This window comes from Perca fluviatilis, chromosome 14, assembly GCF_010015445.1.
Source record: "Perca fluviatilis chromosome 14, GENO_Pfluv_1.0, whole genome shotgun sequence".
Taxonomy (NCBI): Eukaryota; Metazoa; Chordata; class Actinopteri; order Perciformes; family Percidae; genus Perca; species Perca fluviatilis.
In genome coordinates this window covers 32,980,728-33,042,173 of record NC_053125.1, presented here as the reverse complement: position 1 = coordinate 33,042,173, position 61,446 = coordinate 32,980,728, and the positions used below count along the sequence as shown (strand labels likewise).

The 61,446-nt window shown below is 39.1% G+C and overlaps 2 protein-coding genes and 1 long non-coding RNA gene across 5 annotated transcripts; 2 read left to right on the top strand and 1 right to left on the bottom strand.

The window, feature by feature from the left end:
• The first annotated feature begins 7,873 nt into the window (after window positions 1-7,873).
• LOC120572766 (polymeric immunoglobulin receptor-like) lies at window positions 7,874-35,594 on the top strand. Its single transcript, XM_039822193.1, has 7 exons — window positions 7,874-8,011; window positions 17,418-17,774; window positions 22,776-23,105; window positions 26,530-26,886; window positions 33,019-33,366; window positions 34,218-34,559; window positions 34,687-35,594. The coding sequence occupies exons 1-7, from the start codon at window positions 7,963-7,965 to the stop codon at window positions 34,848-34,850; spliced, it is 1,947 nt and encodes a 648-aa protein (XP_039678127.1). The 5' UTR covers window positions 7,874-7,962; the 3' UTR covers window positions 34,851-35,594.
• On the bottom strand, window positions 19,948-31,055 carry LOC120572993. Of its 3 annotated transcripts, XR_005641567.1 has the most exons (6): window positions 30,880-31,055; window positions 26,532-26,627; window positions 23,066-23,168; window positions 22,782-22,873; window positions 20,525-20,814; window positions 19,948-20,250 (listed from the first exon to the last, which is right to left on the bottom strand). It is a non-coding gene; the product is annotated as an uncharacterized LOC120572993 (long non-coding RNA). The 3 variants fall into 3 exon arrangements; XR_005641565.1 differs by lacking the exon at window positions 19,948-20,250 and having other exon boundaries at window positions 20,289-20,814; XR_005641566.1 differs by lacking the exon at window positions 19,948-20,250 and having other exon boundaries at window positions 20,289-20,814; window positions 23,066-23,162.
• A 10,816-nt stretch (window positions 35,595-46,410) lies between the features above and the next one.
• LOC120572789 (V-set and immunoglobulin domain-containing protein 8-like) lies at window positions 46,411-56,652 on the top strand. The gene is made up of 5 exons (XM_039822227.1): window positions 46,411-46,620; window positions 49,055-49,384; window positions 52,607-52,954; window positions 55,908-56,255; window positions 56,381-56,652. The coding sequence occupies exons 1-5, from the start codon at window positions 46,572-46,574 to the stop codon at window positions 56,563-56,565; spliced, it is 1,260 nt and encodes a 419-aa protein (XP_039678161.1). The 5' UTR covers window positions 46,411-46,571; the 3' UTR covers window positions 56,566-56,652.
• Window positions 56,653-61,446: the final 4,794 nt, after the last annotated feature.

Below are 61,446 nucleotides of genomic sequence, written 5' to 3'. Positions count from 1 at the left end.
TTTCTTCTCAAAGCCTCAGCACGATCAACATCTTTCTTTATTAACACTGGACACTTTTATATTAGCCACAAGTGATGCAAATCAAACACCATTCAGAAATATGAGAAAGAAAAAATGCAGTTGATTCAAAACTTAAGATAAATACAGTGTGATTTAATAAATATTCTACAAAAGAACAAAAAAAGTCGGTGTAATCAAATATTATTTTATTTTAGTTTTTGACGATTGTCCACAGCCTAATATTAGCTATCCTAACCCACCTTCCACACCAGATGGTGGCGGTAATTCGCCAAGAAGAAGAAGACATCTGCTGCCATGTTACTTCTCCAACAGGTGCATGCTGGTTGTGGCTAACATGATCCTCCACTTCAGGTTCAGACAGGTGAGTTCAACAACACACTCTCAGTGATGGATGGTACTGTTCAGAGGAAGGTTGCTAGGAAACGTGTGTGTGCCCATGTGCACTAAGAACAAAAGCTGAACTGTCTCTTTCTGCTATGTGTGTGTGTGACACGTTTTAGGCACTTTTTTTCAACGTTTTTGGCGCTTTTTTCCCAAACATTTTGCGCTTTTTTGTTGCTTTATCGAGGGGGTTAGTTTTAAAGAGTAAGATCCTTTATGTTTAACATTAAACAACTCAGAAATCACCATCACCAAACCCACCAGACTCAATCTAATCAGGACTTTTAGCGTGTATAGAGCCAGCATATCTCCACCAGACTCCATGTAAATAATCAGGACTTTTAGCGTGTATAGAGCCAGCATATTGAATTAAGGCAGTGGTTCAAGAGTGGTCTAAGAAAACCTGAGCCCCCCCGCCCCCCTGAAACTGAAGTTGAGGAAACTCTCGAGATAGAGCCTTACTTTCTTTTTTGATACAGAGGAGTTATCAGCACTTTTACGTTTCTCCGCCATGTTTCATTCATAAAATAGTGATGCTGTGGCAGCAGGAAAGACGAGGATGAAAGCAGCTAGCAGCTAACAGCTAGCAGCTGACCTGATGAAAGCAAGGGTCCCAGGTTAAGAGGTCCCGGAGATTTGGCCTACTAAGTAGCCAGCCAACAATTTTAAGCGAGAATAAAAATATATAGTTTTTATACAGACTTTTGTATACATTATATATTCTAGTGTATTATCATAATTTGTTTAACATGAGCAAATTTTTTTTTTACCTCAACCTCAAACCAGATAAAGACTTGCGCCCCCCCTGTGATCTTTGCCGCCCCCCCTGAGGGGTGCCCGGACCCCAGGTTGGGAACCACTGAATTAAGGGTTTATTTCTACCAAACCAGAGTGGTGATTGTTGGAACAGTGGAAAGATGAACCAAGACAGCTTTTGGTAGTTTTATTTTGTTTCTGTTCACTTTGAATGAAGTGTGTTTTACGATGATAAAAGTCCTGATTATTTACATGGAGTCTGGTCCCCTTTAATAACCCAACTCAGTGACTGTGGCTGACCATCAGCGTGTTCAAGGTCAAGGTAAACTTTATTATCCCACAAGGGGAAATTCATGTGGTCATTCATTACACGCCTTTGTCACAACATATTCTCTAAACACACAGACAAACCAATAAAACATAAATAAAGAAGAAAAAAGAAAATGACAACAACAGTAACAATTCTGTAGAATGACAATAACAGAAATTGACAATACTGCAGAAATGACAATGAGTGTAGGAGCCAAATATGTTGTTTCAAGTGTTTGGATTTTGGGTGTTGTTTTTTGTATGTACATTGGGTGGCGCTGTGGTATTACTTGGGGCAAGGTTATAAAGGTGAGCTCCAAATTGTTGCTGGCAGGTGTTTGGCCCGGAAAGGGCAAATGGTTTTTGACCGCTAATGCTGTGACACCGAATGCTGTGATGCTGGAGTGCATTGGCGCCAAAGCCTTTGTTCTAAGGTTGTCTAATTGTTTATGGATTTATCGCTGAAAACATGACATTTCATGCTGCACGATTTACCAAATAAACATATTGTTAATCTGCAATACAACATCGTAAGACGATTCTTGAACGCTACACAGCATGTTAACATCAGCGCGTCAGCCAGGTCACTCCGGGTTAAAACCACCTCAGTAGTTACGGTATCAGACCGAACAACTTTTCAATGACAATCCAACATCTGTCGTTGACAAAACATAAAAATGACTAACATTATCAGTTAGCTAAAAATGTACTAGGAAAGGTTGTCAAGAAATTGAGATCTACCACCCAGTTAAAGTGCTAGTGTGAAATTAAAGTGCTTGCGATGTGCTTTGTCATTATACAATCTAATCGCTGTAGGCAAAAATGATTTATTGTACCTTTCTGCTCTAATTCTCTGTTGTAAAATTCTACCAGATGACCTATTATTTCTCATGAATTTATGATGGAAAGGTCATGGTCTTTTTTAAAATAAGCCCAGCTGAGTTGCCGACACCTGGTCAAGTTCGATGATCTCACTGGCCATCTTAATCATGTGCTGCAGTACCTTTTGGTCCTTAACATCAGTGTTGCTAAACACGCAGATGAGGCCAAAGGACAGAATACTCTCAAGGAGACTTTTATAAAACAACAAGAATCTGTCTGTCTAATCTGAAATTATTTAGTTTTCTAAGAAAAAACATCCGCTGCTGCATTTTCTTAGTTTTGTTCAGTACCTATTCATTAAAAGTTAATTTAGAGTAAATTTCAACTCCTAAGTATTTGTAGGTTGAAACCCTCTCTATTAATTCACCATTGATCTTAGAAGGGAGAACTATTATTCTATTTTTGCTAAAATCTATGACCATCTCTTTTGTTTTGTTCACATTGATTGCAAGAAAATGATCAGACCACTACTGAGTGAAACCCTGTAATTCCCTCTGAAATCCGTTTACAGAGGAAATGTCAGACTTTAAAAAGCCAACCAGTGCTGTATCGTCAACATATTTAATATTAAGTGTGGGCTGAATAGGAAGCTTGACAGTTCTTTGTATATAATGTGTATAGGATAGGCGACAGAACGCATTCTTGTGTTGCCCCTATGTTTATAGTTTTTAAGGATGATATACATGAGTTAAATCTGACTTGCTGCAAGAAGTCATAGATCCATAAAATCAGTTGGGGATTTACTCCCAAATGCACCAACTTTCTCACCAGCAGGTGGGGTTGGATTGTATTAAAAGCGCTGCAGAAGTCAATGAACAAAATCGTGACCAGGCTAATAGCCTAATTGAGTGGAGAGAAACCTATGCCATAATCAGAAATATTATCTATAGGCCGGCTATATTTAGGCCAAAGTAACAAATGTGTCCAAAACGTTACACAAGTTGGACTACAGTTACAAAATGCAACATGTGTCATGCGCGGAGTCTCCTCCTCTCACACGCATCACACCGGGGCTGTGGGCTGTATTGTGGAGCTTAAGTGCAACATGGAGCTTGAGGATGTAAAGAAAAAAAAGAAAAACAGGAGAATTACATTTGAGCAAGTTTGGAGGAAAGTCGGCGGTCTGGAACCATTTTAAACAAGTTGTGGGCAGTGACAACATGTGTCGGCTTTGTCGAGTGCATTAGGCTCAGTGCGGCACGCTGTTCGCCTATGACAGCAAATAAATAAAACGGGGACTTGGATGATGAAAAGACACATGAAGCAGGCTCGCCGTGGCAGAAAAGATGATAGTCAGCCTTCAGTGTCCTCTTTTGTTACGTCTCCAAGCATAGGCTACCCCTGAGGGCGATGCAAGCGGGCAAGCCCTCACAGAGAAATACGCTTTTTTTGTTGTTTTTACGTTTCTTCATTCGGATCCATTTGCGATCCATTCCATTCTGAATAAAAAAATATCGCGGTTTACATGCATTATTCATTATTCATGAAGTGTTGGGTTGAAATCGGGCTCGGGCTCATAATTACAGTTGATGTGTCGGGCCGGACCGGTCTCGGACACAACGTACACGGGCTCCGGTAGGGTCTGGATTGTTTTCTTTGGGCCCGATCTAACAGTACCGCGCTGTTGAAGTGTCTCCCCTCCCTCTGTCTATTCAAGGTGAAAATTCACCTCAAAGCGCATCGAGAATGCAAACACAAGCTTTTTGTGGAACTTCAATGGGGGGATGAAGCCTAACAGGACAGATAACAACATTGAACACTACACAAACAGTAGTTTATATTTTTAATTTATTATTTTTTCCTGGTGACACAGGAGGTTCCGGATCCAACGTCGGAGGACCCAGAACATGTTCCGGCTCAAATTATCCTTGCGTTCATGCCACCTCGGAATAACAGGCACCGCCCCCCTGGTTACGTTGTTTTTCCGACTGGCAGCGTTCACATGGTCGGGATGCGTGTTCTTCTTCTTCTGTTATATTGGTGTTTGGCATAACAACTTGTTGCATGACTGCCACCAACGGTTGGCCGTAGCCGAGAGCATCAGGTGTGTGAAAACATGGAGGCCACAATAACAAAAAGATGTTCTGCTGTTTTCTTATGCAAGCATCCAAACAGCACATGGCCAGGTGTTTTTTTGTGTTTATCTGCAAGGTCAACGGACGGGAAAAGACACGGATAATGTGTTGTTTTTAGGTCTATTTATGAATAATTTGAAACATATTATGTCTGTGTATGTTTCTTGGCAGAGGCGTTTGTCCACAATAAACAGTTTATTGTCATTGAAATATGTTCAGTGAACCAAAGTCGCCTCCATCAAACGTCAAACACGTCACCAACTGGGAAACCCGGTTATCAAAATCCAGCCCGAGTTTCCCACCTCTAATTCCCACAGGACATTACGTGAATGGTGACGTTTTCACTCGGAAAAACGTTTTTTCGATGTCCATGAACGCACGGTAAGCCCTGTGCTCATGAGTGCTGTTAATCAAAGATAGCAGCGCATCCTCAACACCTCTCTCTGCACGATAGGCAAATTGATTCGGGTCTAAAAGAGGTGAAACCACATTGAGGATTTGTTTGAAAATATTTTTTTCAAAACATTTCATGACTGTAGAGGCAAGGGCAACAGGGTGCAGATCACTGGGTTCCTTAGGTCTATTGTTTTTAGGGCACAGGCACTATTAGGGATTGTTTCCATAAACTATAAACTGGGAACAACCCCAGTATCTAGTGACAGCTGTTGTGGTTGATGTTCCAGGTCCGGGTGGTGAGCGTCTGTGTGTGTGTGTGTGTGTGTGTGTGTGTGTGTGTTGTTTCTGTCCACTTTAAATTAAGAGTGTTTTATGAGTCTGGTGGGCAGCTTTTAGGCATTTTTTTTTCTCTGTCTGCACTATTTTTTTGCCCAAAAAGGACTCAGTGAATGCATTGGTCAACAGAACTTCAAACCATACTGGACATTTAGTTTTGTGTGGTCTAACTAATAAAAATCCTACCTGATGTCATCACTGGTTTCTCACAAAACTGGAGGAAAAAAAAAAAAAGAGCTTATATGTGTTTTTTTTTCTCCTTGCCTGTGTTCTTCTCCACTAAGACATATTGTCAAACAAGCATTATGTAATTGATTTTCCATATTAGTTGTTCCATATTAGTAATATTAAGAAATTGATCAGTTGGTATCAAGTGGCTCACCCTACGCTTCCACCTAATGTTAGACCTACCTGTTGCCTTCCCCTGTCTTTCCTGGTCCACCATCCTCACACCTGAATGAAATGAACTCACTGTTAAATATAGCAGCCTCAATTAAATTCTTAAATCAGCCTAGTGATGGTATCAGATAACACAACTTTTATGCAGTAAGGTTGTGCTCCTGTTGAAATTTCATTTCAGTCACATTTTGGATTTTGAAAAGTACAAACATGAAGAGCCACTTAGCACAGACCTTTTTAGAGAGAGAGAGAGAGAGAGAGATGTGTCCCATAAGCGCCACTGTCTCCACCCACAGCAGCAGTCAACGGGTTTGGCCATCGCAGACCTGCTCACTCCCTACCCCCGGGCTTCTGGCTGGACCATGCCGTACCTTCTGGAGAAGGCAGCACCACCAACAACCTTCGTCATACTTCCCCAGCCCTTGTGTTCTCGCTCCTGTTTTTGGCGTCCTCCTCCCCACACCTCCTTCCTTTTCTTTGTTTAAATGATCTGATTGACCTGATTTTGTTGAACATTGCATTTGGGTCTGTTCTGTATCCCAGCGTAACGACCTCCTTCCTCGTCACGTGTCACTGTTCGAATTATCAGTAAATGTTTGTTTTTTTATTGTGTATTCGAACAGAAAATATTAGGTAAAAACAAACTTATGGAACAGCATACCTCAAAATGAACAAAATAACAGGTTGTGAACAGCTGTTAATAGAATCTCAGTATCATCTAGCTCAGGGGGGGTCCTCAGTGTGTTTTAGGCCAAGGACCCCTAACCTGAAAGAGACACGAGCAGGGACCCCCGACTACATATATTGTATGTTGCATGATAAACTAGGCCTACCATAATGTTTGGTATGGTGCCCTGCAATACTAAGCTACTATTTATGTATTCATATATCATCTTGTTTTAATGTCAAACATACATGTGGAAGGCACAGTGAGTCATTTAGCTGAACTGTATCTGTGGATGGCTACCATAGTGGCTAATAGTTATCGGCTGTTTTTCTTTTTATGAATAGGCCGATTTATCTATTCCAATAAAATGTTGCATTCATGTTAGTGTATTTTTCGGGTCTATTTCAATTTTGATGGAAGAAACTTTCCAAAAGGTATTAAACAATAATTTGGTGCCCCCCCTCTGCAATGACTCTGAGGACCCTCTAGGGGTCACTGACCCCCTGTTGAAGATCACTTATCTAGCTTATTGCGTGAGTATTGGGGCCCAGCTGGACAGCCACAAGGTATATGCAGATAAATACATCCACACCTTTGAGAATCTACTGAATCTGCAGGTCTTTGGACTTGAGTGTCATTTACTAAATTATGAAACTCGTAATGCAACATTAGCATTATGGAGATGTTACTGTAAATGGACTGCAGTTCTATAGTGCTTTATTTAATCTTATTGACTACTCAAAGAGCTTAACACACTATTCACACACTGATGTCTTGCCCAAGGACACTTGGACATGTAGACTGCAGGGACCTCTGACCTTCAAGTTGGTAGATGACCACTCTACCGCCTGAGCTGCCCCCGATGTCTTTGCTATGACAACTTGACATTAACCAAGACAACATAAAAAACGAAATGTCATAGCGGTAGAGTTTAGATTCTCTGCCCGAGCCCGATCCCGAACTTGTCAGCTGCTTCGTTAGCTGTACAGCTGACTCAGCCCCGGGGTGCAAGGAGCCAAACCCAGAAAGGGCAGAGGGCCACGTGGACCGGGGAGAGCTTCAGATCTGTTCATAGGATGGAGATGGAGCCAACATTAGTATTTCTTATCAGCAGTGTACACTGCAGCACTCAGTCTCCAGTTTATTAGGTACAGCTAGAATGAAGTCTAATACAACAGTAATGCAATGCATCCTCGAAAATTATAACTTTCATGAATAATGTTCAGTTTGTGTTAATTTGACTGTGTAATATTTGTTGAGGATGTAGTATGTGTGCCTGTTTAACTGTAGTGTGTTACAGTGACAGGTCTTTGTATTTATCAACCTTGTTTATACCAATTAGATAAATAACAAGTAGTAATGTGTATATTTTCTTAAGAGGCCGAATTTCATATCATGTGTATTACAGAAGTTATTTCTAATAACCATCTTATGTTAATAAGTTAACCTACAGTTTCTGCTCTTGCAAAATATATTCAAGTATTCAGAGTGCCAAGTCAGTCTTAAAGTACTTTAGCTTTCAATTCTCCTTCCGTTTCAGCTGTTCTCCTGTAACCTGCGCTGTTAGTCACACCCTTTGCAAATGCAAACCAGACCGCCTACCACCCCCTCCCTATTGCAGCGTCAAAATCTTGAGGCATCAAGACTTGACGGAGAAAAACACATATAACACATTATACTGCCAAAGAGAACAGTCTCGGGATACAGAGACGACTGCAGGTCACCTCTCTGTCAGATCTCATGGCTGCTTTAATTCTCCTGTTGTTCCTTTTGTCTGAAGCTTCTTCGGGTAAATATCAGCTTTTATTGTGAAAAGATTCATGCAGACTTTAAAGATTTTTGAATATATAATAATGTCATCTTTTTGAAAGGAATGTGAATGTGTTTAAAAGGATATCAAGTATTATCTTTATGATCATCTGTTGAATTTACAGTCAAGTTCAGTTTTTTGTAAGTAAATGTCTGACTTAAAATAATTCTCAAATTTAGGCTTGTATGTATTTGTATTTAAGTATGAATAGTGCACATTTAATGGTATTTCCTTACACAGTAATGGGTTAGTGTTGTGTTCAACTTTGTCAGTAACTTGAAATATAATAGAGTGATCGGGCTGTTTCAGACTGTTTGACCAACTGCGCAGTTTTTTACAAAGGCTTGTTGCCTAAATAGAGAAGAAAGAGAGAAAAATGAGGAAAAAAAAAAAAAAAAAAAAAAAAAAAAAAAAAAAAAAAAAAAATAAGGTACTATTGCTATTGCCACTTGGGAAGAACAAAGACCGCTCCCGTTATTATGTAGTTTTTACAACTGCCAGTGTTGGTCGGGATTAGATGCGTGTTCTTCTTCTGTTATATTGGTGTTTGGCCTAAACGGTAGGTTTCCACACAGCGAAATTTCGCTTCGCTCTCATTGAGGTTGAATGGAAACAATAGTTGCCCTGATTGGGCAAAAAGAGAGTGAATCGTCGAGGCAAGCAAAACAAAGTTGACGGAAGTTTAAATATATTCAAATGAGGACCACTCGAGAACCAAAAAGTCTGATGAAGACGTTATCATGAGGCTGTATCATGAAAATTTGTATGTGATTAAAATGTTTCTACATGAACATTGGTACTTATATCAACACAAATTGTTATTTGTATGACACACAAACTTAGTCAGGGCACATACACCACTAAATAGACCACTATATGTGTTAGTTTAAACACTCAAACATTTCAGCTATCTGACAGGCCAATCACTAGCATGTTCGGACATTGGATTTCAATGTAAAGCCTAGCCAGGCAGCTAGGCTACTTGTGCATTTGTTTGATTACATGTTTTGTTGGCGAACATTGACGCTTGTATCAACACGGATTGTTGTTTATAAGTGGTTAATTTCACAAGCTACAAAACACGATAGCTTGCTACCAAACTAACTGCTAGCTACCTATGCTACCTAGCTTCAACCATCTCTGCTTGCTGACTAGCAGCTGGTGTTCTGTTGTGGTCTTGCGTGTGGTTTTCGCGACCACGCCCCCGAGGTAAAAGTTTGCTGGCCGAAACGTATTTTGCTGTGTGGAAACCTACCGTTAGAGATTCTAGAGTGCTGTAGTAGTATAGTAGTAATAGTCTGTACGTATAGTAGCATTTCATTTATTAAAATTTTAAATAGAGGTTTTCAGTTACAGAATTTAACGTTGTGAATGTGAACTTTTGCCAAGATAACAAAAAGATTGATTATGTAATACTGTTTTTGTTCTAGAATGAAACCAAACAGCACATCTTTGTACAGCAGAGAAAAGTTGACAGGAAGGTTAGAGCAGATATAGTCTCCCTAAGCATAATTCCTTTATAGCCCCCTTTTTGCCAGTTTACATTTTTATTACCAAACATATGACTCAATACCAATAACACAACAGCATCATCACAATGTAACACCTAAGAAAAATAAAAACAAAAAAGGAAAATCAACTTTGTAAACACAGTAGCCTACACAGAACGGGCAAAACATGCATACACAAAAGTATTGGGATGTGCAAAATCTTCTTAGAAATTAAATAATCATCCATAAATACAAACTTAAAAGGAGAAGTATACAAATAAGCAATCTTCTTCAATAAAGCAAAGATTTAGAAGCCGAAAGTCACACAATTTACTTTACTTTGTAAACACACTATGTAGAACAGCTAAAACACACAAGTTCAAGTATTGAGAAGTGCATAATATTATCAAAATAAACCAAAGATTTTCCGAAATCAATCAAATCAAATGAAATTGGTACTGTTGTGGAGTCTACAGACCTGCTGGGGTTGATGTGTGCCTGAACTGCTTGTAGATGATTGCTCGTCGTCTGTATCTTCCTCTTCTCCACGTGCTCCTCCTTGTACATATCTCAGCATTGACCCTGCATTAATTTAGAAATATGAAGAAAAAGGATCAGTATAGAAAAAGAAAAAATATTCAAACAAAGAATGTTATGCCAAAAAAAATTATAAACATTTAAAACTGAAAGCATGCAGCCAAAGAGCTCTCCCCCTTTATTACTTACTATTTGATAAATCTAATCTAATATAAAAGAATAGAATGAGTTGCAATAATTCACACAATTCAACAATAATGTCATTCATAATGACATTTTATGTTTATATTTTACCTACAGGACTAAAAGCAAATTGGTACACCATACACAAGAGTACATGTCCATTAATACTATGGTTACAACAACATTTCGTCTACTACAAAACAGTTTTCTATTTAATCGGCAGATGTCCATGCCTTTGCATCCTGACATGAATGCAATCAAAACGCCAGTTCATTTTGTCATGTAGTTTCTGTCACATTCAGCTAAGCTGGCTGTAGCAGTAACACTTTACAGTAACAGTTTACATTATCAAGAGCCATTTTCTGTCCCACTGCACATCCGACACCTCACCTAATTTGTGTGAGAGACTGTAGCCTACATTCTGCTGAATTCTTATCTGAATGACAATCCTAAAGATGGTTGTGGCTTTATTATGCATTGCAAATGCCAAAATATGCCTATCAACAGCAACTGGCAACAACATTTTACTGGCCTTTGCATGTCACACCTCAATATACTGTACATAACTGAACTGAATATCTACATATCTACACTACATTACTACAACATTCTACAGAGGGGAAAATGTGTTTTAAAAGTAATTAGGATGATCCGTGTCACGCTGTATTCGAACTAGTGTTAATTTTGTCACCTATTTTTAATTTAGTCTTAGTCTTAGTCTTGTGCCAAAAGTTTTTGTTAGTCAAGTTTTAGTCGACTAAAAGTCTCGCCGTTTTAGTAAGGTTTTAGTCAAAACATTTTAGTCTTTTTTAAAATAAATTATTTCTGATAACCATTTCAGTCAAATAGTTATAAAAATAAATAAATTATATAAAGTTATATAAATATTGAGTCTCTTCCTTTTTTCGTCAACAATAATGCACGTTAATTTAGTCTTAGTCTGCGTTTTTGGACATTGGCGCAGTCTCGTCATCGTCTCGTTTTAGTCATGAAAAAAAAGGTCGTTGACAAACATATTTAGTCTTGTCTCGTCTGACGAAATTAACACTAATTCGAACCTTCCTCTGCAAAAATAACAACATACAAGTCTGCTTCGCTCTCCACTACACTATCAATGATCGCGTTTCAGGACATGACTTTGTTTTCTCTCAGTAGGCCATGAATCACTGTTTATCTGAATACTCTGAAACAACTTCTTAGTTTGGCCTCAAATACAGACATGATCCCTTAATAAAAACAGCTGCTTGTGCATAGATGCCAACAACATTTACAGGTTATAGCCTAGTTAATTCTTACACCCACGTTTCCAAAGTTCTGTTTAAGAAAATTGAATAATCGTTTGCACCCAACCTTTTGAAATGTTTTCGTTGTAGCCTAGGCTATATTATGTAACCTATGCATGCTGATGTCATAAAATCTGTTTTGAAATTGGTGTAAGATGTAAGGGGACCATTGTTTTCAACACATTCTCTTATGGGTCAGTTATTCTTCCCCATCCTGTTTGTGTGCTTCCAGTTCACACCATCCAGTCTCGTCATCCATGCCGGGATTCCTCTTTGTACTACAGTGTACTCACCTCTGCCTGCTCGCCTCGAGTCCTGGTCCTGCCTGGATTCTCCACTGCCGGCCTGCCTCGACCCACGGACCAGCCCTGGAGCTTCACAGCCCTGACTCCACGTCATTGTTTCTTAGTACAATCTGTTCATTAAAGACTCCTTTAAAACAGAATTACTAATCCTGTGTGTTTATCTCTGCGTTCTGGGTCAGAACTTAACCTTAAAAGAACGAACTGGCCACGGACCCTGCAGAGATATCACATGTGGCAAAGGATGATGGCATCCAACGTGCCATACAGACACAAGGAGCTTTTTTAGGGCAACAACATGACCAGTTTATTCACACATTGCTGAAGAACAATCTGCAATTAATTAATCGGGTCACCCAGCTGACTTCTCAAGTCGATAATTTGTCTACTCCCAGTTCACCACCTCTTTCTACTCCTCCGCGTCCCCTCTTCTCAACATGTTTTCCGTCCCCATAGAATACCTGTGGACATCGTTTCAGATAGAGAAGGTTCACTCAGAGTTAAGCACGTGCACCACCACAATAAAAAGGCAGCATGATAGGAGAATGGAGCCATGATATTATGATTCACCATGGTAACAACCACAAACAAATTGGTCGGCGGAAATACTCATGCGCACATACAGCGAGTTTGAACATGTTTAAAAAACCAACACAGCGGCTGCTGCAAAAGAGAGAATTTGCGTGGGAGAAAATTGCTGCTCGAGTCAATGCGTAAGCTCTAATATATTAATATTTTAATCACAGGTAACATATAATATTAATGGTAAAAACTGAATGGTAGTAGGCTACACCTATCATATCATTTCATTTAATTTCATTTAAGTGTAAATGTGATGGTTGGGGTCGGCTGGCTGTGAGTTTTGTCTCAGCTACACTGTTGACTCTCGATCTAAGCTCCCAGAGAAAAATCCAATACTTACCTGTCTCAACTTGTTGCTGTACCTTACCCTCTCTTGTGCTTGTGTTCTACGCAGTCATCTTCCATCTTCCCACTGTCTCTAGTCAACCATCCAGCCCCCTCACGGCTCCCTGCTCCATTTCACCTCCAACTTCGCTTCCAGCCTCTCCCCACTCCAGCTCCTCGGCTCCCTGGTTTCCAGTGTCTCTCCCTCGGCTCCCTCGGCCCGGTTTCCCCACGCTCCCTTGTGTTCCCTCGCCATCCTACCTTTGCCCTTCTGCCCTTGCTCCTGTCCCTGGCGTCCACTTCCCCTCTTTCTCCCTGTTGACCATTGTTTAAATAAAACTTTGTTTTTTGAGCCTTGCATTTGGGTCTGGTCCATCTTAGTTATAACAGTAATCATGTGGGTGAAAAAGTAAACTCCTACTAATCCCATTCAGGCTGCAGCACCATCATTTGTCAGAATTGATTTACAATAATTTCTTTTTTTTTTTTTTTTAATGGTTTGTGTCCTGGGAACTCTACAAAAATGTTAAAAAAAAAAAGTTTCCGAGCAAGTCACACTTCTCTGACGGCGCTTTGCTATACAGTGGTTTTACTAATATGCTCCGCATCACCAGTTGTTGTAAAAAAAAAAAAAAAACTGCTGTTTGCAAACAAAACATAATGTGACACAAAGAATGTGCTGGGATGTAGAGCATGTCCACGATGGGTGACGTTAGTGATATGAGGTTGGATAAGGTTATGTAGGCTACATAAATAATACTGGGAAGAAAAGCGATACGGCTCACATAGGTAGTTATCTGGAAATGTAAATGCATATATAGTCAGGGCCTCAACATCATCTCCAGAAGTATGTTTAACTCCCTATGAAGTAATACAGCTTCTTCATCAACGGGTTCGTCAACATTTGGAGACCATCGAGGCTCCGACTATAGATGCATTTTCATTTCCAGATACTAGCCTAGCTGTGTGAGCGGTATCGTTTTTCTTCCCAGTCTATCAGTTATGTAGCCTACATAACCTTATCCGTACTCATATCACTAACGTCACCCATTGTGGACATGCTCTACTTACCAGCATATCTTTTTGTCACATTCGTATTTCTTTTTTTGCAAACAGCAATTTTCTTTACAACATTGGTGCAGAGCATTTTAGTAAAGCCACTGTAAGAAGAATGTGATTCGCTCTGAAATGTTTTTTAAAATGTTTTTGTAGTGTTCCCTGTACACAAACCAATAACAGCCATTAAAAAGGAGTTCCACAATATTGCAGGTGAATGATGTAAACCCTTTGAAATAAAAGATTATGAATTATATCTATTAATGATGGTGCTGCAGCCTCATAATGGGATAAGTAGGCCTAGGACTTTTATAGATTATAGGTTCAATACCATATGATTAAATCTAATATTAATACACTATATTAGAGCGTACGCATTGACTTGAGCAGCAATTTTCTCCCATGCAAATTCTCTCTTTTCCAGCAGCCGCTGTGTTGCTTTTTTAATGAAACATATGTTCAAACTCGCTGTTTGTGCACATGAGTATTTCCACCGACCCGTTTGTTTGTGGTTGTTACCATGGTGAATCGTAGTATCATGGCTCCATTCATGCTGCCTCTTTATTGTGGTGGTGCACGTGCTTAACTCTGAGTGAACCTACTCTGAGTTGATTGAACCAACTCAAATCAGCTGTTCTGGAACCGAAAACTCTGAGGGCTAGATTTATCAAGCAATTTGCGCCTGTTTCCAGGCGCTAATTGGTCGCAAAGACGGACGTAACAGATGCGGGCTATTTACAAACAGGGCGCACTTGGGTAAAATCGCAGATTGCCTGCCACATGAGCGAAAACAGACAAGTTGCGCTTTCAATATGCGTTCGTGGGAGGGTCGTGGGGAAAGTGGGAGTTCCACCCAAAAAGGTGGGAGGATAAGCGCAAAGTGCGCCTAATTATATATTCCATGGTATTTACAAAGACTGTCAGTAAGAGCGCGCCTCTATTCTGCGGGGGAAATTCTCCGCCTCTTTAAAGCAGGTCTAAACCAGCCGCAATCGAGTTTCCTCGTAGACCTTTATGCCGCTGTTGAAATGGCAACAGTAATCTAAGCAAGACGAAGACATAGGCGAGGCTGAAATTATCGTTAACACAAGAATCACACTTTGTCAGTGAACACAACATCATTTAGCGTTACAGATCAAGCAGCCATGCAATATTAGAGTTACTGGAAGAAATCAAAGATTAAATTGAATCTCCCACTCAGCGTTCACATCCCATTCCAGCAGTTGTTAAACACCTCGCTACATTACAAATATTGGCATCAGGATCATTTAAACAGTCATAGCATCAGCTGTGGGAATATCGCAGTCTGCACTCAGCCGTATCATAGCACAAGTACCGCTTTGTTACAGCGCAATTTACGGTATAGTGGGCGGAGAAAGACGCTGATTGCCTGATGGGTGTCAGGGTTGATAAATACTATGCAAAATGTGGAAGCATAGCGTGCGCTATTACCGAACTCGCATAAACAGACGCAGCGCAAACTGCGCCAGTGTTAGTAAATTAGGCCCTGAGTTTCCATCTCAGGGTAAATCAACTCAGAGATCAGGGTTAGCCTCAGAGTTTGGTAAACCTCCTTCCTGAAATGGACCCCAGGTGCACTCTTAAGATGAATGTGTTAAGGTTCATTTCTGACCCAGAACGCAGAGATAAACACACTTGACTAGTAATTTAGTTTTAAAGGAGTCTTTAATGAACAGATTTTACGTATAAGAAACAATGACGGTAGAGTCAGGGCTGGGAAGCTCCAGGGCTAGTCTGAGGGTCGAGGCGAGCAGGCAGTGGAGAATCCAGGCAGGACAGGGACTCGAGGTGAGCAGGCAGAGGTGAGTACACCCTAGTACAAAGAGGAATACCAGCATGGATGACGAGACTGGATGGTGTACATGGATAGTTGTAACGAACTGGCGCCAATGAGGTGATCAGCCCGGTTATATGTACTGCTGGGTTGAATCATGTAAAAACTCAGTGTTTCCCATCTCAGGGTAAATCAACTCAGAGATCAGGGTTAGACTCAGAGTTTGTTAAACCTCCTTCCTGAAACGGACCCCAGTGATTTGAATAGTTCAGTTCAGTTCAGTTTATTCTTTGTCCCAGAAGGGCAATTTGTGTGCAGCAGGAAGACATCACATGGAAATATACACCACAACCACACAACAATTAACTTACTAAAAACAGCAATACATACAGCAATAAAACAGCAATAGCAGAAATTATGTTGGGGACATAATGAAAGTAATAATCAATAATAATAATAATAAATTATAAAAAAGAAATACAGGGGTAATTAAGATAAACAAAGCTATCACCTCCTCTTAGCTAAATTGAGTGCCTGAATGGAACGAGGAATAAAAGAGTTTTTGTATCTCTGTTTAAGAGCTAAGGGAGTGCTAAAACCTAAGCCAGAAGGTAATAGCAAGTATTCTCTATACAGAGGGTGAGTGGAGTCCTTGCAAATAGACATTGCTTTTTTCTTTAAATCTGTTTGTTAAAAATGTCTGTAAGGCTACTAAACTTCACACACACACACTATCTTGCTAGCCACATTCACAATTTTTAAAAGCACATTTTTATACCTATAATGTTCTGTTCTTTGTTTCACACCAACTCAATACAAAATGTTATCAAGGCAGTGCAGAAAGTAAATCACAATAACACGTTTGGAGCAGTGTTTAATAAGTGTTTTCTTTTACACATTTGTCTTAAGTGTAAAGGTAACTGGGTCTGACATCTGAACCATTTAACAATGTTCAGGTAATTTCATAAGATTTGATCATGCTTAGGCTATTGAGGCAAAGGTAACCAGTTGTTCCAGCCCAATTTAGAACAAGGTTTGTGTGCTTAAGCTAGGCTTACGTGATGAGAGAAATGAGGTTGGCCTAAGTCTTAAAATGAAAAGTATTGTAGGGGTTTCAAAATACTTTTATTATAGAAGTTATCACACATTAACGTTGTCTTCTTCATCGGTGCTTATGGCGAGATAAAAGCTTAACGTGGTTTAATGTACCTAAACAATGATCAATGATTACCAAATTGGTCTCTCATATTGCTCCTCATAACCACTGAAAACTGTCAAAAAATCGACGCCATTATGACTTCCATAATAATAAGACTTTGGGTTAGATTTTTTGACAGTTTTCAGTCGTTATGAGGAGCAATATGAAATTTGGTGATGATTGATCATTGTTTAGTTAATAAAACCATGTTAAGCTTTTTCGTTACAATATGCCTTAATGAAGCAGAGCATGCTTAATGTCAGATAACGAGCAACATAACGTGTAGTTAAATTATTTGAGAGGTGACTTCAGGCTCGGAATCTCGTACCTACGTACATAGCCATGGCATAGATTTAACTCAGGAACATAAAATGACCTTTAGGGGTGAGAGACACTGACTATGAAAGAGATCAGATCTAATATTAAACAACATTTCCTGAAGGATTAGAGCTGAACTATTGATGAGTCATGTCAACACCTATCTCAGTGAGGAGCTTCTTCATGTGTTGACCTCGTGGTAATAAAGTCCTCCGATATCTCTGATAATTAGCACCTTCTGCAGTGTTACACCTGATGGAGGTCTTTAGAAATATCATGACTTTTATTGATTACTTTTGTTTATTATTGTTTTTCAGACCTGATTGAGGTAACAGTGCATCCTGGAGATGATGTTATTCTGTCATGTCAGGCTGCTGATCCCACCATCAGAGCTGTAAAGTGGACCAGACCTGACCTGGAGCCAGATATCGTCCTCTATTACAGCGATGGACACTTGGATCCAACCCACCAGCATCCATCCTTTAAGGACAGGGTGGAGCTGGTGGACAGAGATCTGAAGGACAGAGACGCGTCTTTAATTCTGAAGAATGTGAGCAGCATCGACAACGGGACATACGAGTGTGGACTTAAAACCAATGATTCAGGACGCACAAAGAGAGGGAACGACTCTGACCCAATCACAATCATCAGAGCCATCCGTCTGCAGGTTCAAGGTAAGTGAGACTCTCAGTGTGTTTTTCTGAGTATCAGGTTGTAGCTGCAGCCACCCCCCATCCAATCTTTAAAAGAGAACGAAAATAAAATGTACCGACTGAATAGTGGCAGGTAAACCTAATCTATGGGCAAGTAAAGGTTGGAGAGGAGAAAAAAAAACCTTCCCCTTTTAACCCTGCATACACTTCTTTACTCCAAAATGAAGATGGAAAGCAGAAAACACAAAATGTAGCACTACACAAACTAATAGTCACGATGGAACCCAACAGAGAATAAGGTTTCAGATATCACCTGTCATTGCCAAAATTGCAGGAAAACCAGCACTGTTTATTCTTTTCTTAAGATCAAATCAATATCAATATAACCAGAAAGACAAGTAATCAGGGTAAACTCATATAGTTAGCGTATATTGCCAAGATGAATAATTCACTTTGTATGTGTGTGTGTGTGAGTGAGTGACTGACAATTGGCATTGCGCTTGAGATTGAACATTTCAAATATTCTACAAACAAATCTATGTACATGATAGTGTATGTGTGTGTGTGTGTGTGTCTGTGTGTGTGTGTGTTTTCAGCATTGCCATGAAGTGAGAGGATATCAAAAACCCACAACAGTCAATAATTGGGATTAAGAAATAATATGAAACGTATTATTAAATGATTACCTTCTCTCTTTTGTGTCTCTGTCCCTTCCTTTCTCTCTTTCTCATCCCTCTGTTCCTTTTCCACGTCATGCCTGTTTTTACTCTCTCCCTTGTCTTTCTTTCTCTTCCTCTCCTCCTTTTTCTCTTCTTCTCCTGCTCTTCTTTATAAAACAGCGTGATGTCCTCTTCATTTAATTTGTCTTGGTTAACATAATCCTCACCTAGCGCCACTTCACATGTTGTTCCTTTCTGTATCCCCAGCAGTAAAAAAGTTTGTCATCTTTGGCAGCGTTGCCAAATTATTATTGCCGACTTTTCATTTTTTTATTTGAGCCGCTTGGGTAACTTTGTTTCATTTTCGCGTTTAGACTCGTTTGTGTACTTCTCAGTTCTCCTAGTCCTAGACTAGTCCATTTCATTGTGAAAGTAGGGGGTGTATGTGTAAGTACAGATAACCATAAACTGGATATTTTAACTACTATTTCAACGTTTCAACGTAGTTAACCATGCTTTTTGAAGCGTTCATGATGTTAAGGGGCTTTTTATTTTTTATTTATTTTTTTTAGGTTGGTTGGGGGCCCCCTACTACGACCGCTGGTAGGGGTCCCAAGCAGCCGCTTACCTTTGCCTCTATGTTAAGACCGCCACTGGCTGCAGCTCCTCTAGTCTCCCATGATGAGTTGGTCCCAGAGAGTCAGACAGATAGAGAATCAGTTCAAATCATCTCAACATTTAGAGAATATTTTACTACTGTAAAAGAACTGTAAGCAAAGTTACCTTAAACTTAAAGTACTTCTTACTTTCAATAAACTTTCCTCAAGTAACAACAAAATGACTCGATAATTGACACTTGAAAAATGTGCTTAGATAAAAGTAAAAAAATAAGTCATTACAATGTTTTGATTAATGATCATTTCAGATATCCAAAACGTCATTCTTCCTTTCCAGAAACAACATTTTAGATATCTGACAATAGAATTCTTACGACAAACTATTATTTTAAATATACATTTTGACTAGTAAAAAGGGACCGATCCTCACTAAAGACTAAGGCTAGGTCATGGTACTCTGAGGGGACGAAAGTAAAATCAGGGGGAGCAGTAGGAGAGATGGGATGGGTGGATTTACCGGGGGCTCGAGCGGACAACAGACAGGATGCATGACAGTCAGTGCTCCAATTCCTGATCTTCCCCCGCGCCCAGTCCACGTTGGGGTTGGGTTACGAACCAGGGTAGACCAAGGACAAAGGAGTGGCAGGAGAGGAGACAAGGTGGAATGAAAGTGAATTGTGATGGTTGCCGAAGGTGAGGAGGTGGAGCAGGGGGATGCAGTGGGTGACAGTGGTCAGGGGCTCTCGTTGAGGCCGGTGGCATGAAGCGTGTGTCGAGGGGATTTTGGCGAATGGAGAGCTGCTGGGCAAGTCCGCCCCGCAGTCGACTAGCGCCCCAGAGGGGTGAGCCTGCTGGGTCAAGGGTGGCTTGATCGATTGATTGGTTGTGAGTGTGACAGTACAGACCCAAATGCAAGACTCAAAGACAACAGAGGGTTTATTTGGATTAAAGGGATAGGTAAGGGAGAGGGGATGGGAGGAGGCGGAAACCAAGGAACCGAGCGAAGGCACGATGACTGTGGCTGGGGAAGGTGAGGAAGCTCAGGGAGAACAGGGAGACTGAGGAAGAGACACTGGAAACCAGGGAGCCGAGGAGCAGAAGAGGGGAAGACTGGAAGCGGAAGCAGAGGCGCAATGGAGCGGGGAGCCGCGAGGAAGGGACCGGGTGGTGAGGCCAGCTGACTGGAGCGTGGTGAAGGTGATGACTTGTTACGCCCCGGGTCTAGGGGTAGTTGGAACATAACATAAAACCAGATGGAATTGGTATTAAAAAGAACATTTATTCTGCAGTCAGGCAGGCAACGACAAAGGATACGTGGGCCGATGGGTGCTGTGGTAACAAAATACACAACAGAAAAAACAAACAAAAGGAAACTAATCCTAAATCCAAATGAAAACACAAGTAAACCAAAACACCTCTCTAACATAAATACTTAATTAACGCAAAATACAATACCCACAGCACCCCTGAACCTAGTGTGACTAATACAACATACTTTACTACGTGCAGGGAGGAATATCAGTTGTTTAAATCTTACTCCTGGGCCCACGTCCTCATGCTCTCCAGCAAAGTCTCAACAAGGTGTGATCTGGCAGCTGCCCCCAGCTGCAGGCAATCCGTCTCTTTAAGCGGGTGGCAGACTTGATGTACTCCTCTTGATTGGCCAGCGCCTCCAGGAACTGGGCGGGACTTTCCAGGTCCATCCACTCAGCAGCTCGGGATGGCACAGCCTACTTTGCATCTCAAATCACCCATATGATGACGTTGACAGCAGCCGTAACATGACTGCAGGAAACAAACAGAGAAAGGGATTTATGCAAAAGAACAGACAAAGGCAAATACCCAAGATTTCTGGAGGAGCTTGTAACATGTGTCACCAGGGGCCTCATGTGTAAACGTTGCGTACGCTGGTTTTCACGGACACTTTGTGATGTATAAAAAATGAACTTGACGTGAGAATGTGCGGCGTGTCACGCAAAGTCTTTTCTGGCTCTGTAACGTGGCAAATTCTAACTGAAAAGTGCAGAAAATCAACAAACATTACAAAATAAAGTTTCCACTACAGTTACTGGCATATGTCTGTGACATTGTCTATGAAAAATCATAATTATATCCGCTGATACACCATAAAATTTGGATCATATTATGTGGAAAATGTTTCACATCTTTCACAATACCAACTGTTTAATTTGCAGGCTACTTAATCTGTTAAACATGAGGACGGGAAATGAATGAACTATCCACTTAGAAAATACTTTCAGTCATCCTCTGTATTTCCCATAGATGAAATATCTTACTGGCAACAAAAAGATCGGCACGGAAAATGTGTCAATAGTGTCTGTGATTCTGTAGTTGCTGAGGCTCGGACATCCATGGTGCACAGGAGGTGGGACGCACGGATCCATCTCCCCAGGAACAAACGCTGTGTCGGGTGGGCAAACTCATGTGATGCGTAATTGATCCCGTGGATGATTTGTAGGCTATTAACTGAACAAGGTGTACCGGTCCACCAACCACTGGGCTGTCTTGACTGTCTTGATTTTGCACATATTTGTGTTACTGTAGTCTTATTTACTATTTCATTATTTCATCCATGCGTGGCACAGCGGATCTGTGCGCACTGTCAGCTGCCGTGGAGACGCCGGCCTCACTAACCTCTCCTCCTCTGAGTCAGGTCTCCCTCGCACTGGACTCAGTTTCACTGAGCGTACTAACACATAGAAAATAAATGGCATTACATCAGTGAGTTCAATCTGCTTGTGTGTAATTTGGACTGACACTGAGATGCATGTTGTTCTGTAACTGTTGTGGCGCTGCAACTATTCTCTTGATTTCCAGTTTGAATTCTTTTTTAATTTCTGCCATGGTTCTGAGTCATTTGCCATTCTTGGCATTTTCTTGTATTGCTTATCCAAGATGACAAAACTACAATAGAAAAAAAAAATCTCGCCTCCACCTCCTCAATCAGCACCTCAACCTCACAGTTGGTGAAGTTTTTTCCCGTCTGCTGAGGTATTACCCATTGGGATTGGATGAAGAATAACGTCGGGGGCGTCATGTAAATTATAAAGAAAAGGTGCGCAGGACCTGGTGTATGCCCGGTTTTATACATGTGAATATTTCTGTGCGTAAGTACTTATCAAGTGTTGGCCGTACACTATGTTCTGGTATGAAAGCTGCGCAGTCTTTTATAAATGTAAATGTTTTAGGCAGTACTGGTATCCATATCGGAAAATCTCTAGTTTAAATACTGGTCTTGATTGGAGCTGATGACTGGCAGGTGAGTACGCCAGGAGAGGCGATGACCAGATGAAGAACAGGTGTGGGAAGTCAACTGGCCGGTGCAATTACAGGGGAAGGGAAAACAAGGGAGAAACAGAGAGAGGCAGAGAAAACGGCAGGAGACACAGTGGAAAAAAAAACAGAAAAGTCACAGCCAGCTGATCCCAACCATCACATCCCTGGTGTCTGTTGTTCTGTGGTGTTTTAGAGATGCTGACTGAGGATGAGATCAGATCAGCTGTTCTAATCTAAGGAGATGCTAAGACCTGAAATATTGATTAGAAATTGATCAGCTTCATGTGTCTCAAAACCAACTGTTGACCTTGTGGTAATAAAGTCCTGTGATATCTCTGCAGTTTATATTATTGATGAATTAACATCCCTTTTGCAGTGTTACACCTGATGGAGGTCTTTTGAAATACCAGGACTTTTATTGATTACCATTGTTTATTATTGTTTTTCAGACCTACCTGTGGTACCAGTGCGCCCTGAAGGTGATGTCATTCTGCCATGTCAGGCTGCTGATCCCTTCATCAGAGCTGTAGAGTGGACCAGAGCTGACCTAAAGACAGATAACGTCCTCTTATACATAGATGGACACTTGAATACAACCCACCAGCATCCATCCTATAAGGGCAGGGTGGAGCTGGTGGACAGAAAGCTGAAGGACGGAAACATGTCTTTAATTCTGAAGAATGTGAACATTAACGACACTGGAACATACAAGTGTCTAGTTAAAACCAATGATACTGACCGAATCAAAACCATCAGCACCATCCGTCTGCAGGTTAAAGGTGAGTGAGTCTCTCTCAGTGAGTGTTTCTGAGTATCAGGTTGTAGCTGCAACTCCTCTAAGTCTCCCATGATGAGTTGGTCCCAGAGAGTCAGACAAAGAGAGAATTACTTCAAATCATCTTAACATTTAGAGAATATTTTAATTTAGTACAGTAAGAAAAGTAACAATTCTTATGAAGAAGAACTTCAATTTGAGATACAATTTAGTTGATGCTGGTCATAATTTTAATTTCAGATTTCCAGAATGTTATTTTAAATATCTGATATACATTTTGACTAGTACAAATGTAAAATTAACTTAAATTAGAATTATGACTAGAAGATAAGATAAGATAGACTTTACAAATCCCACACTGGGGAAATTTCTACAGCAGCTCAAAAGAAATGTAAATGTAAACACATCAGAATAACACAAATACACATTAAATAGACATGAGAGAAACATATACAGAAAGTATTATAAGAAATAGAAAAAATTTAAATAAGTTATAATAATAAAAAAAATGTAAACACCCTTATATAAACCTACAGTATACTGTATATATACAGATATACAGATGAGTAAGGTTGTTGTTGTTGATGTTTTTTTATTGAAAGCCTTAATGACAAAAAGTGACGTCATTTGTCTGAGGAAGAATGACAATATGTTCTTTTTGAATAAGAAGAATTGAAATACGAATATCTGAAATATATATCCAGTATAGGCATTAAATGTTAAAACAGCTTGTCTGTGATGTGCTGTGTTGTGATTGGTGGATATAATATAGGAAACAGATGTTTTAAACCACCATGGTGCTGCAGTCACACACACACATATATAACAGTTTTATATCTATGAGAGCAGTGACCGTTAAAACAAAAGCAGCAACATATTTCCTACAGCAGTACACCTGGGGCCTGTTGCACAAAAGTAGAATGAAGAAATCCAGGATAACTGAAAAGGCGCAGCTTCACTTAGTGTGATCCACTCATCGCGGCTTAATCGTTTGCACGTTTGCCGAGTCAGGATGAGAAGATTAAGCTATGTCAAGCCAGGTGTATATAGCTGGGATAAGTGCACATTCACGGCTATCTTAAATAGACCACGGTATCGATCACAGCTTCACTGATGCAGAAATGGAGAAGACGTGTGCGGCATATGTTTCATCCGCTGAGCAGCAGCGTCTAATGGTAACTTACGAGGAGGTGAAACATATAATATGCAAAAAGGGAAATATGGATGGTGTTATCAAACGGAGAGAAAAAGCCCGACAGACAATAGCGGACCAACTGAATGCGTAAGGATTTAAAAAAAAAAAAAAAAAAAAATGAAAATCACTCCACATTTTTACAAAGTTGTACATCTGTTTAAATTGCTGGTAACACTTTATAATTACCATTAATAGATGGTAAATTCATAATTAAATAATCTTTAGTTAATTGTCATTTAACTGTCAGCGAACAGTCATTTTACTGTTAACAAATAATTAAATAATTAATGTTTACTAATTATTATTAGTAGTGCTGTTAATTAACAGTTTATTGTTACACACATTATATCCCTCATATACTATATTATGTATTTGGTAATTATTAAAAAATATTTGTAAACCTTTAAGAAACCATTTTTAAAACATCTAGAAAATTAACAGATGGACCAGATATTCCTAACACTTTGTTAAGGGTTACTAGTTGCTTTGTAAACCATCTATAAACAGTGTCTGGATGGTTATTATAAAGTTGCAACAGATGACTATAATACCTTGCTAAATAGTTAATAAATGCTTTGTAAACCATCTATAAACAGTGTCTGGATGGTTATTATAAAGTTGCAACAGATGACTATAATACCTTGCTAAATAGTTAATAAATGCTTTGTAAACCATCTATAAACATTAGATAGTTAATACTTTGTCAGTGGTTACTAGTTGGTTTTTAGGACGAATTTGGGAGCCTAAAGTACCAAGAGCATCTACACAGGCACTAAAATGATCACCATGACCAAACACAACAATTTCAGTCTTATCATTAAGACAGAGAAAAGTCTGATCCAACCATATTTTGAGATCACGCAAGCAGTTCAACAAAGGCTAGATAGTGTCCTTCTCATTGTTTTTTTACAGACAAATAGATTTGTACATCGTCTGCAAAACAATGGAAAGAAATGTTATGGTTTTGTTTAAGTGTCTTTGAGTAGCCTGTAAAGCACTATATAAATACAATTAATTATTATCCTACTTTGCCTTAAAAGTGAGCAGAGGGAATTAATGTTCCTCTGGAAATTTACGCTAAGGACTAGGCTTAATGTCAAACTTTGTCAAACTTGTCAACCTTATTCTTAATGCGAGAATATGTTTTACAACCATATGCACAAATCTCTATAAGCTATGTCTAATTCTAAATATCTTTCTACAATTAATTTTCTTACAGAACAAACATGACTGGACAAAAACTAGAAAAAGAAGTGGCTTCAATACAAACTGTTAGCATATCTGTAAAACAATGTAGCCTATTGTTATTCATGTTTTTTTCTCACTCCCAAGCTCGAAGATGACAAGTGACAGCACCAAAATAACAAGATTAAGAAGTTTTGTGGGCATTCCAACACATTCTCACTCCCATCTCGGAAAATACAGATGTTTGGCCAGGTGCCATTGTGGTCATTGACGCTAAAAGTCCCCTTTTAGAGTCTGCTGCACAGTGTGGGAGGATCCCCCTGCCTCCCCCCGCCTCTCCACGTTGCACGGGGCACATTTCACGGGGACAGCAGCGGAGGAAAAGCCCATTTCCTCTGCATTGTCCCACTTAATCTCTGGTGCCAGTGCAACCATTTCTTACCATCTCAACAACTGCAATAGTAGGATTTAAATCAAACTCCTGACAGCAATAGTAATGCATGTTAAAAATAAAGCGGAACACATTCAGAAGACAGTGGAATAACTGTTAAACACGTTTATTTCAGATCTGAGCGGCAGCTGATTTTACACATAAGACTCCAGGATTAATCTTAGCCTGGCTGTTAGCCTGCTCTGGACCAGGCTAGCTGCAAAGAATAAATCTCCATGGTTACTTGGCTGGTTTAATTCAACCTGCTTTTGTGCAACTAAGTCAACGCTAAATTCATCCAGGATAATTGATTATCCTGGTTTTGTGCAACAGCCCCCTGGTGTCTGTTGTTCTGTGGTGTTTTAGAGACGCTGACTGAGGAAGAGATCAGATCAGCTGTTCTAATCTAAGGAGATGATAAGACCTGAACTATTAATTAGAAATTGATCAGCTTCATGCGTCTCAACAACAACTGTTGACCTTGTGGGAATAAAGTCCAGTGTTATCTCTGCAGTTTTTACTGATTAATAACATCCCTTTTGCAGTGTTACACCTGATGGAGGTCTTTAGAAATACCATGACTTTTATTGATTACTATTGTTTATTGTTGTTTTTCAGACCTGATTGTAGTGACAGTGGACCCTGGAGATGATGCCATTCTGCCATGTCAGGCTGCTGATTCCTCCATCATAGTTGTAGACTGGACCAGACCTGACCTGAAGCCAGATGACATCCTCTATTACAGAAATGAATACTTGAATACAACCCACCAGCATCCAGACTATAAGGGCAGGGTGGAGCTGGTGGTCAGAGATCTGAAGGGCAAAGACGTGTCTTTAATTCTGAAGAATGTGAGCAGACATGACACTGGAACATACAAGTGTATAGTTATAACCCGTGGTTCTGGACATACAAAGGGAGACATCGACTCTTACAAAATCGTAACCATCAGAACCATCCGTCTGCAGGTTATAGGTGAGTGAGTCTCTCTCCGTGAGTTTTTCTAGGTATCATGTTGTAGCTGCAGCTAGGGTCTCCAATTCATCATCATTCATTCATGTCTTCCTAAGTTTTCTCTTAAATATGTTCTTAACACTCATGCCCTCCTTTTAAAAAAAAATAAATAAATAAATAAATAACTTACGACACCTTCGAGGCAAAAATGTCCATGCACACAAAAACTGTTATTAAATCATCATATATCAATATATTTTTTATTTTTTTTCATAAATCACTTGAACAACTTCTAACCTAATCAAAACTACCAAACATTCAATCATTTTCAGGATTTTAACCCTTTAAATGCCAGTTTATGTATTTGAAGTATTTCATTTTTTATTACAAAAAACACAAAAAATGATTTTTTTTCCATATAATGAATAATATCTAAATGGGGCTTTGGTGGGGACTAGAGGCTTGGATTTGTCAAAGATAAGCAACAAAACGTATTTGATTGCATTAGTATTTTTTACATAGTTCCAGATACTCTCTTTGGACATTATTAAATCATCATATATCAATTTTTTTTCTGCTTTTTTTTCATAAATCACTTTAACAACTTCTAACTTGCTCTAAACTACCAAACATTCAATATTATTTTAGGATTTTAACCCTTTAAATGCCCGTTTAATTCTTTAAAGCAATTATTATTTATGAAAAACCCAACAGAACATTAATTATTTTCCATAAAATAAATCATAGGGGAATGGGGCTTTGGTGGGGATTAGAGGCTTGGATATATCAAACATTATGAACAAAATTAAATTTGATTGCATTAGTATTTTTTTATGTAGTTCCAGATACTCCCTTTGGACACCTTTGAGGCAAAAATGTACATGTCTAAAAAACTGATATTAAATCATCATATCTCAATATTTTTTTCTGCTTTCTTTTCATAAATCACTTAAACAACTTCTAAATTGCTCAACACTACCAAACATTTAATCATTTTCTGGATTTTAACCCTTTAAATGTCGGTTTTAAATCTTTGAAGTAACAATTATTAATGAAAAACCCAACAAAACATTAATTATTTTCCCTAAAATAAATCATAGGGGAATGGGGCTTTGGTGGGGATTAGAGGCTTGGATATGTCAAAGATAAGCAACAACATTAAATTTGATTGCGTTAGTATTTTTTATGTAGTTCCAGATACTCCCTCTGGACACCTTCGAGGCAAAAATGGCCCCATTGACTTCCATTATAACCATGTTTTGATCTCACTGCCTCTACAGTATAAAACCATGCATTCTGTAATGTCAGCATTTCATTTGGAAGAAAACTAGTCATTTGACATTTTTTAAGTATTTCACCAGATTCAACCATTTTGCCCTTGTAGGCCGATGCATGAAATTATAGTTATATTATGGAGCTCTGTGTGTGTGTGTGTGTGTGTGTGTGTGTGTGTGTGTGTGTGTGTGTGTGTGTGTGTGTGTGTGTGTGTGTGTGTGTGTGTGTGTGTGTGTGTGTGAACCTGTAAGCAAGCAATGATCACTTTAGGGCTGAAAAAAGGCATCTTTTGAAGGATGCATTTCATGTGTCTTTGAAGACGTGCTTTAATAAAAACATTGTCTCCTGCATTTGCTGTAAACTGGCGCTTATCATTTCAAATGGTTTGTGGGACATGGTGGCCCTGAAGACTGGTCTCCCACTATGGACATCCCACAGGCTCCGGGTGGATTCCCCTTTGGACCGGTACACACCAGCCAAGTGTGAAGTCCCATGTATGTTCGACTCTCTTGAGCATTCACATCACTCCATCCTGAGATTGAACGCCTCCCGTGTAGGTTTGTCATTTCCTGAATCAGCTGGATCAAGTCAAGAGTGAAGAAAAGTTCGAAAGAGGATGCCACATCATGGATTCTTGATATGGCATATCTCGTGGGCTCTGGCATCGTGCCGGTCGGTGCTTGAATGTTGCGCAGCGTCTCAGTATTAGATGGAGACCAGACTTGCCAATTCTTCACTGTCCATTCAATGTTAGGATGGACAGGACCTTCAGTGTCCTCTCCACTTTCAGAGGAAGGGTTAGAGGCACTCACAGAGTTGGAGGACACCAGTGACCATTTTGTCAGACTCCAGAAACTTGTGTCATCTTCAGATGAGTCCTGCAGTTGGCTGGAAGATTTTTTTGTTTACAACAAATGCAGGAGACAATGTTTTTATTCAAGCACGTCTTCAAAGACACATGAAATGCATCCTTCAAAAGATACCCTTTTTTCACCCAGATCTACACACACACACACACACACACACACACACACACACACACACACACACACACACACACACACACACACACACACACACACACTCTATAACTGGCAAAAGTAAGGTGCACTTTTTTCACCACTAAAATCATCATTGTTTACAGATTTACACAAACTCTCTCTCACACACGCATGCACACACACATACATACACACACACACACACACACACAGCTCCATAATATAACTATAATTTCATGCATCGGCCTACAAGGGCAAAATGGTTGAATCTGGTGAAATACTGTAAAAATGTCAAATATGACTAGTTTTCTTCCAAATGAAATGCTGACATTACAGAATGCATGGTTTTATACTGTAAAGGCAGTGAGATCAAAACATGTGGTTATAATGGAAGTCAATGGGGCCATTTTTGCCTACATAAAAAATACTAATGCAATCAAATCACTTTTGTTGCTTATCTTTGACATATCCAAGCCTCTAATCACCACCAAAGCCCCATCTACATATTATTCATTATATTTTTTGTGTTTTTTTTATAAATAATTACATACTTCAAATACATAAACTGGCATTTAAAGGGTTTAAATCCTGAAAATGATTGAATTTTTGGTGGTTTTGATTAGGTAAGAAGTTGTGTAAGTGAGTCATGACAAAAAAGCAGAAAAAAATATTGATATATGATGATTTAATAACAGTTTTTGTGTGCGTGGACATTTTTGCCTTGAAGGTGTCCAGAGGGTACAAAATGAATCATTTAAGTATAAAAGACATGTAAGAGTAAAAAACACTGGATTTAAAAAATGTGACTGAGAAGAAGGATTCCTACAAAATTTCATGCCATAAGAAGTAACACAGCAAAAATTATCACAAAATGAACAAAAAAAAAACTTGAGAAAAATGTACAAAAATGACCGAAGAGGGCATGAGGGTTAAGAAAATTTGAAGTAAAGTAGAACCAATGAAGTAAAATAGAAATAGTTTGATTTGAAATCTGAGGCAACAAAAATTACTTCAAAACATAGAAGATACTCTTGGCGTATATGTTCGGATTTTCCGTTATGTAGCCCTCCGAAAAGGCTTACCAGGAAGCACACCATGTCATGACTCGTGTTTGTCTATTTATTTTTACATTAAATGACCCCAGGTCATAAACCTGAAATACAACAAACAAATAATGACAATATATTATTCATATATACCATGTAAATATATTACTCAAATGATATAATAATAATAATAATAACGTAAATAATGAAATCAAAAGAAGCCTGCAACACCATCAAATGTGACTAATCTGGCTTAAAACGACATTGACTACATCACCCAGAATGCCTTGCGCCAGAGAAGCATGCGCACAGTGACTCTGCCGTCACTGGTTGCTATGGACGCTGTCACAGGACACAGAACCCATGCTGCCACCATGTGCCTCGTACAACAAAGGATTAACACATTCACAAACGCAACATAACGCGGCGCTCCAACATGGATCACCGAACCAAACCACCGCCATCACCACTGTCACCAGAAACCAGCAGAGTGCTCCGAACATTCAGCACACCGCAAATGGCTAATGACAGCCTAATGCTAAACAGCAACCAGATCGTTGAGCAACCGCTACAAGTCGCTCACGGCCAACTAACACCGACCCAGTGAGGTAAACGTTCAGTGCACAAACATAAAAGTGACTTAAACATGAAACATTATTACTAGACTGCGTGAGTAGTTAGCAGTTACATACCAACGGGCTGTGTGCTCATGATGATTGTCTGGGTGAGGATGAAATGATTGCCAGGTGCCATAATTAACGTTTCTATGTGAAGCTGCGCATGCCCACATAACGTAACATATGAGCAACTGAGAAACTTAAAGAAAACACTCGTTCCCATTATAATTGAACACATCAGACCCATTTGCTTTTTTTTTTTTTCATGAGTGAGTTAAAAGTCTCAACAGTATAAATAGCGTGATTAATCACTTATTATTGGATGGCAGCATTCTCCGTTAACATAATTGATGGGAATTGAAGGCAAAGCAAAGCAAGTCTATTTATATAGGCCTTGCACAATTCATACACAATGGCAATTCAAAGTGCTTTACAAATGAGCAGTAGTGTGTATTTATTAAAAGATACAAATGTGTAATTATGTGTAAAATAATGAAAATAATAAGTTACAAAATGGAGAGAAAAGTTAAATTTTAAATTAGAACGGACGAAAATTGTATAGCTACCTATTTTGCGCAAACATGTCTGCTCTAAATAATGCGAAAGAGTGCTCTTGAGTGTGCGTAGATCGTGTTCTTACCTAAGAACAAATCCCAAATAAGAAAACATTGGTGAATGCCAGAATATTTGTGAAAACTGTGCAAGTGGAGTTTAGAGAACTTTTGGTGAATGAGGCCCAATCAGTTCAAATGATCTTAACTGATAGGTTGGATATTTCAGCATACATGTTTCAAATGTATTTTATATCTTGTATGTAGGGTACTACACAAGAAGGTTAGTCTGGGGACAACCTTCACCCACAGGAATAGCTTAGAATGTGTAAATCTATTATGAGTTTGGGTACAACTGTCACACAGAGGAATTGGAGCCAGGAATGTGGGAATCTATTAGAAGCATCTGCCATGAAAGGTTCAGTTTAAGAGTAAACTGTTCCAAATTAAATAGATATCTCATACTGTGTGAGCACAAAAAGATTTTAAAAGGGATCTATTTCTATGTATATGTTGGTCACCCTTGAGCAGACACGTCTGTATGCTCATGGTTGTGCCAGTGTCATGAAAGTTTGTTCACTGTGTAAATAAAGCTGCATTTGATTTGTACTCTTCGGACTGGTCGTCATCTTTGAGGTCTCCCAAAATCATTTCTGAGTCATCACCCGATATCATTAACATTTAGAGAATATTTTACTCCTGTTAAAGTACTTCTTACTTTTAAAAAACGTTCCTCAAGTAACAAAATGACTCGATAATTGGCATTTGAAAAATGTGCTTAGAAAAAAGTAAAAAATAAGACATTACAATGTTTTGATCGATGATCATTTTGGATATCCAGAACGTCATTCTTCCTCTCCAGAAACAACATTTTAGATATCTGAAAACGGAATTCTTATGAAGAACTTGATTTTCAGATACAATTTAGATAATTTTAATTACAGATATCCAGAATATTATTTTAAATATCTGATATACATTTTGACTAGTACAAATCTAAATATAAACACATCAGAAATACACATTAAATAGACATAAGATAAAAGTATAAAGAAAGTATTATAAGAAATATAATTAGTAGAATTAGTTATAATAATAATAATAATAATTTAAAAAAAGTAAACTCCCTTATATAAACCGATGGTATATATTCACAGATATACAGATGAGTAAGGTTGTTGTTCAGGAGAAACAGAAATCTACAAATCATTTCTGGTTATCCGATTTTTTGGATATCTGAAATTGAAAGCCTTGATGACAAAAGTGACGTCATATGTTCTAGGAAGAATGACGATATGTTCTTTTTGACTAAGAAAAATTGAAATATGGATATCTGCAGTCACTCACATATATAACAGTTTTATATCTGAGTGCAGCAACACATATCCTACAGCAGGACACCTGGTGTCTGTTGTTTTCTGGTGTTTTAGAGACGCTAACTGAGGAAGAGATCAGCTCAGCTGTTCTAATCTAAGGAGATGCTAAACTTGAACTATTGATTAGAAGTTGATCAGCTTCATGTGTCTCAACATCTGTTGACCTTGTGGTAATAAAGTCCTGTGATATCTTTATTAATTAACATCCCTTCTGCAGTGTTACACCTGATGGAGGTCTTTTGAAATACCATGACTTTTATTGCTTACTATTGTTTATTGTTTTTCAGACCTGAATGTGGTAACAGTGTACCCTGGAGATGATGTCATTCTGCCATGTCAGGTTGCTAATTCCTCCATCACAGCTGTAGAGTGGACCAGACCTGACCTGGAGCCAGATATTGTACTCTTATACAGCGATGGACACCTGGATCCAACCCACCAGCATCCATCCTTTAAGGACAGGGTGGAGCTGGTGGACAGAGAGCTGAAGGACGGAGACGTGTCTTTAATTCTGAAGAATGTGAACATCAATGACACTGGAACATACGAGTGTGGAGTTAAAACCAATTGTTCAGCATGTAAAATGAGAGACACCAACTCTGACCATATCAGAATCATCCGTCTGCAGGTTCCAGGTGAGGTAGTCTCTCTCAGTGAGTGTTTCTGAGTATCAGGTTGTAGCTGCAGCTCCACTAGGGTCTCCCATGATGAGTTGGTCCCAGAGAGTCAGACAGAGAGAGAATCAGTTCAAATCATCTTAACATTTAGAGAATATTTTACTCCTGTAAAAGTACTGTAAGAAAAGTTACCTTAAACTTAAAGTACTTCTTACTTTCAATAAACTTTCCTCAAGTAACAACAAAATGACTCAACAATTGACACTTGAAAAATGTTCTTAGATAAAAGTAAAAAATAAGTCATTACAATGTTTTAATCGATGATCATTTTAAATATATAAAACGTCATTCTTCCTCTCCAGAAACATTTTAGAAATCTGAAAACAGAATTCTTACGAACTTCAATTTCAGATACCATTTTATTATTGCTAGTCATAATTTTAATTTCAGATATCCAGAATGTTATTTTAAATATCTGATATACATTTTGACTACTACAAATGTAAATGTAAACACATCACAAATACACATTAAATAGACATAAGATAAAAATATACACAAAGTATTATAAGAAATAGAATTAGTAGAATTGGTTATAATAATAATAATAATAATAATAATAATAATAGTAACAATAAAAAAAGGAAGAATGACGATATATTCTTTTTGACTAAGTAGTATTGAAATACAGATATCTGCAATAAATATCCAGTATAGCTATTAAATGTTAAAACTGCTTGTCTGGTACATGTTGTGTTGTGATTGGTGGAGTTAAACAATAGGAAATAGATGTTTTAAACCACCGTGGTGGGGCAGTCACACATAACAATAACTTTTATTGATTACTATTGTTTATTATTGTTTTTCAGACCTGATGGTGGTAACAGTGCGCCCTGGACAGGATGCCATTCTGCCTTGTCAGGCAGCTGATTCCTTCATCAGAGCTGTAAAGTGGACCAGACCTGACCTGAAGCCAGATATCGTCCTCTATTACAGAGATGGACACTTGGATCCAACCCACCAGCATCCATCCTTTAAGGACAGGGTGGAGCTGGTTGAGAGAGAGCTGAAGGACGGAGACGCGTCTTTAATTCTGAAGAATGTGACCATCAATGACAACGGAACATACGAGTGTCTAGTTAAAACCGATGGTTCAACACGTGAAAAGAGAGGCATTGAGCCAATCAGAACCATCTATCTGCAGGTTCCAGGTGAGTGAGTCTCTCTCAGTGAGTTTTTCTGAGTATCAGGTTGTAGCTGCAGTTTCTAACGTCAGAGAGGATGAAAGCTGCTCCACTATCCACACATTTACTGACTCATATGTTGTTTCATCTTCAGGTTCCAAGAAAGGAAACTTTCTCATATACGTTGCAGTGGCAGCAGGTGTCGGTCTGTTTGTTGCAGTAGTTGGTGTGATATATAAAATATGTAAGAAGAGGAGATCAGGACAACCTGCTGCTGCTGATGAAGCTTCTGCCGATCAGCTCCTCGACAACTCCTAGAGCTCTTTACAGCTGACTGGTTTCTCATGTACTATGTGTCCAACATGATTTTCATTACTTCTGTGGGTGTGAGGTCATATGCAGATCTGCTATTTGGTCTGTTTGCCTTGTATTGCTTGCACTAAAGAAAATAGTCCGTTCCGTCTCTACGGTAGAAATCCTGCGTCCAAAGCAACGTAAACTCTGTAGCTTTTTAATGCAGCCCTTCGTCGAATACTCAACACCACCTTACGGGCTGTGGTAGTAGATGTATATTTTATGGGGTGCTTCCGTGGTGGACAAAATCCCCAGCTGCTGTTTTAATCACTGCAGGAATTGACACAACATTAGCTGAAGCGTTGTAGTGAGCTAGCGGGCTATCGGCTGCTCTAATTTACAGTAAACTGAACATTTCTGTTGACGGTGAAGTGAGACACGGTGAATGGCTTCTTTGGGAATATTTATGTATTTATGTCCTCATTCATCTTGTTTCCTTTTTGCATAGCCGCTGCATGTTGACACACCTTTAACGTTGCAATGTGAGCTAACTAATTAGCTGCTGAAGTTACTGCGTAGCGATCATAGACGGTATATAAAGATGTGGCGATAGGCCCTCACCAGATCTGCTGTCATTGCTTGAATTCGAGGACAGAAGTTGCTCCATGTTTCCCCACTTTTTGCCACAGCTGATAGGCTAAATTATCCGGACTTCTTTCAGCGGATTGATTGATAGCTGTCCTCCAGAGTGAACAGAACTGCGTCCATGGCAACGCTCTGCTTTTGCATGGCAATGGTGTGTTATCCTTAGCAGCGGTCTGTTATCAAGAAATAACAGACCGCATTCTACGTTAGAATTCAACCAAGCCATGTAATAATATAATAAATGCATTATGGTAAAGTCCGTCACTGCCTTTAGAGAACTAGAACATTTTACTCAAGTAAAAGTACTGTTGCTTGGGGTGACCTCTAGCTCACCCGGTAAGAGCATTCACAGACTTGAGTCACCGACCTCGCCAGACTGTCCAACGGCCGATTATCGGCTTGGTGTGTCAGAGCCCTAAGAGCGTGCGCCCCATGTAGGCTGAGTCCTTTGCAGCGGCCCGGGTTCGAGTCCAACCTGCTGCCCTTTGCTGCGTGTCGTCCCCCATCTCTCTCCCCCCTTTCCTGTCTAACCATTGTCACTCTGAAATAAAGGGAAAAAATCTAAAAGTACTAAAAGTACTTTTACTATGAATGAATTGTAGTAAAAAACAAATTTAGGCTACTTATTTGATACCTGAAAAGTATGCTCAGATGAAAGTAAGTCAGTTAAAATGTTCTTTAAGAGCAGAATGAAGCGGCCAACACAGAGATGCTCAGACAATATAAACTCAGCAGTACAGAGAAATACTTTGCTCCATTAAATGACAAATGTAATCCATTACTTCAGCCCAGCTGTACTCAGCGCTAGTATATTAGGCTATAGCAAGCTTTAAACAGAAAATGATGTTTCTTTAGTTGTAAATATCAGCAGACGGAGCACTCACCAGATATCTTCTAATCAGGGGTAGAGAGATCTTCAACATGTTATCTCTTTGTGTGTTTTGGTGGTAATACATTTTATATGGAGAGAATTTTGAATGCTTGTTTTCTGCTGGGTAATATAAAGCCTTGTGGGGCCTTCTAAGAATAATATATTTTCAGCTAATGATATAATATCAGCTAACATTGAATGGTTTAAACTGAGGAGTTGATTACATTGTGAATATTGTTGTTGTTGTAATTATAAAATCTGATGACGAGTCTGTCTCTAAATAAGACCTTAAACTGGATTTATTATCTATGAAATAGATTTACATGAAGTTTGTCAAAGGAAATATTATGAAATGTGAACTATACCAAAGTGATGATCTTTGAAAGCAGTTGATAATTATTTAATATGAATCGATGGATGAAATAATAATGATCAGAGACATGATGGAAGATTATAACTCAGTTTTGACATTCAGAAACCTTAATGGGCCTTCAACTGTTGTTCACTGTCCTGGCTCCCAAATGGTGGAACGAGCTCCCTATCGACATCAGGATGGCCGAAAGCCTACACATCTTCCGCCGAAGGTTAAAAACACATCTCTTCCGACTACACCTCGGATAAAAAAAAAAACTTTCATATGTCTCTTTGTAGCTTTGCTTATTTAAAGCTAATGTACTTGCACTTACCACTTGTTGTCTGGAGTTTGAACCTTCACAGTTGAAAGCACTTAATTGTAAGTCACTTTGGATAAAAGCGTCAGCTAAATGACATGTAATGTAATGTAATGTAAATTGTTTCAATCTTTTATCTTATGATAAATACTTTATTTTGCTACATTTGGATTTTCAAGTTGTTACTTTTATATATTCATTGTTGTGCGTTTTTTATTATTTTTAAACAAATAAAGCCGCTCCAAATATCCAACCTCATATTGTGTGTGTGTGTGTGTGTGTGTGTGTGTGTGTGTGTTATATTAATATGTTAAATGTGTTGAGGAGGAGCAGAGACTGGAGGAAAGATGTGATCCTGAGATCTGAATCTGATGGAGGGTATCTGGTGTCAGCTGAAGAGACCTTTGTCCAACATGTTGAGTATTTCACAAACACACTCAAACTTATTTAATGCTTCTTACAGTCAGCGCGGTCGGGGTGATGCGGACGGCGATATATCAAGCAGCCTGGACGACTGCGCAGAGAGTCTTCAAGGTTTTTGTAAACACGCAGACACAATACTACACACCAAAAGAGACAAATTCAGTTCTCTGAGCTGCTCTATCCTTGACCACGATCAGTATAAACGGCCAAACATTTCACGGCGACCATGCACGCTGACGATAAGAAACATGAAACCTAGCTTAAAGTTGCTCAGCTCTCCAAACTATCCTTTAAAACAATATGGTGATGCTTCCCCCCCCGCCCCCCCCCCATGGTGGACCTGATTTAGAAGAGGGAAGAGGTGAAGAGGATTCAGGAAGAGGAAGTTTGTTTTCTGTAGAAGTGAAGCTGTTGAACCTGTTCATACATGTGCAAACATTTCCCTCTATCTAATCTATCTACTATGTACTGTTGATATAGAAACTCCCACCATGCCTGTGCTTCAGGTAACCGCAGCAGAAGCAACACAACTCACCTGGACAGTGTCCATGTCCTGTTGATGCAGGTCTGATGCCGTTCAACCGGACCAACACACCTCTGCTCCAGGCAACCGGCCAGGTAAAACCACACAAAGGGACTCTATACCTGGGCCACGTTCACACTGATATTAGCCATGGATAACAAAAGCCAAATCATTGAGCTTAATGAGCCCAAGTTGTTAAAATTAGTGGAACCTAGCCCAGGTCAACGTCTCTTTTTATAACAGGAAATCAAAGTGAAGTCTGATTTCTCTCTCTTTATATCTATTATAAAACAAAGTTCAAAAACCACCCCTGCTTCAAAACTGTGTGGGATGGCCTCTCCAGAGAGGTGGCATATACAGCATGCATTTTTGATGCTGTAATTCTTCCTGCTTCTGTAACCATACCACACAGACGACAGATGTTGTTGCCTGGTGTACTCTTCTACAGCTGCTGCCTGCTCATCAGTCACACTTACAGCATTCATGTGCTTCTCACAGGTCAGCAGGACTGCAGACAGGTCACTGGATGCACAAATGTTTAACAGTCACATATTTATTTACCCATGCACTTTCACCGGTAAATCGAATGCAGTATAGAGGTGGATGAATAATGTCTTTGTCATGTATCATGCATTATGTATTTTTGTTTTGTTTTACTTGTTTGTTTTGTCAATGTCACTATTATGTGGACCTTTTTAATGTAGTGAATGAGCGCTGCATGACTGCTGGTTGCCTCTGTTAGTTTTATGTTACCTGTCTATAGGGACTGCAGATGGAAAGTAGTTACTTTAACTAATTCTGGCATATTTACATGGTGTTTTTATACAACAATGTTCATAAATATGCATGGTCCCTAAAAACCAATAAAATAAATAAATAAAAATCTATGCTTTCATCATACAGGGATTTTGCCAGACATGGAGGTAAAGCTGAGGATGGTGCAGCAGCTGTGTTGTGTGTATTGTGCATAGTACTTCTCCATCCCTGACAAACCAACGGCCTTGCTATGGTGCAGTGATGTATCAAGTAGTGGTAACAAATCTTCAAGATTACCTGGAGTAGTTTTTTGTTTCTGTGCCCGACTCCTTATGGCGGCTGCTGTGGACTTCGTATTTATTCGCTGTTCTAATGTCTTGCATTGTGCAACTGAGGAGGTGTAGTTGATCCTATATCCCTCTTCTGGGTAAATCTTGGTCAAGTTACTGGCCAAAACCCAGTATGCTGGCTCATCAGTGACCGTCTTTGTGCCACAAATTCGAACTGTTGCCTCCATCTTAAACAAGAGAGTACCTACATGAGTCCAGGTCTCAGCTATCCCTGCCATGAAGGAGGGTAGGTAAAATGGGCACACTCCACCTTCCCAGCGCTGCTCAAAGTAAAATCCAATTGGTTGTGATATAAAATTTTACTGCTAGATGGGAGAAATTCTTACACAATGGAGCTTTAAAGCTTTAGTGCATAGTTTCTGTCGCCCCCATGAGGAATTCTAAGTAATGACAACACTATCGGAGCATCCACATGATACAAGCCTTCCATGATCACACCCCCCCACCCCTCCTCCAGACAGTTGCTAGTAGACATGGAGGACACGGAGGATTGAAAAAACATGATGGACTCTTCAGAAGAGGTCATTATCTTCACTCGAATTTCTGCCTGTGAAAGTTGCCACAATCTCCTGAACATAGTCATACTGAGAAACACAGAGAGAGTTGTGTGGAGCTGATAGTCTGAATTAGCTTTATAGCAACTCATTTGGTAATGGCTTGAATGTAACGGACGTTCATTAATATCAACAAGTTTACTTGGATGTTTTTTCAGTCTGTCCCATTGTGCTTCTTCCAGACCCGTTTGATCCAGGTGTTTCCTAAGCCTGTGACGTGTACACAGAGCTGTTCGGGAGTGTAGGATAGTTGGGGTGCCTGCAGAACAACTTGTTCCTCTGTCTCTTTAGAGCTTCTCCAGGTACAGGGGTTGCTTGGCTTCAGGGTGGACGGGCAGACTTTACCTAATCATTTTATCTGTTAATCATATAAACACAATGTTTCATAGGCCACTGGTTTGTGCTGACTGTCAGCAGTGTCACCAGTCAGTCCAGTTTGTTCTGGAAACAAGAGTCATCTTGCCGAATCACAAGCTTGGAATCGTTTCTTTGTCCTGTAACCTGTATTGATGCTTTTAAAAAATATACATGGAAATGGCATTACAATTACCCAGAGCCCAAAGGGACACCTTCACAATTTAATACACATAACGAAGCAAAAAGTAAATACAGAGTATTTCCCTCTGAGTAGACATAGAAAGTGGCATGAAAAGAACATTTGTACATAACCCCAAACACAGTTTGAGCTCTTATATGTTTGTCAGTGAGCAGCAGCTGCACAATAAACTTCCCCTCTCTCACTGATAAATGATGATAAAACCGTTTTAACTTCTAAATATTGAGGCTGAACTCAGATCTGATCAGGAGATTCTAATACTGACTGTGCTGTTGCTTTAAGAGAGACGGGATGTTGTTCTTAGTTTAGTTACCTGTTTCAGGGCGTCTGCCTGCTGCAGCAGCAGGTCAGTTGATACATGGCACACAGTATTTGCATCTTTTTTTTTTTCATGAGTTCGCTGCACACAGACAATAAAACCACAATAAAACTCCCATTCTCCAATAAAATCCTTCATAATAAAAACCTAAGCAACATGTTTTGGGGTAGGACAGTTTAATGTGTAAAGTAGTAGGAAAGGTGCCCTTTGAGTGTGTTAACCCATTAAAACATTGACATCAGGCCTGTGTCTAAGCAGCAGTAGCATGATAAACTCCTCCTCTCTCTGATTAACACTGAATGGTCTTTCCCTGTTACATGATGATCTTACTGGAATAACAGATAACAGAACTAATAGGGTGTTTTAGTTCAGGGGGTTTCACCAGAAGTTATTCTACAGTGTGAACAAAAACTGTGACTATAAAGAAGGTGAAGCAGCCGCCATCTTTACTGATCAGATACACACACACACACACACACAGAGCACTGACTGACCTCAGTCTACTTTATCAACTCTTCTCTCTGCACCGTCACACTTTGTTCTTTTGTTTGGTTACAGAAGCACTTTGACTTGTTTGATGGTGATTGTTATACTATATATGTATTATATATGCAGCTATATTTGGTTCGTAATTGTTAAATGTGTATGTAGATCTCTCTGTGTACATCGTTATGTCTGATTCTGTCTTCCTGTAAGAGTTTGTGTTTCCTAGGATGGTGAAGACATGTCCCGCCTTACTCTGCCTCTGATTGGCTTACCCTGGCTCTTCACCCTAACCCTAACCAATCCAACCAATGAAGTACTAGCCAATCAGAGGCCGAATGGGGCGGGACATTCCTTAACCGTCCTAGGGAACCATTTTGCTTCCCGTAAAGTGTTCTGTGTGTGTGAGTCAGTAGGTGTTTCTCAATGTCAAGGAAGGATCCTTGATATTGAGAGACAGCTAGAGTTTTTGTATGTATGTGCGTTCACATTTTTACAGTTTTAAAAATAATCTGGTCTCAGTGACTCACTATAAAAGGATGCAGTTGTGACCTTCGTGACTTTAGTCTCCTCTTCTCTCTCTGTGGACCATTTGGACCAAACACAGTTGGAAATTAGCTCTCAGATCATCTTTATTTTATTTCTTTATTATGAAGATCTTTTTCAGATATTGATGCATGAATACAGTTCTGTTTCTGTCTGTCCACTGGGCCTTTTGTCCCTCCAGTGGTGGAGCTGATTATTCTGCAGAGTTAATGAGACTTTCCAGTGAAATGGTCCTCTGGAGAACAGAGTGAAAGCTGCCTCCTGCTGGCTGTCTGACAGCTTTAAATCATGCTTGCTTTCTTCTCAAAGCCTCAGCATACCATCTGCATAATGTATGCATCATCCGATCATCTTTATTTTTTATTTTTATTTTTTTTTAATTTTTTTTTCCTACCACTTCTTTCTTTTTTTCCTACCACTTCTTTCTTATTTTTATTATAGAGCAATATTTTTTTATACACAGTATGTTACATTCAGATTTAGAATTACATTGAGTGCATTAATGGTTGCCCCACCGTGACCATTCACCCTGTTTTAGTGAAATCATCTTTATTTATTAAAATGGTAGACTATTATATATGTATGCGTGTGTGGTTGAATTTAACACTCGGGTTGAAAAGGTAACATATATCTTAATTGAGCTCAGTGTGTCATTGGAAGTCCCACGCTCTTTAATATATGATGGTGCCTGACTACTAAGAGCTTTATAGGTCAGGAGAAGGAGTTTAAAATCAATTCTGGATTTTACAGGAAGCCAAACCAGATAATAAGGAATTACAATTGTCCACAAATGCATGGTGTCATAAACCTGGCTCTTTGTCATGGCAAAAACTTGGAAGAGACACAAACATGCCAATAAATCAGGTTATTTTATTTTCTGTGGATATACAATACAGGCCAAAAGTTTGGACACACCTTCTCATTCAATGTGTTTCCTTTTTATTTTTATGACTATTTACATTGTAGATTCTCACTGAAGGCATCAAAACTATGAATGAACACATATGGAATTATGTACTTAACAAAAAAGTGTGAAATAACTGAAAACATGTCTTATATTTTAGATTCTTCAAAGTAGCCACCCTTTGCTTTTTGATTAATAAGGGAAATAATTCCACTAATTAACCCTGACAAAGCACACCTGTGAAGGTAAAACCATTTCAGGTGACTACCTCATGAAGCTCATTGAGAGAACACCAAGGGTTTGCAGAGTTATCAAAAAAAGCAAAGGGTGGCTACTTTGAAGAATCTAAAATATAAGACATGTTTTCAGTTATTTCACACTTTTTTAAGTACATAATTCCATATGTGTGCATTCATAGTTTTGATGCCTTCAGTGAGAATCTACAAAGTAAATAGTCATGAAAAAAAGAAACACATTGAATGAAATGGTGTGTCCAAACTTTTGGCCTGTACTGTGTGTGTATATATATATATATATATATATATATATATATATATATATATATATATATATATATATATATATATATATATTTGTGTGGTCTAACTAATAGAACTCCTACCTGATGTCATCACTGGTCTCATCTCTACGTGATGCCATTGCCGACCTCATGTCTGTCTCATTCACTCCTTGCCTGTGTTCTTCTCCACTAAGACATATTGTCAAACAAGCATTATGTAATAGATTTTTCATTCATTTTTCCATATTAATAATATTAAGAAATTAATCTGTTGGTATCAAGTGGCTCCCCCTACACTTCCACCTAATGTTAGACCTACCTGTTGCCTTCCCCTGTCTTTCCTGATCCACCATCCTCACACCTGAATGAAATGAACTCACTGTTAAATATAGCAGCCTCAATTCAATTCTTAAATCAGCCTAGTGATGGTATCAGATAACACAACTTTTATGCAGTAAGGTTGTGCTCCTGTTGAAATTTCAGTCACATTTTGGATTTTGAAAAGTACAAACATGAAGAGCCACTTAGCACAGACCTTTTTAGAGAGAGAGAGAGAGAGAGAGAGAGAGAGAGAGAGAGAGATGTGTCCTGTATTACAGCTTCCATGTCACCTAAAAGATGTAACTATAGCATGTACCGTATTTTCCAGACTATAAGTCGCACTTTTTTTCCTACTTTGGCTGGTCCTGCGACTTATAGTCAGGTGCGACTTATATATCAAAATGTATATAATTTAACATGTTTTTACATGTTAATTCATACTGAAAACACTACTGTCTACAGCCACGAGAGGGCGCTCTATACTAGCTTGTGACAAATAGAATGCTGCTCCTAAAGACAACTGAGAAAGAAAAGCGCGGGCTGAAAGCCAGATGGCCAGAGCTGGAGGAACGAGTCGGAAGGGGCTCGTCAACGGTGTAGCTACGTCTCAACGCCTTTTAATACATCCATGCTCCACGCCCTGGTAGCTAGTTGTTCTGGGTGCTATTGTGTAGTTGACAGATGAAAAAAAAAAAAAAATTCTAAATAAATGCGACGTATAGTCCGGTGCGACTTATATATGTTTTTTTCCTCTTCATGACGCATTTTTTGACTGATGTTAACTTATAATCGGATGCGAATTTATAGTCCGGAAAATACGGTATGTCTGACAGCTGATAGTAAAAAACAAATATATTAATGATTCCATGTTAAACCAGAGTTATAGCATATATCCATTGACATGCTTCTCTTTATTTTTCTATTTTTAGCCCCCCAGCAGCCCCCGCGAGCATATTATGAATTTGCGTCTCAATATCCCCACGCTCCCTTCTTCTATGTCAACATTCTATGTCAACATTCTATGTCAACATTCTATGTCAATATTCTATGATGGAATCAATGTTATGTAACATTGAGGAAAAACAGATATGATTTAGAAACTCACAAAAGAAGCTACATATAAAAAATAAAAATACAATTTTAACATAATTTTTTTAACCATCGCTTTGGCGCCCCCATGGTGCTGCGCCGCATAAAGCGCCACTGTCTCCACCCACAGCAGCAGTCAACGGGTTCGGCCATCGCAGACCTGCTCACTCCCTACCCCCGGGCTTCTGGCTGGACCATGCCGTACCTTCTGGAGAAGGCAGCACCACCAACAACCTTCGTCATACATCCCCAGCCCTTGTGTCCTCGCTCCTGTTTTTGGCGTCCTCCCCCACACCTCTTTCCTTTTCTTTGTTTAAATAAACCTGATTTTGTTGAACATTGCATTTGGGTCTGTTCTGTATCCCAGCGTAACGACCTCCTTCCTCGTCACGTGTCACTGTTCGAGTTATCAGGAAATGTTTTTTTTTATTGTGTATTCAAACATCAGGAAATATTAGGTAAAAACAAACTTATGGAACAGCTCACATCAAAATGAACACAATAACAGGTTGTGAACAGCTGTTATCAGAATCTCAGTATCATCTAGCTCAGGGGGGGTCCTCAGTGTGTTTTAGGCCAAGGACCCCTAACCTGAAAGAGACACGAGCAGGGACCCCCGACTACATATATTGTATGTTGCATGATAAACTAGGCCTACCATAATGTTTGGTATGGTGCCCTGCAATACTAAGCTACTATTTATGTATTCATATTTCATCTTGTTTTAATGTCAAACATATATGTGGAAGGCACAGTGACTCATTTAGCTGAACTGTATCTGTGGATGGCTACCATAGTGATGGCTACCATAGTGGCTAATAGTTATCGGCTGTTCTTCTTTTTACGAATAGGCCGATTTATCTATTCCAATAAAATGTTGCATTCATGTTAGTGTATTTTTCGGGTCTATTTCAATTTTGGGGGAAGAAACTTTCCAAAAGGTATTAAACAATAATTTGGTGCCCCCCCTCTGCAATGACTCTGAGGACCCTCTAGGGGTCACTGACCCCCTGTTGAAGATCACTGATCTAGCTTATTGGGTGAGGAGTGGGGCACAGCTGGACAGCCACAAGATATATGCAGATAAATACATCCACACCTTTGAGAATCTACTGAACCTGCAGGTCTTTGGACTTGAGTGTCATTTACTAAATTATGAAACTCGTAATGCAACATTAGCATTATGGAGATGTTACTGTAAATGGACTGCAGTTCTATAGTGCTTTATTTAATCTTATTGACTACTCAAAGAGCTTAACACACTATTCAGACACTGATGTCTTGCCCAAGGACACTTGGACATGTAGACTGCAGGGACCACTGACCTTCCAGGTGGTAGATGACCAGTCTACCACCTGGGTTGCCCCCGATGTCTTTGCTATGACAACTTGACATTAACCAAGACAACATAAAAAAAATGTCATAGCGGTAGAGTTTAGATTCTCTGCCCGAGCCCGATCCCGAAATTATCAGCTGCTTGGTTAGCTGTACAGCTGACTCAGCCCCGGGGTGCAAGGAGCCAAACCTGGAAAGGGCAGAGGGCCACGTGGACCGGGGAGAGCTTCACATATGTTCATAGGATGGAGATGGAGCCAACATTAGTATTTCTTATCAGCAGTGATCCATTGCACTACTCAGTTTCCAGTTTATTTGGTACAGCTAGAATGAAGTCTAATACAACAGTAATGCAATGCATCCTCGAACATCATAACTTTGATGAATAATGTTCAGTTTGTGTTAATTCAACTGTGTAATTGTTTTGGAGGATGTAGTATGTGTGGCTGTTTAACTGAATTGTGTTACAGTGACAGGTCTTTGTATTTATCAAACCCGTTTATACCAACTGAGGTAAATAACAAGTAGTAATGTGTATATTTTCTTAAGTGCCTGAATTTCATATTGTGTGTATTACAGAAGTTATTTCTAATAACCATCTTATGTTAATAAGTTAACCTTCTGTTTCTGCTCTTGCAAAATATATTCAAGTATTCATAAAAGAGTGCCAGATTAGTCCTGCATTCTATAGTAATTTTCGAATTCGATACATTATAAGACTAGTCGGAGAAAAACACTATTACAGATCACAGCCACCAACTGCTCCCTAGTCCTAGCGTTGAGGAAATTATCTAAATATATATATTACTATATTATACTGTCAGAGAGAACAGTGTCGGGATACAGAGACTGCAGCAGATCACCTCTCTGTCAGACCTCATGGTTCCATTAATACTCCTGTTGATCCTTCTGACTGAAGCAGCTTCGTGTAAATATCAGCTGTTATTGTGAAAAGATTAATGTAGACTTTAAAGGTTTTTGAATATACAATGATGTCATTTTGTTGAAAGGAATGTGAATGTGTTTAAAATGATATCAAGTATTATCATTATGATCATCTGTTTCATTAACAGTCAAGTACAGTTTTTTGTAAGTAAATGTTTGACTAAAAATAATTCTCAAATTTAGGCTTGTATGTATTTGTATTTAAGTACGAATAGTGCACATTTAATTGTATTTCCTTACACAGTAATGGGTTTATGATTCATAAGTGTTCTGATCAACTTTGTCAGTAACTTAAAATATAAGAGAGAGATCGTGCTGTTTCAGACTGTTTGACCAATTGTGCAGTTTTGACAGTGATGGTTCGACGTAATTTCACCCTAGGTGGCTTTTTCTTAATATGGAGAGAGAGAGAGAGAGAGAGAGAGAGAGAGAGAGAGAGACCATAGACGGTAGGAAGGAGGAGGAGAGCAAGAGGATAAAAGCCAGGGAAGGGGGGTGTGACATGTATTGGTCTGTGCAGTGTTGTGATTGGCTGAATTAATATAACCTTACCAGGCGCGTGTGCAGCTCTTTTTTTTCTTTATTGCAAATCAAGTACAATGACAAATTCAAAAATACATATACACCAGGGATTATGAGGTACATAAAATATGAAAGAGTAAAAAAACAAAAAAATTACAAATATCAAGAGTCTTTAAGGCTTTAGGGTTTATGGAGTGCTGAGTAGTTTATACGTATTGTAGCATTTCATTCATAAAGATTTTAACCCTTGTGTGGTCCTTCGGGTCCCAGTGACCCGAAGGACAACACAAGGATTATGTACTTCCCTTTACTTTGTTGAGAATTGCTCTCTAAACCCTGTTTCTTGAAAAGTAAGTAAGTAAAGTTTATTTATAGAACACATTTAAACACAGTTTAAGCTGACCAAAATGCTGTACAAACAAGAACTAAGGTGCTGTATTAACCCTTGTTTAGAGAGCAATTCTCAACAAAGTAAACGGAAGTACATAATCCTTGTGTTGTCCTTCGGGTCACTGGGACCCGAAGGACAACACAAGGGTTAAATAGAGGTTTTTTGTTTGTTTTGTGAATGTGAAGATAACAAAAAGATTGATGATGCAATACTGTTTTTGTTCTAGACATCATAAAAACCAAACGGCATGTCTTTGTAGAGCAGAGAAAAGTTGACAGAAATGTTAAAGCAGATATAGTCTCGCTTTGCCAGACCTTCCTCCAGGAAGTGGAACATCGTGGATATAGACTACTGCAGATATATTGGGCAAAGTCTTTCCAAAAAGGGACAGTATAAGGACAGCTCTAACATAAGTGTATGTTTCTCGATCAACTCCAGAGAAAGAGCAATCAATGTCATGTTAAAAGTCTTTGCAAATAATGTTTTGCTGGATAGCACCAATGGAGAAGTTTAAAACTCATCTCGAGGTTTGTTTGTGATTAAATATCTTGAAGGAAAGGTCCAAACTTTGAAGTAACTGAATTAATGGATTACATATGGTGGTAACAATGTCCTTTTGAAAGAGGGATCTGATCCTTCTGTTTTGGGTTGAAGGGCTCAATAAAATACATATTTTCCCCTATATTTGTGTCATTCAATGACAACAGACAAGGAGAAGGAAGTGGTTCAGTGTTAACTCTAAATTGTCACGTCTGCCCTGCTCTTATTGTGTTTTTGTGTGTTTCTTGAACTTCCTGTTTTATTTTGTATTCCACTGTTTGGTTACATCCTTGGTCACTTGTATTCCTGTCTTTGTTTGTTTCCTGCCTTTTCTGATTGTTCTGCCCCGCCCTGATGTGTTTCACCTGTTGTGTCACCTGTCCCGTGTTAGTCCTTATTACCTAGCAGTGTTTCCTCTGGAAATGTAAATGTTTTAGGCAGTACTGGTATCGGTATCGGAAAATCTCTAGTTTAAATACTGGTCTTGATTGGAGCTGATGACTGGCAGGTGAGTACGCCAGGAGAGGCGATGACCAGATGAAGAACAGGTGTGGGAAGTCAACTGGCCGGTGCAATTACAGGGGAAGGGAAAATAAGGGAGAAATAGAGAGAGGCAGAGAAAACAGTGGAAAAAAAACAACAGAAAAGTCACAGCCAGCTGATCCCAACCATCACATCCCTGGTGTCTGTTGTTCTGTGGTGTTTTAGAGACGCTGACTGAGGAAGAGATCAGATCAGCTGTTCTAATCTAAGGAGATGCTAAGACCTGAAATATTGATTAGAAGTTGATCAGCTTCATGTGTCTCAAAACCAACTGTTGACCTTGTGGTAATAAAGTCCTGTGATATCTCTGCAGTTTATATTATTGATGAACTAACATCCCTTTTGCAGTGTTACACCTGATGGAGGTCTTTTGAAATACCAAGACTTTTATTGGTTACTATTGTTTATTATTGTTTTTCAGACCTACCTGTGGTACCAGTGCGCCCTGAAGGTGATGTCATTCTGTCATGTCAGGCTGCTGATCCCTTCATCAGAGCTATAGAGTGGACCAGAGCTGACCTAAAGACAGATAACGTCCTCTTATACACAGATGGACACTTGAATACAACCCACCAGCATCCATCCTATAAGGGCAGGGTGGAGCTGGTGGACAGAGATCTGAAGGATGGAAACATGTCTTTAATTCTGAAGAATGTGAACATTAACGACAGTGGAACATACAAGTGTCAAGTTAAAACCAATGATACTGACCGAATCAAAACCATCAGCACCATCCGTCTGCAGGTTCCAGGTGAGTGAGTCTCTCTCAGTGAGTGTTTCTGAGTATCAGGTTGTAGCTGCAGCTCCTCTAAGTCTCCCATGATGAGTTGGTCCCAGAGAGTCAGACAGAGAGAAAATCACTTCAAATCATCTTAACATTTAGAGAATATTTTAATTTAGTACAGTAAGAAAAGTAACAATTCTTATGAAGAAGAACTTCAATTTGAGATACAATTTAGTTGATGCTGGTCATAATTTTAATTTCAGATTTCCAGAATGTTATTTTAAATATCTGATATACATTTTGACTAGTACAAATGTAAAATTAACTTAAATTAGAATTATGACTAGAAGATAAGATAAGATAGACTTTACAAATCCCACACTGGGGAAATTTCTACAGCAGCTCAAAAGAAATGTAAATGTAAACACATCAGAATAACACAAATACACATTAAATAGACATGAGAGAAACATATACAGAAAGTATTATAAGAAATAGAAAAAATTTAAATAAGTTATAATAATAATAGTAGTAATAAAAAAAATGTAAACACCCTTATATAAACCTACAGTATACTGTATATATATACAGATATACAGATGAGTAAGGTTGTTGTTGTTGTTGTTAATGTTGTTTTTTTATTGAAAGCCTTAATGACAAAAAGTGACATCATTTGTCTGAGGAAGAATGACAATATGTTCTTTTTGAATAAGAAGAATTAAAATACGAATATTTGCAATATATATCCATTATAGGTATTAAAAACAGCTTGTCTGTGATGTGCTGTGTTGTGATTGGTGGATATAATATAGGAAACAGATGTTTTAAACCACCATGGTGCTGCAGTCACACACACATATATAACAGTTTTATATCTATGAGAGCAGTGACAGTTAAAACACAAGCAGCAACATATTTCCTACAGCAGTACACCTGGGGCCTGTTGCACAAAAGTAGAATGAAGAAATTCAGGATAACTGAAAAGGCGCAGCTTGACTTAGTGTGATCCACTCATCGCGGCTTAATCGTTTGCACGTTTGCCGAGTCAGGATGAGAAGATTAAGCTATGTCAAGCCAGGTGTATATAGCTGGGATAAGTGCACATTCACGGCTATCTTAAATAGACCACGGTATCGATCACAGCTTCACTGATGCAGAAATGGAGAAGACGTGTGCGGCATATGTTTCATCCGCTGAGCAGCAGCGTCTAATGGTAACTTACGAGGAGGTGAAACATATAATATGCAAAAAGGGAAATACGGATGGTGTTATCAAACGGAGAGAAAAAGCCCGACAGACAATAGCGGACCAACTGAATGCGTAAGGATTTTTTTTAAAATCACTCCACATTTTTACAAAGTTGTACATCTGTTTAAATTGCTGGTAACACTTTATAATTACCATTAATAGATGGTAAATTCATAATTAAATAATCTTTAGTTAATTGTCATTTAACTGTCAGCGAACAGTCATTTTACTGTTAACAAATAATTAAATAATTAATGTTTACTAATTATTATTAGTAGTGCTGTTAATTAACAGTTTATTGTTACACACATTATATCCCTCATATACTATATTATGTATCTGGTAATTATTAAAAAAAAAAAAATTGTAAACCTTTAAGAAACCATTTTTAAAACATCTAGAAACATAACATAGATAGATGGACCAGATATTCCTAACACTTTGTTAAGGGTTACTAGTTGCTTTGTAAACCATCTATAAACAGTGTCTGGATGGTTATTATAAAGTTGCAACAGATGACTATAATACCTTGCTAAATAGTTAATAAATGCTTTGTAAACCATCTATAAACATTTGATAGTTAATACTTTGTCAGTGGTTACTAGTTGTTTTTAGGATGAATTTGGGAGCCTAAAGTACCAAGAGCATCTACACAGGCACTAAAATGATCAGCATGACCAAACACAACAATTTCAGTCTTATTATCATTAAGACAGAGAAAAGTCTGATCCAACCATATTTTGAGATCACGCAAGCAGTTCAACAAAGGCTGGATAGTGTCCTTATTATTATTATCATACTTTGCCTTAAAAGTGAGCAGAGGGAATTAATGTTCCTCTGGAAATTTACGTTAAGGACTAGGCTTAATATCAAACCCTTATTCTTAATGCGAGAATGTTTTACAACAATATGCACAAATCTCTATAGCCTAAGCTAATAGTAATAGTAATAAGTCTAATTCTAAATATCTTTCTACAATTAATTTTCATACAGAACAAACATGACTGGACAAAAACTAGAGAAAAAGAAGCGACTTCAAAACAAACTGTAAGCATATCTGTAAAACAATATAGCCTATTATTATTAATGTTTTTTTTCTCACTCCCAAGCTCGAAGATGACAAGTGACAGCTCCAAAGTAAAATTATTAAGAAGCTTTGAACACATTCTCACTCCCATCTCGTAAAATACAGATGTTTGGCCACGTGCCATTGTGGTCATTATTGACGCTAAAAGTCTCCTTTTAGAGTCCGCTGCACGGTGTAGGAGGATCCCCCTGCCCCCCCTGCTTCTCCATGTTGCACATTTCACGGGGACAGCAGCGGAGGAAAAGCCCATTTCCTCTGCATTGTCCCACTTAATCTCTCGTGCCAGTGCAACCATTTCTTACTATCAAAACAACTGCAATAGTAGGATAAAAATCAAACTTGTGACAGTAATAGTGACAAGTAATGCATGTTAATAAAAATAAAGTGGAACACATTCAGAAGACAACGGAATAACTGTTAAACACGTTTATTTCAGATCTGAGCGGCAGCTGATTTAACACATAAAGACTCCAGGATTAATCTTAGCCTGGCTGTTAGCCTGCTCTGGAGCAGGCTAGCTGCAAAGAATAAATCTCCATGATTACTTGGCTGGTTTAATTCAACCTGCTTTTGTGCAACCAAGTCAAAGCTAAATTCATCCAGGATAATTGATTATCCTCGTTTTGTGCAACAGCCCCCTGGTGTCTGTTGTTCTGTGGTGTTTTAGAGACGCTGACTGAGGAAGAGATCAGCTGTTCAAATCTAAGGAGATGCTAAGACTTGAACTATTAATTAGAAATTGATCAGCTTCATGTGTCTCAACAACAACTGTTGTCCTTGTGGGAATAAAGTCCAGTGTTAGCTTTGCAGTTTTTACTGATTAATAACATCCCTTTTGCAGTGTTACACCTGATGGAGGTCTTTAGAAATACCATGACTTTTATTGATTACTATTGTTTATTATTGTTTTTCAGACCAGATTGTAGTTACAGTGGATCCTGGAGATGATGCCATTCTGCCATGTCACGCTGCTGATTCCTCCATCATATTTGTAGAGTGGAGCAGACCTGGCCTGAAGCCAGATGACATCCTCTATTACAGAAATGAATACTTGAATACAACCTACCAGCATCCAGACTATAAGGACAGGGTGGAGCTGGTGGACAGAGATCTGAAGGACAGAGACGCGTCTTTAATTCTGAAGAATGTGTGCAGACATGACACTGAAACATACGAGTGTCGAGTTAAAACCAGTCGTTCAGGACGTCCAAAGGGAGACACTGACTATTACCAAATCAGAACCATCTGTCTGCAGGTTACAGGTGAGTGAGTCTCTCTCCGTGAGTTTTTCTAGGTATCATGTTGTAGCTGCAGCTCCTCTAGGGTCTCCAATTCACCAATGTTTTCTCTTAAATATGTTCCTACGAAAATGTCTAAGAAAAGTCCATGTCTGATTCGTGATGTGTTCTTAAACCGCAAAATTGTTCACAGTTGTGTGCTTAGGATGATGAATCCCAATGTCTGCATAAATTGAAAGCTCGTGCCCATTGCTCCTATTCAGCATAGGTAAACACCCCATTAATTCCCATAAAAGGGCATGAGCTGGCAGGGCCGTGTCATGTCCAAAAGACGTGGCAAAGATAGTGGAGGCCTCGACTCAAAAGAAAGAAAAACTTTAGTAATTCTGAAGTGGAGGCACTGCTACAAGAAGTTAACAAAAAACGAGACATCATATTTAGTACCGTTAGCAGTGGAAACTAAACAGCAAATAAAACCGATGCATGGAATGCAAGTACTCATGCAGTGAACGCTGTATCCGGAGAAGGGCGCAGAACCAATGAAGTAAAATAGAAATTGTTTGATCTGAAAGGCAACTAAAATTACTTCAAAACATAGAAAATACTCTTGGCGTATAAATAGCGTGATTAATCACTTATTATTGGATGGCAGCATTCACCGTTAACATAGTTGATGTGAATTGAAGGCAAAGCAAAGCAAGTCTATTTATATAGGCTTGCACAACGCATACACAATTTCAATTCAATTTTATTAATAGTATCATGCGATTCCCTGCAATGTCCGTCTGCGTCCTGAGCGTAGCTCTACGAAGAAGAAACAAAAGGACTCCGGGGAGTAAACTCCCCAGAGCTAGGTCAGTAACAAGCATTTCTGGGACAAGGATGCACACAAAAGGAAACAAATAAAAACAGAGATGAGAGAGCAGCTCAGTGTGTAATAGGAAGGAAGGAACTTCCCCGGCAGTCTAGAATTATAATAGCTTAACTAAGAGAGGCAGGTTAAAGAAAGGTGCCGGATCAGGCTTGAAATTCTCCCCTGCCGGATCTGGCTGTACTGGCCTGCCTCCCTCTACTCTTATTCTATTATTGATTATATGATAGATGAATCTGATGACTACGAAGAGAAGCAGGTGGGCCTGGTTAGGCAGAGGCTGCAACTCCTCCTCCATAACTATAAGCTTTATCAAAGAGGAGGGTTTTCAGTTTATTCTTAAATGTGGTGACGGTGTTTGCCCCTCGAACCCAAATTGGGAGCTGGTTCCACAGGAGAGGAGCCTGATAACTGAAGGCTCTGGCTCCCATTCTAGGTACCACAAGTAACTCTGCATTCTGGGAGTGCAGTGCTCTACTGGGACAGTAAGGTACTAAGAGCTCTTCTAGATATGATGGTGCTTGACCATTTAGCGCTTTGTAGGTCAGGAGAAGGATTTTAAAATAAATCCTGGATTTTACAGGAAGCCAGTGCAGAGAAGCTAGTACAGGAGAAATATGATCTCTTTTCTTAGTTCTCGTCAGAACTTGTGCTGCAGCATTCTGGATCAGCTGGAGAGTCTTAAGGGACTTATTTGGGCATCCTGATAGTAAGGAATTACAGTAGTCCAGTCTGGAAGTAACGAATGCATGGACTAGTTTTTCAGCATTGTTTTGAGATAGAATGTTCCGAATTTGGCCATTTTACGAAAATGAAAAAGGCTGTTCTTGAGGTTTGTTTTATGTTTTAATTCAAAGTACTTTACAAATGAGCAGTACTGTGTATTTCTTAAAAAATCCAAATGTATAATTATGTGTAAAATAATGAAAATAATAAATTAAAAAATGGAGAGAAATGTTACATTTTAAATTAGAATGGATGAAAATTGTATAGCTACTTATTTTGCGGAAAAATTGTCTGCTCTAAATAATGCGTAAGAGTGATCTTGAGTCTGCGTAGATTCTGTTCTTACCTAAGAACAAATCCCAAATAAGAAAACATTGGTGAATGCCAGAATATTCGTGAAAACTGCGTAAGTGGTGTTTAAGAACACATTTATTCCTAAGAACGTTTGGTGAATGAGCCCAAATGATCTTAACATTTAGAGAATAGTTTACTCCTGCAAAAGTACTGTGAGAAAAGTTACCTTAAACTTAAAGTACTTCTTACTTTCAATAAACTTTCCTCATACATTTTGACTAGTACAAATGTAAATGCAAACACATCAGAAATTTACATTAAATAGACATAAGATAAAAGTATACAGAAAGTATTATAAGAAATAGAATTAGTAGAATTAGTTATAATAATAATAATAATAATAATAATAATAATTAAAAAAGTAAACTCCTTTCTATAAACTGACGGTATATATTCACCGATATACAGATGAGTAAGGTTGTTGTTGTTGTTCAGGAGAAACAGAAATCTACAAATCATTTCTGGTTATCTGATTTTTGGGATATCTGAAATTGAAAGCCTTGATGACAAAAGTGACGTCATATGTTCTAGGAAGAATGACGATATGTTATTTTTGACTAAGAAGAATTGAAATATGGATATCTGCAATAAATATATGTGTATATATACAGTGTATATCAAATATATGTTAAACTGCTTGTCTGTGACGTGCTGTGTTGTGATTGGTGGATTTAAACAATAGGAAACATATGTTTTAAACCACTGTGTTGCTGCAGTCACACACATATATAACAGTTTTATATCTGAGTGCAGCAACACATTTCCTACAGCAGGACACCAGGTGTCTGTTGTTCTGTTTTAGAGACGCTGACTAAGGAAGAGCTGTTCTAATCTAATGAGATGCTAAGACCTGAACTATTGATTAGAAGTTGATCAGCTTCATGTGTCTCAACAACTGTTGACCTTGTCGGAATAAAGTCCTGTGATATCTTTATTAATTAACATCCCTTCTGCAGTGTTACACCTGATGGAGGTCTTTATAAATACCATGACTATTATTGCTTACTATTGTTTATTGTTTTTCAGACCTGACTGTAACAGTGCGCCCTGGAGATGATGTCATTCTGCCATGTCACGCTGCTGATTCCTCCATCAGAGCTGTAAAGTGGACCAGACCTGACCTGGAGCCAAATATCGTCCTATTATACAGCGATGGACACCTGGAGAAAGACGACCAGAATCCATCCTTTAAGGACAGGGTGGAGCTGGTGGACAGAGATCTGAAGGACAGAGACGCGTCATTAATTCTGAAGAATGTGAGCAGACACGACACTGGAATATACGAGTGTCGCGTTAAAACCGATGGTTCAACACGTAAAAAGAGAGGCATTGAGCCAGTCAGAATCATCCGTCTGCAGGTTACAGAGCCAGCAGGTGAGTGAGTCTCTCTCAGTGAGTTTTTCTGAGTATCAGGTTGTAGCTGCAGTTTCAAACATCAGAGAGGATGAAAGCTGCTCCACTATCCACACATTTACCGACTCTTGTTGTTTCATCTGCAGGTTCCAAGAAAGGAAACTATCTCATATACGTTGTGGCAGCAGGTGTTGGTCTGATTTTTCTAACTGTTGCAGTAGTTGGTGTGATATATAAAATATGTAATAACAGGAGATCAGGACAACCTGCTGCTGCTGCAGCTTCGACCGATCAGCTCCTCGACAACTCAGAGCTCTTTACAGCTGACTAGTTTCTCATGTCCTGTATGTATAAATTGATTTTCATTACTTCTGTGGGTGTGAGGTCATATACAGATCTGCTATGTGGTTTGCCCCCTACCCCCATTCAAGTCCTGATCACCCTGTTGCGGTTGTATTCGCTATAACAACCAGCTCGCTCTACATTATCCTGCTTATTACATGGCTACCTACCAAATAAATCAATAATTTGACACAAAATGTTGATTTAAAAAGGAGTTTATTTATTTAAAACTGATTGTATTACTTGCGCTAAAGAAAATAGTCCGTTCCGTCTCTACGGTTGGAATCCTGCGTCTATAGCAACATTAACTCTGTAGCTTTTTAATGCAACCGTTCGTCTATTACGCAACACCACCTTACGGGCTGTGGTAGTAGATGTATATTTTATGGGGTGCTGCCGTGGTGGACAAAATCCCCAGCTGCTGTTTTAGTCACTGCAGGAATTGACATAACATTTGCTGAAGCGTTGTAGTGAGCTAGCGGGCTATCGGCTGCTCTAATTCACATATAACTGAACATTTCCGTTGACGGTGAAGTGAGACACGGTGAATGGCTTCTTTGGGAATATTTATGTATTTATGTCCTCATTCATCTCGTTTCCTTTTTGCAGAGCCGCTGCATGTTGACACACCTGTAACGTAAACGTTGCAATGTGAGCTAACTAATTAGCTGCTGAAGTTACTGCGTAGCGATCATAGACGGTATATAAAGATGTGGTGATAGGCCCTCACCAGATCTGCTGTCATTGCTTGAATTGGAGGACAGAAGTTGCTCCACGTTTCCCCACTTTTTGCCACAGCTGATAGGCTAAATTATCCGGACTTCTTTCAGCGGATTGATTGATAGCTTTCCTCCAGAGTGAACAGAACTGCGTCCATGGCAACGCTCTGCTTTTGCATGGCAACGGTGTGTTATCCTTAGCAGCGGTCTGTTATCAAGAAATAACAGACCGCATTCTACGTTAGAATTCAACCAAGCCATGTAATAATATAATAAATGCATTATGGTAAAGTCCGTCACTGCCTTTAAAGAACATTTTACTCAAGTAAAAGTACTGTTACTTGGGGTGACCTCTAGCTCACCCGGTAAGAGCGTTCACAGACTTGAGTCACCGACCTCGCCAGACTGTCCAACGGCCGATTATCGGCTTGGTGTGTCAGGGCCCTAAGAGCGTGCGCCCCATGTAGGCTGAGTCCTTTGCAGCGGCCCGGGTTTAAGTCCAACCTGCTGCCCTTTGCTGCATGTCGTCCCCCATCTCTCTCCCCCCTTTCCTGTCTAACCATTGTCACTCTGAAATAAAGGGGAAAAAATCTAAAAGTACTAAAAGTACTTTTACTATGAATGAATAGTAAAAAACAAATTTAGGCTACTTATTTGATACCTGAAAATTATGCTCAGATGAAAGTAAGTCAGTTAAAATGTTCTTTAAGAGCAGAATGAAGCAGCCAACACAGAGATGTTCAGACAATATAAACTCAGCAGCAGTACACAGAAATACTTTGCTCCATTAAATGACAAATGTAATCCATTACTTCAGCCCAGCTGTACTCAGCGCTAGTATATTAGGCTATAGCAAGCTTTAAACAGAAAATGATGTTTCTTTAGTTGTAAATATCAGCAGACAGAGCACTCACCAGATATCTTATAATCAGGTGTAGAGAGCTCTTCAACATGTTATCTCTTTGTGTGTTTTGGTGGTAATACATTTTATATGGAGAGAATTTTGAATGCTTGTTTTCTGCTGGGTAATATAAAGCCTTGTGGGGCCTTCTAAGAATAATATATTTTCAGCTAATGATATAATATCAGCTAACATTGAATGGTTTAAACTGAGGAGTTGATTACATTGTGAATATTGTTGTTGTTGTAATTATAAAATCTGATGACTAGTCTGTCTCTAAATAAGACCTTAAACAGGATTTATTATCTATGAAATAGATTTACATGAAGTTTGTCAAAGGAAATATTATGAAATGTGAACTATACCAAAGTGATGATCTTTGAAAGAAGTTGATAATTATTTAATATGAATCGATGGATGAAATAATAATGATAAGAGACATGATGGAAGATTATAACTCAGTTTTGACATTCAGAAACCTTAATGGGCCTTCAACTGTTGTTCACTGTCCTGGCTCACAAATGGTGGAACGAGCTCCCTATCGACATCAGGATGGCCGAAAACCTACACATCTTCCGCCGAAGGTTAAAAACACATCTCTTCCGACTACACCTCGGATAAAAAAAAAAAAATTTCATATGTCTTTGCTTATTTAAAGCTAATGTACTTGCACTTACTACTTGTTGTCTGGAGTTTGAACCTTCACAGTTGAAAGCACTTAATTGTAAGTGACTTTGGATAAAAGTGTCAGCTAAATGACATGTAATGTAATGTAAATTGTTTCAATCTTTTATCTTATGATAAATACTTTATTTTGCTACATTTGGATTTTCAAGTTGTTACTTTTATATATTCATTGTTAAGCGTTTTTTATTATTTTTAAACAAATAAAGCCGCTCCAAATATCCAACCTCATATTGTGTGTGTGTGTGTGTGTGTGTGTGTGTGTGTGTTATATTAATATGTTAAATGTGTTGAGGAGGAGCAGAGACTGGAGGAAAGATGTGATCCTGAGATCTGAATCTGATGGAGGGTATCTGGTGTCAGCTAAAGAGACCTTTGTCCAACATGTTGAGTATTTCACAAACACACTCAAACTTATTTAATGCTTCTTACAGTCAGCGCAGTCGGGGTGATGCGGACGGAGATATATCAAGCAGCCTGGACGACTGCGCAGAGAGTCTGCAAGGTTTTTGTAAAGACGCAGACACAATACTACACACCAAAAGAGACAAATTCAGTTCTCTGAGCTGCTCTATCCTTGACCATGATCAGTATAAACGGCCAAACGTTTCACGGCGACCATGCGAGCTGACGATAAGAAACCTAGCTTAAAGGTTGCTCAGCTCTCCAAACTATCCTTTAAAACAATATGGTGATGCTTCCCCCCCCCCCCCCACCGGGGTGGACCTGATTTAGAAGAGGGAAGAGGTGAAGAGGATTCAGGAAGAGGAAGTTTGTTTTCTGTAGAAGTGAAGCTGTTGAACCTGTTCATACATGTGCAAACATTTCCCTCTATCTAATCTATCTACTATGTACTGTTGATATAGAAACTCCCACCATGCCTGTGCTTCAGGTAACCGCAGCAGAAGCAACACAACTCACCTGGACAGTGTCCATGTCCTGTTGATGCAGGTCTGATGCCGTTCAACCGGACCAACACACCTCTGCTCCAGGCAACCGGCCAGGTAAAACCACACAAAGGGACTCTATACCTGGGCCAAGTACACACTGATATTAGCCATGGATAACAAAAGCCAAATCATTGAGCTTAATGAGCCCAATCTGTTGTTAAAAATAGTGGAACCTGGCCCAGGTCAACGTCTCTTTTTATAACAGGAAATCAAAGTGAAGTCTGATTTCTCTCTCTTTATATCTATTAAAAAACAAAGTTCAAAAACCACCCCTGCTTCAAAACTGTGTGGGATGGCCTCTCCAGAGAGGTGGCATATACAGCATGCATTTTTGATGCTGTAATTCTTCCTGCTTCTGTAACCATACCACACAGACGACAGATGTTGTTGCCTGGTGTACTCTTCTACAGCTACTGCCTGCTCATCAGTCACACATACAGCATTCATGTGCTACAGGCCAGCAGGACTGCAGACAGGTCACTGGATGCACTCATGTTTTACAGTCACATATTTATTTACCCATGCACTTTCACTGGTAAATCGAATGCAGTATAGAGGTGGATGAATAATGTCTTTGTCATGTATCATGCATTATGTATTTTTGTTTTGTTTTACTTGTTTGTTTTGTCAATGTCACTATTATGTGGACCTTTTTAAAGTAGTGAATGAGCACTGCATGACTGCTGGTTGTCTCTGTTAGTTTTATGTTACCTGTCTATTGGGACTGCAGATGGAAAGTAGTTACTTCAACTAATTCTGGCATATTTACATGGTGTTTTTATACAACAATGTTCATAAATATGCATGGTCCCTATCAAATAAACCAATAAAATAAAAAAATAAATAAATAAAAATCTATGCTTTCATCATACAGGGATTTTGCCAGACAAGGAGGTAAAGCTGAGGATGGTGCAGCAGCTGTGTTGTGTGTATTGTGCATAGTACTTCTCCATCCCTGACAAACCAACGGCCTTGCTATGGTGCAGTGATGTATCAAGTAGTGGTAACAAATCTTCAAGATTACCTGGAGTAGTTTTCTGTTTCTGTGCCCGACTCCTTATGGCGGCTGCTGTGGACTTCGTATTTATTCGCTGTTCTAATGTTTTCCATTGTGCAACTGAGGAGGTTGTAGTTGATCCTATATCCCTCTTCTGGGTAAATCTTGGTCAAGTTACTGGCCAAAACCCAGTATGCAGGCTCATCAGTGACCGTCTTTGTGCCACAAATTCGAACTGTTGCCTCCATCTTAAACAAGAGAGTACCTACATGAGCACAGGTCTCAGCTATCCCTGCCATGAAGGAGGGTAGGTAAAATGGGCACACTCCACCTTCCCAGCGCTGCTCAAAGTAAAATCCAATTGGTTGTGATATAAAATTTTACTGCTAGATGGGAGAAATTCTTACACAATGGAGCTTTAAAGCTTTAGTGCATAGTTTCTGTCGCCCCCATGAGGAATTCTAAGTAATGACAACACTATCGGAGCATCCACATGATACAAGCCTTCCATGATCACACCCCCCCACCCCTCCTCCAGACAGTTGCTAGTAGACATGGAGGACACGGAGGATTGAAAAAACATGATGGACTCTTCAGAAGAGGTCATTATCTTCACTCA

Bases quoted from the DNA above. Each gene is read 5' to 3' on its own strand.
- LOC120572766 (XM_039822193.1), top strand. From the start codon at position 7,963: ATGGCTGCTTTAATTCTCCTGTTGTTCCTTTTGTCTGAAGCTTCTTCG. The intron at 8,012-17,417 runs GTAAATATCAGC...ATTGTTTTTCAG, and splicing joins TTTGTCTGAAGCTTCTTCGG to ACCTGATTGAGGTAACAGTG. The intron at 17,775-22,775 runs GTAAGTGAGACT...ATTGTTTTTCAG, and splicing joins CATCCGTCTGCAGGTTCAAG to ACCTACCTGTGGTACCAGTG.
- LOC120572789 (XM_039822227.1), top strand. From the start codon at position 46,572: ATGGTTCCATTAATACTCCTGTTGATCCTTCTGACTGAAGCAGCTTCG. The intron at 46,621-49,054 runs GTAAATATCAGC...ATTGTTTTTCAG, and splicing joins TCTGACTGAAGCAGCTTCGT to ACCTACCTGTGGTACCAGTG. The intron at 49,385-52,606 runs GTGAGTGAGTCT...ATTGTTTTTCAG, and splicing joins CATCCGTCTGCAGGTTCCAG to ACCAGATTGTAGTTACAGTG.